Source organism: Carassius gibelio, chromosome B2 (genome assembly GCF_023724105.1).
Source record: "Carassius gibelio isolate Cgi1373 ecotype wild population from Czech Republic chromosome B2, carGib1.2-hapl.c, whole genome shotgun sequence".
NCBI lineage: Eukaryota > Metazoa > Chordata > Actinopteri > Cypriniformes > Cyprinidae > Carassius > Carassius gibelio.
Window position 1 is genome coordinate 24,123,054 of NC_068397.1, and position 72,089 is coordinate 24,195,142.

General features: G+C 37.6%; 3 protein-coding genes and 2 long non-coding RNA genes across 6 annotated transcripts in view; all 5 read left to right on the top strand.

Moving 5' to 3' along the window:
- The first annotated feature begins 7,061 nt into the window (after positions 1-7,061).
- Positions 7,062-11,991, top strand: LOC127951662 (C-C motif chemokine 2-like). 2 transcript variants are annotated; one of them, XM_052549670.1, is made up of 4 exons: positions 7,062-7,190; positions 7,339-7,450; positions 7,597-7,735; positions 11,842-11,991. In XM_052549670.1, exons 1-4 carry the CDS (start codon positions 7,121-7,123, stop codon positions 11,893-11,895), a joined length of 375 nt encoding a protein of 124 aa, XP_052405630.1. In that variant the 5' UTR covers positions 7,062-7,120; the 3' UTR covers positions 11,896-11,991. The 2 variants fall into 2 exon arrangements, with proteins under 2 accessions (XP_052405630.1, XP_052405629.1); XM_052549669.1 differs by lacking the exons at positions 7,062-7,190; positions 7,339-7,450; positions 7,597-7,735 and adding exons at positions 11,029-11,296; positions 11,445-11,556 and having other exon boundaries at positions 11,703-11,991.
- A 5,096-nt stretch (positions 11,992-17,087) lies between these two features.
- Positions 17,088-18,266, top strand: LOC127951703 (eotaxin-like). The gene is made up of 3 exons (XM_052549741.1): positions 17,088-17,295; positions 17,574-17,685; positions 17,895-18,266. The coding sequence occupies exons 1-3, from the start codon at positions 17,235-17,237 to the stop codon at positions 18,127-18,129; spliced, it is 408 nt and encodes a 135-aa protein (XP_052405701.1). The 5' UTR covers positions 17,088-17,234; the 3' UTR covers positions 18,130-18,266.
- Positions 18,267-31,827: 13,561 nt separating this feature from the next.
- Positions 31,828-35,347, top strand: LOC127950524 (uncharacterized). Its single transcript, XR_008152481.1, has 4 exons — positions 31,828-32,300; positions 32,416-32,493; positions 32,606-32,700; positions 35,042-35,347. It is a non-coding gene; the product is annotated as an uncharacterized LOC127950524 (long non-coding RNA).
- Positions 35,348-39,205: 3,858 nt separating this feature from the next.
- On the top strand, positions 39,206-40,363 carry LOC127951509 (uncharacterized). The gene is made up of 3 exons (XR_008152659.1): positions 39,206-39,665; positions 39,864-39,978; positions 40,100-40,363. It is a non-coding gene; the product is annotated as an uncharacterized LOC127951509 (long non-coding RNA).
- An 18,782-nt stretch (positions 40,364-59,145) lies between these two features.
- Positions 59,146-72,089, top strand: part of epha4b (eph receptor A4b) — a 102,153-nt gene continuing 89,209 nt past the window's right edge. Inside the window, exons 1-2 of the mRNA XM_052549211.1 lie at positions 59,146-59,672; positions 71,646-71,710. Of these exons, the coding sequence (XP_052405171.1) occupies positions 59,579-59,672; positions 71,646-71,710 (159 nt within the window). The 5' untranslated portion in view covers positions 59,146-59,578. The remainder of the gene's footprint in view (positions 59,673-71,645; positions 71,711-72,089) is intronic.

Consider the following 72,089-nt stretch of genomic DNA (forward strand, 5'->3'; position numbering starts at 1 on the left):
AATAAAGACTTTTTGGAGTTATGAAGGATGCAGTACTACTCTATAGGTACTCAAGATTAACAGGATATTGAGTGAAAACGAGCATTTCACCACCCAGATTACCTGAACAGCGATGGACAGGGCATCTCCAAACGGTCAAAACAATGTGCTTCAGAATGCCTTACGAAATTGCACAATGAATCGGAGTTCTTAGAGCTGTGGGAAAAGGCAGGCGACACTGAAATGCCAAGACCTCCCGAACGAAAGCGGACAATTAACAAAGGCCTTCAAGAATATCTGCTGGAGGAAATCATTGGCCAGGCTCAAGGTGATTTGGAAAATCAAGAAGAGCTCAGACGATTATTCTACAGTACTTTGGATGCAGTGCTTGCAGAAATCTCGGAGCGTTTTGGAGAAAGAAATAGCAAGTCGATTGAACTCGTTCAGCTTTTGATCCACAATGTGACAGCACTTTCTTGGATGCTCAAGATATGATGAACTTAACTAATTCAGAAGTGATTCATTCAGATTTTGTTGTGGCCCGACAATTCCTGGGTAAAGTACTGGCTAGATCGATTTCTAGTGGCGAAAAATGAACACTTAAACAAATACTCCAGGAGCATTATACCATGCTTGAAGCTATGCCTAGTGTACTCACTGCAATGAAATGTGTGCTGACATTTGAAGCTTCTACAGCTACATGCAAAAACTCATTTTCTACTCTGAAAAATGTTTTCACGGACAATCGAAGGGGCATGCTACATCAGCGAAAGGCCCTTTAGTGCAATTGGCATTTGAAAGAGACTTGACAAGAAAAACTTCGGGATTAATGGAAAGATACTCTACTGAGAAGGTTCAACGAGAGTAAGTGCCGCAGACTCCAGATGTTCTAGCAGGTTTATGTTATTTTATTTAGCTACTATAGAATGCACAATTAGTTTATAACGTCATAATATTTTAATTGTGACTTAAAACAAATGTTTGCGTATAGTTTGAACCAGTTCTGATGTGCATCGGGCCAGTGAAAAATCATAATACATTTTTTTCTTTGCGAATAGCGACGATGAATAGTAATACTAGTTACTTTGTTTTATATGCAAAATTAAAATACATCGATACCAAACTGACATTCACGCTATGTGCCCCCCCAGGTATAAGGGATAGCCCCCCCCGCCGGTACTAAAAAAAAAAGCATGCTTTTATCGAAAAATCAATGTTAACTGACAGCCTTTATGTTGTTATTCTTAATACTACTGTTGCATTGTATTTTTTCAGACTTACCCCTGGAGTTATAAGAGCTCACAGATTTTTTACTTCACCCAAGTGGCTGCATTTCGGACCATCAGATGTGAAGAAACTGTTTGCCAAGAAAGGTAGAGAAATTTAGAAACAAAATATTTAAAAAATAAAAAAGTTAGCTGGATATTATTAATCTAAAAGAGAATGGATCAACATAAGGAAGATTACTCTTCTGAAGGTCAAATCCAGTTATGGTTAATGTGATTTATTTGGTGGAGACTGTCCTGGAGCATTTAATAGGCTTGATTTGTCCATCTAATGAACAGATAAGTTTGATTAAATGCAATCTCTGTAAGTCAAGCAACACACATGAATTAAAGTAAAATATTGTAGATACGTGTTCCTGTGATCATTATTGACATACTGTAATGGCAGCAAGACTCATCATCATCTTCTAGTTGAACTGCATATTGTGTTCTTTGCCGAGGTCCTATCTTCAGAATTTTCTGTAAGTGTAATGTTAGAGATGCTGACTGACACCTTGCTCACATCAGTCCTGTTTATATCATTAAAGGTGCCATATGAAGTTGCTAAAAGGAACATTATGTTGTGTATTTGGTGTAATGCAGTGTGTTTATGATGTTTATTAAGGTAAAAAAAAAAAAAACATTATTTTCCACATAAAGTACAGTATTGTTGCTCCTCTATGCCCCGCCTTTCTGAAATGCATTGAGTTTTACAAAGCTCATTGTTCTGAAAAGCAATGTGCATGCTGATTGGTCAGCTATCCAGGGCATTGTGATTAGCTGAATACTACAAGCGTGTGACGGAAATGTCCCTTACCATACTGTGATTGCAAAGTTGGAACTGAACATTGTAGGCTACTTTGCAGATTCAGGAAACAGTCCTCCATGAAATGCATCACACACTGCTGGCTAGTGAGCAGGGGCTGGCGGATTCGCCGAAGGAGTGGCATGTGGCAACCACATGTGACGACCCCGGGCTGGACTCGAATCCAACGATCAACAGCGCGAAGTTGATGTATTTACTGAGCGACCGACACTGATCAGCTGCCAAACAAAGTAGTTTCGCTTTCACAATGGAAAACAGCATCTCTTCAACATGGTGGTGGTGGCAACAACAATACTACAGTTAGAATGAGTCTTTTAAAAGCTTTCTTTCTTTGCGTGAATATTTGGGCGCTAATATGCTAATCTAGTGAAAGTGTGTTGTGAGTGCGTCAAGACGCTGCTGACGTAGGATGCTGCTGATTTGTTTTCTGATGTGCCCAGTAACAAATATAACACGTCAGCAGCGTCGTACGTGCATATTGTTGTGACCACACTCACGACAGAAGTGGAAGAGAAGACAATGCTGAATAAAGTCGTCATTTTTGTTATTTTTGGACCAAAATGTATTTTCGCTACTTCAACAAATTCTAACTGACCCTCTGATGTCACATGGACTTTGATGATGTTTTTATTACCTTTCTGGAAATGGACAGTATACCATACATACATTTTCAGTGGAGGGACAGAAAGCTCTCTGAATGTATCTAAAATATCTTAAATAATTTCAGCTTTTAATTTTTGCCAAACAAAGTGCTGAACAACAGAGGTTTACCTTTAAAAATAAAGATTTATTAATATGTATTAGCAGCTGTAGCAATGAGTCTTAAGACTGTTAAATAGTAATACATTCTGAAATTTCTTAGCGTTACACGAAACTTTTATTTTGACGGGTTGCCGTGAGGAACTTGCAGCAGCTGTGTATGTGATATAGTTTTCTCAAATGAAATAGTAAAATGCTAATGAAGTGAGTCTCAGAGCAGCTGGAGATGATATTCGTGTATTCATATCATCATAGTGAGATGGCAGGCTTTCTGTTGTAACATTGCACAAGGTAAATAAGAGGGTGACATCTAGTGGAGAAGAGCAATGATAAGATTAACGTTAATCATATCTAGTTTTTTTTTTTTAATGTGTGGTGAAATAAATACCGGAAAATATTGATTTGCGGCTTTTGAGATTCAATATTGTATCGATGTTATTTTTTTTTTATTTTTTTTTTTTTTACAAATAAATTAAAGGTTCCTTTTTTCATTCTAAATGTCTATCAAATGTATGTTCTGATTCTGAGAAGTCATGTCAATGTATAACTACTTATTTGCCACTACTGGTATACCAGCGTCTTTACCAGTAGCTCTTAAATATGATTTAGCATATAATAGAAGTCTTTTAAATCATTGTCCTCTGGTGTTTTGTCTTGTTGGAGACCATATGCCTCACATAGTCTACCTACACATGAATTGATGCAACAGTTTTGTTCAGCAGCACACAATGTTTCCGGCACACCAAATCAAGCCACTATGCTCTTCCGACCTAGAAAAAAAAAAAAAAAAAAACCTTTCTAGATTCACTACCTAGAGATCACCATACAATAATTACTACTACCTTAATTTGGATACTTACTAAACCTAAGTAGTGGATATTGGATGCTTCACAATAAAGACTTCTGTGATGGCTTATAAAGCCTTACCAAGATTGGTGTTTGAAATGTGCTTTAAATTGTTGGTTCTCAAGTCTGACCTCAGAAGAAGTGTTAAACGATGGCAAATGTGGTTTAAACAAAAACTTCCACTTTCACCCCCATAACAACCCACATTTCTTGTGTCTTTTATATGCACAGTCATGATCTGAGAGTTGGTGAATGACTATGATAATCAAAAAGGATTATTCATTTTTACTCATTACTCATTTTTGTGTGAGGTTGCTCTTCCTTACTACTCCAAGAAAGTCTTGGTTTGTATTACACTAAACATTCTAGTAATCTGATTACTGAAATGTTCAAATCAAATCAAATTGCAAACAAACACAAACTACATTCAAAAGAGAAACAAAAAAGACTACAGTTGATAAAAATGAACGTCTACTTTCAGCCACAAAGATCTGATATGTTTCCTATAGTAACAACTGCAACATGGTACAGGCCTCTAGTTTGTGGTTAGAGAAAAAGAGCATGCCGCCATGACCTAGAAAATCAAGAAATGCATCAACCAGCCTCAGTAGTAAAGATACTATTAGCACATTTGAAATACTGATTCTGATAGCTTAGTTATTTTGGTATTTACATCACATCTGAGTTAGTCACATATATATTATCAGTTTGACTATTTGTTTTGCATCCATTCTGCTGCTGTGGTCTCAGATTTTCTCAACAAGGTGTGTTTTACACATTCTTAACAAGGGTTTGTCAAAAATTGGGATTTATTTGTGGCTACTGATAATGATTAATTTCAAAATAGTGGAAGATTATTGTTTCCAATAAATGCACTTGCGGTAAGGTGTTTAATGACTACAGATACTAAAGTTCCTCAGAATCTTTTGCTTGGACACACCATCCAGTGCAAACCATTTTTCCCCTTTGGATGTTATAAGGTGAGATTCTATTCTGTAATAACTGAGCAGACAAATGAGGAATACTACAGACATCGTTTAACACTTCTTCTGAGATTTATAAGCCACCACAGAAGAAAGGGGCAGCTGTGGCCTAATGGTTAGAGAGTTGGACTCGTAACCTGAAGGTTATAGGTTTGAGTCTTGGTGCTGGCAGGAGTTGTAGATGGGGGAAGTGAATGAACAGTGCTCTCTTCCATCCTCAATACCCATGGCTGAAGTGCACTTGAGCAAGGCACTGAGCCCCCAGTTGCTCCCCACTGCTCTATAGTTGCCCACTTTTCCGGGTGTGTGTGTGCCCTTGGATGGGTTAAATGCAGAGCACCAATTCTGAGTATGGGTTATTATACTTGGCAAATGTCACGACTTTCACAGGTGATTCTTCATTGATTACACCATTCGGATGAGGTAAAGATAAGAATATTAAAACGTCATTACTTCCGCATATCTCTGTCTCTATCTAAGATTGATATTTCTGCTTCTCTAGTAAATGAAAGCATTTATGACTGCATGTTCAGCGTATACAAAGAAAGCAGTTTTCCATTAAAATGAAATTATTTAATTTAGAGTGATTTTGCTAGCACTTTTGCTCACTCTGAATGAGCACAGTTTCTTGAATAGTCTATATCTGCTATAGTCTTCTGAGGTCAGATTTGGTAGCTGAGCTGAATCAGACAGTTATAGAAGTGCAGAGGACAATATCAGTGATGGCAGAGTAGAACTGTTTCAGCAGCTCCTGTGGCAGGTTAAACTTCCTCAGCTGGCAAAGGACGCACAGCCTCTGCTGGGCCTTTTTCACAATGGACTGAATGTGATTGTCCTACTTCAGGTCTTGAGAGATTGTGGTGCCCAGGAACCTAAATGACTCCACTGTCGTTACAGTGCTGTCCATGGTGGTGAGTGGAGGGAGTACAAGGGGGTTTGCTCCTGAAGTCCACAATCATCTCCACAGTCCCCCTGGGGGTTGTGTATGAATGATGGTAGAGTGTTTGAAGCATAAGGGGACTTCATAAAGCTCAAGTGATCTGTTGAAGATCTGTGTGAAGATGAGGGCCAGCTGGTCACCGCAGGTTTTCAGAGAGGCTGGTGTCACACCGTCTGGGCTCAGTCCCTTTCTTCTCTTGTTCTTTCCGAAAACCTGGCACACATCATTTTCACTGATCTGAAGTGCAGGTGCGGCGGAGAGGGGGTTGCAAGAGGTGTGAATGGTGTTTTTTTTTTTTTTTCATAGTGCTGGGGGATAGTGTATTTTAATTGGTGATGTCTTTCAGGCGTTTCCACACTAAAGCAGGGTCCATGCCAGTGTGTATTTTGCCTGTTTATATAAAAATCTGTCCTCATTCCTGCGTGCATCTTCTTTGGCTTGAAAGAGCTGTCTGAGTTTTGCAGTGAACCATGGTTTGTCATTGTTGTAGGTTAAATGATTCCTGGTAGTAATGCACATGTCTTCACAGAAACTGACATAAGAAGTTACAGTTTCTATGAGCTCATCCAGATCAGTGGCAGAAGCTTCAAAAACACTCCAAACAGTGAGGTCGAAATGCCTGAGTTTACAAGTTGGGGGTTTGTATGTGAGAAAACATGTCAAACAAAATGGAGGCAGTGTCTGTACTGACGATAAATTTGTTGAAATTAAGAAAATTATCAGTGCTTAATTCACAAGTAATTGATTTATGTTTCATGTACAAAATATGACAGTATTGTACAGTTACAAAATAAAATTCTTCAGTTTACAGAACCTTCACAAATTGAATAAAAACATAAAGCAAAAACAAACAGATCCACATTCTAAATCCTTCTTTTGTCATCATTTTAAGTTCTTTCTTTTTTTTATTTATAAAAAATTACAAGTAAAAATAAATACACTGCAAAACTGATTGCAGTGTAACTGCATTGACTTTCTTATGGCTTAAAAAAATAAAAATAAATCTTTCAACCACAAGGATCAGATAGGCACTCTGATACTGCTTGCATGATAAAAGCCTCTGAATGTAGTAGGGGAAGGAAGCAGACCAGCATGACCTAAAAATCAGGAAATACATCAAAGTTAAATTTGTCAGTAATAGGCAATACTATTCATTATTTTAATCATTATATTAAAATCATCTGTTTCAAATACACATTGTGTTAAATGTCCTCGTTTCCAACTAGTTTATGAATACGTAAATATTGATTTCATGTTGTGTCTGGATCTTACACAGATAACAACAGTTATTCATTGGACACCATACGTGACATTTTATGACCATATGTCATGATTAGTAAAAACCTTGACAGGTGTTCTGGTTAATGGTTTGTTGAGTATTACCCAAGTTTTCTGCCTGTGGTGGCGTGAGATTGGAGCTGTATCTGTGGGCGGTTGCTCTTTGTGTCCCAGTTCAGGGCTGAGCTTAAATAGACGCTGTCTTTCTTGAGGGTCACATCACGGGTGACGACCAAGCAAGAAAATGAAGTCTTGTATGTTGGGTTTCTATGCAGCTCTGATGCTGTGGCTTCTGGTCTTGTTTTCAATTCAAGGTGGGTTTTACACATTCTTACTAATATACAGAAAGTCTTGTATGTATTGGCACTAGATTCATTACTGATGATGGATATGGTGATGCTAAGTGCATTTGTAAGGTTTTTAAAGTTATAGTTTAAACAAATTTCCTTTTATCTTCAATAGATGCTCGCATTATTTCAAGCTGTCTGACAACTTCAGATACTAAAGTCCCTCTGAAGAATCTGCTAAACTACACAATCCAGAGCAAACCCTTGTTCTCTGTGGATGCTGCGAGGTGAGAATCTATTCAGATTATTGCAGATTTATCTAGTATTATTAAGACATGATCTAAAGGCAGAATAAAAGCTTTATTTTAGCTAATATAGTTCATAATAGGACTGGACGATATTAAATAATAGCTCGTTTTATTTTATTCTGTAGATTTCTTACAATCAAAAGAAAAACAATCTGCTCAGATCCCTCCTCATCATGGGCCAAAAACGCAATGAATTATCTGGATCAAAAGAACAAAAAACAGCAGTCGGTATCAAACAAAACGGCTCGTCAATCTGTGACACAGGTTCCTGTGAATACATCCACCACAAATAGGACTCAGTTATCGGCACAGATTTAAATGATGACCCTTTTGGATGAAATTTTTTGGTTGAACTGTATGACTTTGCGTTTTTAATGGTTTTCTTTTTATTGCACTTTATTGTACATCACACAATTTAAGTTACCATTAAAAAAAATGTATAGGATTACTTTTAAAAAAAACTGTTTTCGTAATTTTATGTTTTATATGTATATCTATAATTTGTATTTTATTAAAACTATTCAAAGATTTGATTATGTATTTTTTTATTGTATGTGTAGAGACACTGTTGTCAAATATCAAAAAACAATCCTCTGTGTCAGACTACTTTTAAGTGATTAATTTAAGTATTTTAATCTATGTAGCTTTAATTATCAATATTTTAAGTCAAATTAACTTTTTAAAGTTATTTTTCAGAACATAGATGGACCACTGTCGGGGCTTTTGAAGTAAACTTAAAAAGTGCAATGTATTCTACAAAAAGGTAAAAATCAATATGGTACAGTAACAGTTTAACCACTCGAGAGCACTGAAACATCTCAAGCGACGATAAAACCAAATCTAGATGCCTCTGACTAAATTCTACCCTGCACTCTAGGATGAACTGAAAACATGAAAAAAACTAAAGCCATCTATAGTTATACAACACTTTTAGGGTAAATGTAAAAAATATGCATTGATCAGACAAATACAATACAGTGGTAACTATTGTTCTTGCTATTTACTAGTTGCTTATTAACACGCATATTGGTTGTTTATGAGCACTCATAAAGCACATATTAATGCATTATTCTGCATGGTCATATTATAGATTCCCTAATCTACACCAAGACTAAACTTAACAACTACCATACTAATATTAATAATTAGCAAATTAGTAGTTAGTTCAGGAAAAACTCTTATATCTTATTCTAGAGCAGGGCTATTCAAATCTTGCACTGGAGGGCCAATGCGGTGCAGAGTTTGGCTCCAACTCTAGTCAAATGCACCTGAGCATGCTAATCAATGGTTTTGGGATTATTAGAAAATCACAGGCAGGTGACTTCGTTCAGGGTTGGAGCCAAACTCTGCACCGAATTGGCCCTCCAGGGCAAGATTTGAATAACCCTTTTCTAAAGTGTTACAGCTACTTTGATTAATTTTTAAGGCTACTGCGCAGATATTACTTTAGTACAAATAGCAGATTACTGCTATTTACACTGAATAGCATTTAGCATTATTTGCACGTAATGTAAAAAAAAAAAAAAAAAATGCTATTTTTTGCTTAGTTCAAGTTGCATCTTCCACTATTTACACTGAGTTCCCTATAAATAGCATTAAATAGCTGTATAGCATGTAAATAGCTGCTGTCTTTATATAGATTTGATTGAACAAACTATGACTTTTCTTACTGTTCTTCAAGCACACAAATAATTAATTACTATGCACTTTAGTTGGTAATTGTTTTTCTAAACACCCACTTCCCCAATTCTGAGGAATAGTGAATGTCCTCGTTTCTTTCATGTGGTTAATTTGGCCAGTCATCATCTATGTACATACAGTATCTCCTTGCGGTTTTGCAGCTGTGCTAAATAGCAAGGAGACAACTTTTTACCAGCGCTTGTTTAACACCGAGAATGCAGCGAAAGATGAGCATTTTGGAAAGCAGGGCCGTACAGAGACCTTTGGAGGGGTAGGTGCTCAAAATATAAAAAAATGGCTGTGCTCCTTGATGATACGTGTATCGAAATGGATGCTTCTGTATTGATACAGCAGCAAATGACATGACGCAGTTTTGAAAACAAATCACAGAAAAGACCATTTTAAGTTTAAAAAATGGTTTAAGTTAAGTTAAAAAAAAAAATTATTTTGCACCTTTTAATTACTCTAGAATTAGAAACTATTATTATTATTATTATGATTATTATTTGCTTTATATATATATATATATATATATACACTGAATAAATATGTAATTTTAATCATTTGTTTTTCGGGCAGGTGTTTTTAGATGTAAATCTAGATTTCAATTCAAAATGACAGAATTGATAGTCTATGCATGACCTGATGTTTTATTTGTATCCAAAATGAGGAGATGTGAACATCATGAAGCACTGAACTCTCTCATGTAGTGTATTTATACAAGAATCTGTCCCCATTTCTGCGAGCATCTTCTTTGGCTTGAAAGAGCTGTCTGAGTTTTGAAGTGAACCATGGTTTGTCATTATTGTAGGTTAAATGAGTCCTGGTAGGAATGCACATGTCTTCACAGAAACTGATTTAAGAAGTTACAGTCTCTGTGAGCTCATCCAGATCAGTGGCAGAAGCTTCAAAAACACTCCAAACAGTGAGGTCGAAACAGGCTGAGTGTAGCTTTGTCATGCGCTTGTTTTGCGATCTCAACTTTTGGTTTGTAGTTCTGTTTCGTTCATGTTTCCCTCTGGATTTTTTCAAGGTGTATTTTGTTAGTCCCATTTCCATTTTGTATGTAATGATAATGGAAAGATCATATTTATGAGATGAATGTAGGCTACATAAAAAGTAAAAACAATTATGTGTGACTAAATTTGAAATGACTGAGTTTCCAAGTTGGGGTTTGTCTGTAAGAAAACATACATTTGTTTAAATTAATCAAATATTAGTATTTCATTCAGAAGAAAACGATTTATGTTGCATGTACCAAAAATGACAATATTGTACCGTTACAAAATAAAATGCCTCAGTTTACAGAACCTTCACAAATTGAATGAAAACAGGGCAAAAACAAAAAGATATGCATTCTATAATCCAAATTTTCCACAAAAAGAAAAAAGAAAAAAAAAGCAGTTATTAAAGAAATAAAAAATGTACACTGCCAAACTACTTTAACCAAAGCACTTAAATGCACCTCGCACCAAGTTTAACTGATTATTACATTGATTACTTTCTCAAGGCTAAAAAAAAAAAAAAAAATCTTTCAACCACAAGGATCAGCACTCTGATACTGCTTGCATGATAAAAGCCCCTAACTGTGGTAGGGGAAAGAAGCAGACCACCATGACCTAAAAAATCAGGAAATACATCAAACAGAGTTAAAAGTACAGCAAAGTTAAATTTGTCAGTAATAGGCAATACTATACATTATATTAAACATTATAGTAAAATCATCTGTTTCAAATACAGATTGTGTTAATTGTCCTCGTTTCCAACTAGTCTATGAATACGTAAATATTGATTTCATGTTGTGTCTGGATCTTACACAGATAACAACAGTTATTCATTGGACATTTTTGACACCATACGTGACATTTTATGACCATATGTCATGATTAGTAAAAACCTTGACAGGTGTTCTGGGTAGTGGTTAGTTGAGTATTACCCAAGTTTTCTGCCTGTGGTGGCGTGAGATTGGAGCTGTATCTGTGGGCGGTTGCTCTTTGTGTCCCAGTTCAGGGCTGAGCTTAAATAGACGCTGTCTTTCTTGAGGGTCACATCACGGGTGACGACCAAGCTAGAAAATGAAGTCTTGTATGTTGGGTTTCTATGCAGCTCTGATGCTGTGGCTTCTGGTCTTGTTCTCAATTCAAGGTGGGTTTTACACATTCTTACTAATATACAGAAAGTCTTGTATGTATTGGCACTAGATTCATTACTGATGATGGATATGGTGATGCTAAGTGCATTTGTAAGGTTTTTAAAGTGATAGTTTAAACAAATTTTCTTTTATCTCTAATAGATGCTCGCATTATTTCAAGCTGTCTGACAACTTCAGATACTAAAGTCCCTCTGAAGAATCTGCTAAACTACACAATCCAGAGCAAACCCTTGTTCTCTGTGGATGCTGCGAGGTGAGAATCTATTCAGATTATTGTAGATTTATCTAGTATTATTAATACATGATCTAAAGCCAGAATAAAAGCTTTATTTTACCTAATATTGTTCATAATTGGACTGGAAGATATTAAATAATAGCTCATTTTAATTTATTCTGTAGATTTCTTACAATCAAAAGAAAAACAATCTGCTCAGATCCCTCCTCATCATGGGCCAAAAACGCAATGAATTACCTGGATCAAAAGAACATAAAACGGCAGTCGGTATCAAACAAAACGGCTCGTCAATCTGTGACACAGGTTCCTGTGAATACATCCACCACAAATAGGACTCAGTTATCGGCACAGATTTAAATGATGACCCTTTTGGATGAAAATTGTTGGTTGAACTGTATGACTTTGCGTTTTTAATGGTTTTCTTTTTATTGCACTTTATTGTACATCACACACTTTAAGTTACAAACAAACAAAAAAAAATATTATATATATATATACAGTATATATCAATGTACAGGATTACTTTTAAAAATATTGTTTTCTTAATTGTAAATGTTTTCTATGTATATCTATAATTTGTATTTTATTACAATTATTAAAAGATTTGATCATGTATTTTTGTTTTTATTGTGTTTTTATTGTATTATAAGTGGTACTTTTTAAGTAATTTAATCTATGTAGCTTTAATTATCAGTATTTTAAGCCCAATTATCTTATTTAAGTTATTTTTCAGAACATAGATGGACCACTGTCGGGGCTTTTGAAGTAAACTTAAAAGTGCAATGTATTCTACAAAAAGGTAAAAATCAATATGGTACAGTAACAGTTTAACCACTCGAGAGCACTGAAACATCTCAAGCGACGATAAAACCAAATCTAGATGCCTCTGACTAAATTCTACCCTGCACTCTAGGATGAACTGAAAACATGAAAAAAAAACTAAAGACATCAAGAATTATACAAGACATTATTATACAAGGTAAATGTACAAAACCTGCCTTGATCAGGCAAATGCAATACAGTGGTAACTATTGTTCTTGCTATTTACTAGTTGCTTATTAACATGCATATTGTCTGTTTTTGGCACTTATAAAGCACATATTAATGCATTATTCTGCATGCCATATTTTAGATTCCCTAATCTACACCACGACTAAACTTAACAACTACCATACTAAATATTAATAAGCAGCAAATTAGTTTCAGGTGAATAATATAGTGAATATGCCCTCTTTATTCTAGATTGTTACAGCTACTTTGATAATTTTTGTTATGGCTATTATGCAGATATTACTTTAGTACAAATAGCATGTTACTGCTATTTACACTGAATAGCATTTATCACTATTTGCATGTAATGTAAAAAAAAAAAAAATGCTATTTGTTGCTTAGTTCAAGTTGCATCTTCCACTATTTACCTTTAGTGTTCAAAAAATAGCATTTTTACACTACGTGTAAATAACTGCTTTCTTTATATCTTAGATTTAATTGAACAAACTATGATTTTTCTTACTGTTCTAGCACACACATAATTAATCACTATGCACTTTAGTAGTTAATTGTTTTTCTAAACACCCACTTCCCCAATTCTGAGGAATAGTGAATGTCCTCATTTCTTTCCTGTGGTTAATTTGGCCAGTCATCATCTATGTACATACAGTACCTCCTTGCGGTTTTGCAGCTGTGCTAAATAGCAAGGAGACAACTTTCTACCAGCACTCGTTTAACCCCCATCGGACACAGAATGAAGCATTGTGAAGCAAAAGATGAGCAGGAGACCTTTGGAGGGGGAGGTGCTTAAACTATAAAAGAGGCACAAGGAACACGGCTGTGCTCTTTGCTGATACGTGTATCGAAATCGATGCTTCTGTATTGATGCAGCAGCAAATTACACGACAGAGTTTTCAAAAAGAATCACAGAACAGAAAATACCATTTTAAGTAAAAAAAAAAAAAATGGTTTAAGTGTTTTAAGTTTAATATATTTTTTTAATTACTCTGGAATTAGAAACTGATTCATTATTATTATTATTATTATTATTATTTAATAGTTAATAGGGTATGGTAGGGTATGGTAGATTTGCTGTTGTAAACACTACTGTTGGTGTTAATAAAATAAAATTCTATTCTAATCCTGTTATAAATGTATTCATTTTTTGAATGATGATCATAAAAACAGGATTGATAAGTTGGAGGATGAGAAAATTAGTATACGCCTGTTTTACCATGTGTTGTGATAATTTTTATGGCACTTTGTTATGGATAGTCTATGCATGACCTGATGTTTTATTTGTATCCAACATGAGGAGACGTGAACATCATGAAGCACTGAACTCTCTCATGCAGTGAATGCCTTATTCACACTGGAAGCCAGATGGCGCTCTCGCGCAAGTCCAAAACAGTCTCATTGAAGTAATAATTTATGAAGTGCAGGAAATCCCTGATATGAACAAAACCATCCGTCCATTGCTATAGCTGAGCTGAATAAAAAGCAGAAACGTTTTTACTGATGAAGTAACATGAACATGAAGACATAAATAAATAGCCAAAACTATATGAATAATGCAGTACTGATTGACATGTAAGTTAGTATAGAAACTATAAAATCTATTTCCTGCCTTATTCCATGATAAAAAAAGGTGTCTGTAGTAGCCTTTTTAAACCAATCATAAAATTGTCATTAGGAAAATATTGAACAAAAACATTAGCCCCTTGCTGCAGCTGATGTTACTTCCACAGGCTACAGGCTGTACCTGCTCTCTTCAGGACATTCTTAATAAAATGAGTATACAAACACACCGCTCCGATGAGAACTCAACTTACCAGCAGCCGTGGACGTGTAGTGCACAAAATGACTAACGTGAGGGATGGTCTCGGATGACATTATTTGATGAAAGGCTTATCATTAGGATCATTTTATTTACACCTAAATTAATATTTATTAATTTTACTAATAGTTGGATTGGGCAGGCCTTCATAAAAGCGAGTTTAATTAAAAAGAAAAAAAAAAAATCTTGACAAAGGGGCTGCCCCACGGCACGTGCCTATAGTGGAAAGTATTAGTCACAGTGAGCAACCGAACATTACATCCAGAATTACACTTAGACATTGCATCATGCTATAGACTGAAGAACTGATAGCCTCCCAGCCGTAAAATTTACATGTATTAGTGTAATGAATTCAACTTCCTATTCATCGGGAAGAAGGAGGCGGGAACCGGCACACAATCAAACAGAGACTTTAATAATCACAAAATAAACAGAACAGCGTATCAGCCCCTCACGGATGACTGATGCGCACAAATAAAAAGCAAAACATAAACTGAAATTCCAGGCCTGGTCCTCTCTCGTCCTTCACGGTCGTCGCTCCAGTTTTATATCCTTCCATCTCCTACGTCGGACTCGAGACCGGCGGTGGGGCGCAGGTGTCGCTGATTTCCCAATCATTCCGCCGGCCTCACTCCTCGTTCCCACGTCCCTCGGCCCTGCCCCCCTCGCCACAATTAGTTTAGCAGATGCCTTTATCCAAAACAACTTATAAACAAGGAACATTTAAGCAATTATTCAAAGATTACCTTGTAAATGAACAGTCAAAATCTAGATGATACGATGGAAAAGTATATGTGTGGCCCATTATGATGCTCCATAATGGCTAAAGTCAAAGGTGCAGGCTTTCCATATTAGCAGTACAGAGGGTGTGAGAGAGCAAAACCTCACTGTGAGAGCTCAATATGTGGGTTCATGGTGGGGATGCTGAGCATCTGCCACTGCATGAGTGTTGCCGACCAAACTGTGAGAGGAAGAACCTCCTAATTCACAGAGCTAGCATTGGTTTGGTGGGGTTTCCCCCCTTGTTTAGTTTCCACGTATGTTATTTCCAAGACATGCGCTTTAACATTCTCTTTTAGCTAAGCAAATGCTATCATAAACTATATGACACCAAATATATGTTTTATTTATTGACTAATCTAGAGACCTAATCTAGAGACCTAATCTATAGACATGAATACATTTTCGACGGATGTTGTATGTGTGAAGACACAGGAAGTACAGTCATGTGTAGATACGCCCAGGAGCAGTTTCACATGTCATGGTAGCTTTTGGTTTAGAGTGATGGTGAAAGTGCACCTGTGGCTTACTTACAGATGAACTGCTTTAAATTTTTGCATGTGGTTTGTCTTTTACCCCTCTCATTTTCCTCTCTTGTTGACGGTCCACTCTATAGTCACAATGACCGTCAGTTGACCGTAATGGAACATGTTATTTGACTTTAGAAAGGAAAACCCATACTGGTTATTCGATATTTTACTTCTGTAATTTGATAGAAAGCGATTGGATCGAAAATTGGGCCCAGTGATTGGTGGGAAGGGGTGAACAGTATTGTTTCAGGCTGAAAATTTGAATTGTTTCAGAAGCAGTTTGTGTAAATATTAGAAGGACAAAGCTATGACCATTAAATCATGCATCGTAAGACCCAAGATTTATGTTAAGAAGCACTTTATTTTCATCAAATATCCTGAAGAAATACACCATGGTTTCCACAAAGATACTAAGCAGTACAACTGCTTTTAATATTTAGAATAAGTAGAAAACAACTATTTTGAATGATAGCCTAATAATATTTCAAAATGTTTGATCAAATAAATGCAGTCTCCGTGAGCATAAGACACTCAAAACTCAAAACAATCCCAAACTTCCGAAAAGTATTTTATGCACATTTAGTTACTAAGTGTTCCTGTAGCTCAAACAGTAGATGGAGCTGGCAGGTCTGAAAATGCATGAACTGAAGAAAAAAAAAGTCACTTTGAATAAAAATGTCTGCCAACTGCATGTTTTGTCACTCAGACCACTGGGGAATTATTTATCACGTTGTTTGCTGACTTATATCCTAGACTGTAGGTGGACGAATCCTGTCTGTGGCTGAAGCCCCCTTCTAGTCATTTGTTCCATTAAGCCCCCATGTAACCACAAATAAACCTATTGGTTAGCTAGCTTAGCTACTTCTTCAGTAATGCTACAATTGAAGTCCAGTCAGTGAAGTTGGTTTTAAAGGACTGTATTATCTTACAGGGGTTATCTTAAAGGTGCTGTCATATAAGCACAAAGGCAAAAAAGTCCATTGTTGATTTCCAATAGTGTTCCAAAAGGTACAGTTCATACAAAAAAAAAAAAAAAAAAAAAAAAAAAAAAAATATATATATATATATATATATATATATATATATATATATATACAGCTTTCTGTTGGTTGACATGACAATTTCATGTGACCAGTTCAAACGCAAGCATAATCTGCATGTAGAACAGTTTAACAAATTATAACTGCAAATTAAAGCTTCACCTAAAGAAAAAAAATCACCTCGTTGCATTTAAAGAGAAAATCAAACACTTTCTGCATAAAGTGAGGAAAAAAAGCAACAATAAAATAAATTCACGAATAAATGAATAATGATTTCCGGTCGTATATTAGTCAGTTTGTTGTGTTTAACACTCTGACCACCGGAGATTTCATATAACAGCTTTTACTCTAGTATGTGGGGAAATTAATTAGCAGCACATAGTCTTCCACTGGGCAGCTAGGTGACCACAAATTCTACCCTGTCTAGAGGGGTAGGCAGATGTGCGGTTTCCTGCTCCTTTATTAAAACTTTCACCCGAGTTGGTCATTGCAGTTTGGCTAGACGACTTGATCAAGGTGATGCTGATTTTCACGGCTTGTGTTTTTGGGGTCATTTTCGGGTCCCTCTGTGTGTATACCGGTAAGTTTTTGTTTATTTTTTTTTTCTGTGAATGAGGTGCATTTATGACTTGTGGTATGGTTTGAAATAAAGTGAGAGTATAGATAAGGTCTGTGCATTTGTGGTTATGAGACTTTACTTCCGTAGCTCTGCTGTAGAACTGAGTGGTTTTGTGGACATGTTGACTTGTGTGAGAACAAATTGAAAACTCTTTTACTGATACCTAAATATGAAGTATGAAATTAAATTTGGATTAATCATAGCAATAAATGTGTCAGCATTTGTTTTTACATATACAGATGGACGTCCAGTGAGCTGTTGCTTCAAAGTAGGACTCAGGAAACTGCCTTTTGACAAAGTGTTGAACTACAGAATACTAACTAAACCACTGTGTCCTATAACAGCAGTTGTGTAAGTAAACTACAGCAGTCCCTAAGAGGACAAAGTCATTAAATCAACTAGACTATCTGCTTAACTTTGCTAGAAATACATAAATTGCAATACAGTCAGCATAAATATTTTAATATGAAGTTATCTTAGCTAAAGCACAGAAAAAGATAACAGATAAACCGATAAATCTGCTTATATGAGCACTGATAACAAAATATCCCTCCTTCCAGGATCCAGACAGTATCTGGGAAAAGACTCTGTTTTGATCCTAACAGTAAATGGACAAAGAGAGTCATGTGGAAGGTGGATGAAGCAAAGAAGAGGACCAGAGAGCAGGATCCTGTACCTGCAGAAGGAGCGTCAACGGAGGGGAGCAGACAAAGGGCAGAACCAGTAACAGCAACAGAGTTGCCACTAAATAGCCAGTGGAACATAGTAAAAGCAAGACAGAAGAGTAAAAGTTAAAGCTAAAGACAACCACAAACAGGTCTCATAAAGGTGCCAAAGACATGAGAAAAAGGAGGTGTAAAAGGAAATAATATGGAGTGTGAGAACAAAAACTGTGGGAAATGATGTGCTAAACAGTACTGAAACTGACTCAAACTGACCTCTCTCTCTCTCTCTCTCTCTCTCTCTCTCTCTCTCTCTCTCTCTCTCTCTCTCTCTCTCTCTATATATATATATATATATATATATATATATATATATATATATATATATATATATATATATATTCTAATCTATTTTTTTAGTTTTTTAGTTTTTTTGTAAGCTAAGCCTACATTTTAAATGTAAATTATATTTCTGTGACTTGTAATGTTATTGCTTTGCATAAACAAACCCTTTCATAATTACTGCAGCAAGAAATGTGAAACTGGTTCATAAATAAATTCTTTAATACACAGATTGATATGTTTTGAAGCATCTGTTGTGATCTTTCCATAGACCCTCTGCAGTACCTTCAAGAACCCCCAGGTGTCCATAGACCCACACACTGAACAAACCCCAAAAAACCTAGCCAAAAATAAGAAGTGTTTAAGGTTTTATTTTTATTTTTATTTTTAACCACTGCAGAGTTGCACAGTACCTGCGTGATTTACTCTAGTCACCATATTCTTAAGTCTAGGAATAAAGTAAAATTATATAATTCTTAAAATTGTGGCACACTTTATACTGTACGTACTACCTAGGATTAATGTAGGCAGGTTGTGACATGATTCAATTCAATTCTAGTTTATTAACAGAAAATGTTGTTTTTACAATATATTAAGTAGTATATTAAAGTAGTATAGTAGTATATTTTACAAGATCATTGGATTTCAGCTATTCCTTGTTTTTTTTCTCAATAGCCATTGTAACTATGGAATATATAACCTATTATTTATGGAATTTGAATCCCGAACATTATAGTCCATTTTTATGTATTTCATTTGATTGTTTGATCGCGCTTCAGCTTTACAGATAATCAGGTCACTTAATCTTTATACTGAAACCAACATCATGGTAAAGTTTAGGCTACATGTAGTAGACATGCGAATCATATTACTTACATTGGAATAAATTGTAGATTCTCTTGCAAAATGTGATGCATTTTTAAACTGCTAATTTCAAACCGTAATGCTTATACAACTAAGTTTTAATTTGAGTAAATTAAAAAAACACAATACTTACAATTATTTGTATTACATTTAAGTGTATACATCGGCTGCCACAGAACCATCACCAGCTGTATTATTTGAATAAATGTCCCGTCACCACCTGCATGCTATGAATTCTGGGATAGGTTAGGCTGCAAAGGATTGTTCTGATGTATCCTTCATTTGCTTGTGAAACAGAGGGCGCATTTGAAGTCGTGCTCGAATTGCTGCAGCAAAACGAAATGAGCAGACTATGAGGGCAAACTCCATGGAGAGATAGCTACATAACTAGTAATGTTTATGAGTTCTGAAAGGTGGTGAAAGTGGTTAACAACAGTGTAAACATAGCCTAAGCCTTAAAATATCTAGTTATTTGTGCCGGGCAGTTTTGATATAGTGACAGGTGGCCACAAATAAATACATGTATGAAAAACACTGGACAATGCTATAAGTCAAATGGCCATTTATAAGTGATAATATATATATATATTACATATATATATATAATACATCGGTGACTTGTCGCCCAATTATGTAAAATGTCATAAGCTTACTGGATGACATGATCAAGGTGATGCTGCCCTTAAGAGTAAAGTTAAGGCTTGTGCAAATGTGGTTTTGAGACTTTACCTCAGTAGTTCTGCTGTAGAACTGTGTGGTTCTGTGTGCATGTTGACTTGTGTGAGAATAAAATTAAAACTTACTGAAACATTAAATCAATGTGTAGTTTGAAATATGATGTAAGGGGTGGTGAATGAACAGCGCTCTCTTCCACCCTCAATACCCATGCCTGAAGTGCCCCCCCACTGCTCTATAACTGCCCACTGCTCCGGGTGTGTGTTCATGGTGTGTTTACTTCTCACTGCGGTGTGTGTGCACTTGAATGGTGTAGCGATATTAAGCTCAGGATCAGCTGAGAAGGAAGGAGGACGGAGTCGGCGTTCTGAGGCTCGTGGGAATATTTATTAGTTCAAAAAGAAAACAAAACTCGCGCCACATGCGCATCAATCACGTTCACTGAACACTATTCTGGGTTATGGTCTCTCCCGCACGTCTGCTGCTTCCTCCCACGAGTCCTCAGCTCTCTCTCTGTCTCTGCCGGCGGCTTAAATGCCGATTCCCCACGCCAATCACTGCAACGAGAAGCAGGTGTTACTTGTTTCTCACTTGAGCCACTTACCACCGCTCGTCTCCTCACTCTCTCTCCCGTCGCAGACCTCGCTGAACCACGCCTCCGCCGCCACATACCCCCACCGCCCGACTCAGGCCGGGGAGCCATCCGGCCTGCAGATCCCCCCCCCCCCCCCATTCCTAGAGAGGAAGTCGGCCACAGCCATCTGCGCCCCCGGCCTGTGAATCACCTTGAACTTAAACGGCTGCAGAGCCAGATACCAACGAGTGATTCGCGCGTTGGTATCCTTCATTCGGTGGAGCCACTGGAGGGGCGCATGGTCCGAGCAGAGGGTGAACTCCTGCCCCAGGAGGTAATAGCGAAGGGTGAGAACCGCCCACCTGATGGCCAAACACTCCTTTTCTATGGTGCTGTACTTAGTCTCTCTCTTTGAGAGCTTTCGACTAATGTACAGCACCGGCCGGTCCACCCCCTCCACCTCCTGGGACAGGACTGCGCCCAGCCCCCTGTCCGACGCATCAGTCTGCAAAAAAAATGGGAGAGAAAAGTTAGGAGAGTGCAGGAGCGGTCCGCTACACAGGGCAGCCTTAATCCGGGTGAAAGCCTGTTGGCACTGCTCCGTCCACTGGACTGTATCTGGTACCCCCCTTTTTAGTGAGGTCAGTCAGCGGGCTGGTGAGGTCCGAATAGTCAGGGATAAACCTCCTGTAATATCCCGCCAGCCCCAGGAACTGCCTCACCTCCTTTTTGGTCTTGGGCCTGGGGCAGGCTGCAATCGCTGCCGTCTTGTCAATTTGGGGACGCACCTGCCCGTGACCCAAGTGGAAGCCCAGATACCTTACCTCCACCCGCCCAACTGCGCACTTCTTCGGATTGGCCGTTAGCCCCGCCCGTCTCAGCGCCCCAAGTACGGCCCTCACATGCTCCATATGCCGCTGCCAGTCTCCACTATAGATGATAATATCATCCAGATAGGCCACAGCATATGCAGCATGGGGTCTTAGCACCCGATCCATGAGGCGCTGAAACGTAGCCGGTGCCCCGAACAAACCGAACGGAAGCATCACAAATTGGTGCAATCCAAACGGCGTAGTGAAGGCTGTTTTTTCTTTGGACATGGGAGATAAGGGGATCTGCCAATATCCCTTTGTTAAGTCCAGTGTCGAATAAAAACGAGCCGTGCCTAACCGATCGAGCAACTCGTCAATCCGTGGCATTGGATAAGCATCAAACTTTGACACTGCGTTCACCCTGCGATAGTCCACACAAAAGCGCACTGAGCCGTCCGTTTTAGGCACCAAAACTATCGGGCTCGCCCAATCACTGTGGGACTCCTCGATTACTCCCATCCCTAGCATAGCTTCTAATTCCGCCTGAACTACCTTTTTTTTGTGTTCAGGTAATCTATATGGCCGGCTGCGAACCACCACGCCCGGCTCGGTCTCAATATGGTGCTGAATCAAATTAGTACGACCCGGCAGAGGCGAAAACACGTCGGCAAATTCGGACTGCAACCGCCCGATGTCAGTGAGCTGCGAGGGCGAGAGGTGATCCCCCCTGGGGCCAGGGCGAGGGATTTCTCTTTGACAAACGCTTCTGGCCCGAGATCCTCCTCTCCGCTCACTGCCGTCGCTAACAGCACTGACGCCTCCGCACTCCATTTTTTGAGGAGGTTGAGGTGGTAAATTTGGCGCGCGTTGCCCCGATCCGTTCGTACTGCTTCATAATTGAGATCCCCTATCCGCTGTGTGACCTCAAAGGGTCCTTGCCACTTTGCTAATAATTTGGAGCTAGAGGTGGGTAGTAAAACGAGCACTTTATCTCCCGGTGCAAATTCTCGTAGCCTAGTTCCCCTGTTATACGACTGGCTCTGTCTGCCTTGGGCCTGCAGCAAATTCTCCATAGAGAGCCGCCCCAGTGTATGGAGTTTTGCTCTCAGGTCCAAGACATATTGAATTTCGTTTTTACTCTCCGAACGTCCGTCCTCCCAAGTTTCTTTCAGGACGTCCAAAACCCCCCGGGGTTGGCGTCCGTAAAGAAGCTTGAAGGGGGAAAACCCCGTGGAGGCTTGGGGGACCTCGCGCACAGCGAATAAGAGGGGTTCCAGCCATCTGTCCCAATTTTTCGCGTCCTCTTGTACGAATTTACGAATCATCGTTTTCAAAGTGCGGTTAAAGCGTTCGACCAGTCCGTCCGTCCGTATCCTCCTTTGTTTGCGTGTCGTGGGTCACGCGATACAACCGGTCTTTAATAATGGCAAAATACGGATAGGAGAGCACACGGTCAGGATGGAGGACCTGTCCATCAATAGTCCGGACCTGTTCAAACTAGAGTTGTTCCGATTCCGATACTAGTATCGGAAATATCTCCGATACCACAACAAATTCTGGCATCGGCATCGGCGAGTACATGAACCCATATACCGATCCGATACCATTTTCTTAAAAAAGACCTAGTTATGACCGCAAGCTTTGCCTAACCGCTGCACGGTTCTTCTTCGCTGCTCAAAATGCATTGAAAACACAGGAAGTTGTGCTGTGTTGCCACAAGCAACCCCTGTTTAGAGCAGCGAAGAAGAAATGAAAACGCGTTAGCAGCCCTTATCTATATATGACTGGATCACTCATCACATTCTAAACTGCCAAAAGACAGTGAAGCCGCTACTATATTATAGATCAGTGGTTAGCAGTATGTCTCTGTAGTACCGGTAGTTACAGACTCTCGAGTATATTCAGTACCGGCAACTGCGTTCAGTCGCTTCCGTGTAAGTCAAAACGCAGGGCTCCAGACAGTAGCCGAATATATACTAGTGTCTGTGAATATTAAACTGCAAAATACTATTTAAATATTACTCCCGCAAAATCTACATCTCTGTGGGTGACTGGCACAGATGCGCGAGAGCTCGCTGTTTTGTAGTCTCTGCTGTGTGTCATGAGGACACGAACGCATAAACCGTCACTTCATGAGAATTTACCGTTTCATTTGAGAATACTGTCATATCATAAACACAGACACTCAAAGATCTTCATGGCAGCCCATTAAAATAAATGTTTGGTTTACATGAGTAAATTGACAATATATAAAGCTACTGTTGTAGCCTACAGTAATAATAATACATCTCTATAATAATAATAATTATGCCTAGATGGTTGCTTGTTTTTTACTTGTTTTTTACTTGTTAGAGATTATCTGATTAATAGATCTTTTTTTATATTCCTGGACTTATTTGTTGCAGTTTTTTTATACAGTTATATTGTAAAACTTAAATACCTTTTTTAGTTTGCGGTGTTAGATTTTTGGCTGCATTTGAAGTTCTTTTTTGCATAAGAAAATAAATAATACTGTCAAATTCATGTTAGATAATAAAAATACTGTAATAAATACAGTAGTTCACCATGTATTTGTTCATGTTTTATTGAGGGATCTGTCTGAAGCACACCATAAAAAAATTCTAGCAATTTACACAGGGCTAGTAGTATATACAGCTGTATATACAGATATACACCCAGGTATCGGATCAGTACTTGGTATCGGCCGATACCCTGAGCCCAGGTATCGGAATCGGTATCGGGAAGAGAAAAAGGGTATCGGAACATCTCTAGTTCAAACGCATGTTTGAGGGTTTCATCCTGGGACTGTTCCAGGGGAAAGTCATTGCAACTAGCAAGGTTCAGCCTCGCCAAGCCGCTCAGTTCCCCTGAGCTGTCCCGCTGGGTCCTGGCACAGATTCTCCCACCTGAGTGCTCGCTCCCCCGTCCTGCCGACTCTTATCCCACGAGGCACCCACGGTTAAACACCCCAATAGTTGTTCGAAGCCTGGCCAATTGGTTCCCAAAATTAGCGGGTGCCGGAGGCGCGGACTAACGGCCACCTCCACGTAATGCTTTTGGTCCCTAAATTTAATAGCTATGGCTTTTACGGGGTATTCCACTATATCCCCGTGCACACACCTCACTTTAACCATGCGGCCCATATCCAATGCCCCAGATTGTATCAGGCTTTGATGAATGGAGGTCTGTTTACAACCTGAATCCACCAAAGCCCGATAGATACCCCCCTTAATACTCACAGGTATTTGGTACAACCCAGCTTGATCGGGGGCAGTCTGCGGGTCATCCGGGATCCGGACCAACGTCCCCACCTCCATGACCGGGCACCTATCCACAAAATGGCCCAGATCCCCGCAACGCCAGCAGGCTGGCCCATGCCTCCCTGCCGCCCTAGTGGCCGGAAGTGGCTCAGGTGATTGGCGTGGGGAAGTGACAGGAGCCTTCTCGCCCCCCTCCCAGCGCGCTGGCCCCGCCCCCCTGGCAGGGCCCCTCGTCCCGGCCGCCAGTTCCGTCCCCGTCCTCCAACGCGGCGCGGCCCTCAGTGGCCCCCCGACTCGGGTCCTAGGAGAAGGAACAGACTTTGGGGTAGGGGAAGAGAGAGATGTAGGGGAAGAGAGAGAGAGAGATAGCTGGAAGGGATTCGCCGACCCCGGAACAAGCCGCCAGCTGGTCCTCCGCCAGTTGGATGGCAAGATCCAGCGACGCCGGCCGGTGGCTCTGGACCCACTGAGCAGTCTTTTTCGGGAGACGGGAGACGAACTGCTCCAGTACCACCGTGTTGATGATACTCTCGGCGTCGCTTCCTCCGGCCAACAGCCATTTGCGGCATGAGTCCCGGAGCTGCTGGGCCAGGACAAAGGGCCGGCCTGCTTCGGCCAGGTCCAGCGACCGGAAGCGCTGACGATGCTGCTCAGGGCTGAGGCCTACCCTTTGGAGAATAGCTCTTTTTAGGTCGGCATACACCAGGAGGTTCGGGACGGGCAGTTGTTGGGCCGCCTTCTGGGCCTCTCCTGACAGCAGTGGGATCAGCCGGACCGGCCAGCTGTCTGATGGCCACCCACATGCCTCGGCCGTCCTCTCAAACAAGTCCAGGAATGCCTCCGGATCGTCGGTTGGCGCCATCTTCGTGAGAGGCATGTGGGCAGCGGGGCCGGCACTGGGGCTTGCCGGCCGCGTCCGAACCTCCCGGTCCAGCAAGCTCCGGAACAGCTCGCGGTCCTCCTGCTGGGCCTGCATCATCGCCTGGAAACGGCGATCGTGGACGGCCCGCAAGTCCAGCAGGGCCTGGTGGTGTTCTTGGTGCAGGCCCGCGAGCGACGTGATGATCTCCGCAAACGGCGATCCCGATGTTCCTGGCGGAGTCTGCATGGCGGGGTGATTCTCCTTCCCTCCCGGGTTTTGGCACCAGTGTAGCGATATTAAGCTCAGGATCAGCTGAGAAGGAAGGAGGACGGAGTCGGCGTTCTGAGGCTCGTAGGAATATTTATTAGTTCAAAAAGAAAACAAAACTCGCGCCACATGCGCATCAATCACGTTCACTGAACACTATTCTGGGTTACGGTCTCTCCCGCACGTCTGCTGCTTCCTCCCACGAGTCCTCAGCTCTCTCTCTGTCTCTGCCGGTTCGCGGGCGGCTTAAATGCCGATTCCCCACGCCAATCACTGCAACGAGAAGCAGGTGTTACTTGTTTCTCACTTGAGCCACTTACCACCGCTCGTCTCCTCACTCTCTCTCCCGTCGCAGACCTCGCTGAACCACGCCTCCGCCGCCACAAATGGGTTAAATGCAGAGCACCAATTCCGAGTATGGGTTACAATACCTGGCAAATGACACAACTTTTACTTTTCACTTTCAAAAACGTCCACCCCCTACAGTACCTTCATGGACCCCCAGGGGTCCATAGGCCCCCATTAAAAAGCCCTGAATTTAACCTTTAACCCAGCCAAAAGTTGTCAATTTTTGTTGTGTTACCTCACATTAGAAGTGTGAAACTGAAAGATGCTGTTCATGCTTTTAACTGCTCTTCTGTGCTGCGCAGAGTGGGTAGGTGTTGAGTAAGTGGGTGAGTTTTGATTGTTCTAATTGTGCGACTCTTCAATGCAATCAGCATACTCCAGTAAAAATGTGCATGTGCATTGTTGCTTGGGTTCAGGCTACTTTCGTACCATTGTATAGATGAATAAAGAATGTAAGAGACTACCCTTATAATATAAAATGCATTTATTTACCAGTGCACTGTGCTGTTGTTGTTTTTCTCCATAGAGCAACAGACAAAAACAAAATTGCTGTCTCAAATATTCACATACACTGCCAGCCGAACGGATCAAATCTTTTAGAATTGGAATCCCTTCCATCCCTTGTCCAGATGTTGTAATGTTGTAATGTAAGCTAAAATAGCATGTTAAGATAGTGATCTTGTAATGATTGATGTCTAAAACATGGCAGATAAATTTACAGCTTTAATTGGTGTAAAGGTTGAGCATGGGAGAAAGTGGATGAGGTGGGGTAGAAGTAAGAGCAAGCGCAAGAGCAAGAGAACTGTTCCTTCTCTGTGATGACTGTACTAACATGCAAATATAAAATGCAGTAAATACAATGTATGCCTTTTATTAAAATTGACTTATTACCCAACTATTACCTACCTATTACCCAAAGTATAAAAGTTACAATGTAGTTAAAATGCGGCAGACTTTAATGGACAGTAAAACAAAGACAGAACACTGTAAAACTCCAGGCCAGCACCATAACTTCATATTGATGCGTGGCTAAACAAAGGCAGAATGCCAGAACTGAATTTAAGTATTCCAAACAAATGTATTTATTAATCTATGTATCAAGTTATGGGTAAGAAAACCCATTATTTTCAGAATTGACTCAAGATACTTATCCACATGATAAAGGATGTTTTGAATATCCCAAAATATCAATAACTAATTTTCAATCAAAATCAAAGTTATGGTATTTTGCCTTTGCACAGCAGTAGCCTCTAGCTCTAAATACAGTATATTTACAAAACAGTACAATGGTATTATCCAATATTACATGCATACTACTGGACGTTCATAAAAACCTATATGAAATACACTTGCACACTAATATGAATGCACACACACTTCTCAATAACTTGCATATAAACTTGACACGTTCATACACCTAATTACACCATACAGTACATATAAACTCGCTGCACAAAAACACACCTGCATATACTCGCATATACATATAAACTTGATCCGTGCATGTACACCTATTAAACAATTGCAATGTAAACTCGATGTGCACATACACATCCATAAAACACATCCAAAAACACATACATAAAGAATAATATTTACTAATGTATACAGTTCAGATAAGAAAGACATATGCTTTTTGTGTACATATATATATATATATATATATATATATATATATATATATATATATATATATATATATATATATATATATATACAGTACAGACCAAAAGTTTGGACACACCTTCTCATTCAAAGAGTTTTCTTTATTTTCATGACTACAAAAATTGTAGATTCACAATGATGGCATCAAAACTATGAATTAAAACGTGGAATTATATATGGAATTATACACATAATAAAAAAGTGTGAAACAACTGAAAATATGTCATATTCTCGGTTCTTCAAAGTAGCCACCTGTTGCTTTGATTACTGCTTTGCACACTCTTGGCATTCTCTTGATGAGCTTCAAGAGGTAGTCACCTGAAATGGTCTTCCAGCAGTCTTGAAGGAGTTCCCCGAGAGATGCTTAGCACTTGTTGGCCCTTTTGCCTTCTGTCTGTGGTCCAGCTCACCCCAAACCATCTCGATTTTTATTTACTTATTTATGATGAAGAACATTGATTGAGGAAGGTTTTGAGGTGGTGAGGATGGCTGAAAGACCTCCCTCAATATAAGCCCTTCAGCCCAGAAAAAAAAAAAAGGTTTGTAATTAGAAGTGAGCAACAGAACAAGATGAAGTCCTCTCTATTTACTGACATTCTTTTCTCAGTAGGGTGGATATGTGTCGTGAAAGCAGGTGAGATTGCATTCGTTACATTTCTGTTTTAAATATTGTGGTTTGACCTCAGTACATTTCTACTATACAATATACTGTAACTTTCAACTCATATAGAACTTGAGACGAATGTAGCTTAAAAAAAGAGTGTACATACTGTGAATGTAGTGATTATTTATCTGAATGCAATGATGTGCTTTCCAAGTAGATGATGGACGTCCAGTAGACTGCTGTAATGTAGTGTCAACCATCAAAGTAGATCCTAAAAACATTGTGGAATATTGTATACAAGATCAATCAGTGCTATGTCCTGTCAGAGCTGTAAGGTAAGTTCAGAATTATTCTTATCTACAACAATGTGAAGTTTTACACAGAGTAAGTAATACATTAGCAGATAATTAAATGATGAGAGCTAAAACATCAAGTATTCTTTTTTTTTTCCATGTACAGATTCCAGACCAAGAAAAACAAAGTTATTTGTTCAGATCCAGATAGCAAATATGCCAAGAATGTAATGAGGAAAGTGAATAGGAGAAAAACAACAACAAAACCTTCCCAAAAACCTACTATGTGCACTGTAAAAATCATGAACCCACCTGTAATTACAACAAACAAAACACCGGGAACAGAGACTGAGACCAGCTTGAATACAACTGTAACGCCAGCAGTGACGACAATCGAAACATCTGGACCAGAGACAGAGATCAGCAAAACAAAAATCAAACCAACTTCGGTGTCCAAAGACAACACAGAATCTTCTCTAAGTATTGTGCCAACATGTAAGATGGGTGTATCAGTAACATGTGGATTAGTTGGTGATGAATTTTTTTTTTTTGAGTGAAAGTATAGGCTATTTTGTTTTGTTTTTTGTTTGTGATATACTGCTTTATAAACAATGTGCCTTGGCTTATGTTTTTTATTACAGCCACATCATCTACAACCAAGGACTGCTGCTTAACAGTAAACAAACACAAACCAGCGTTTAATGAAATTGTTGACTACAGAGTTCAAGAAACACCGCTTTGCTCTGTCAGAGCTGTACTGTGAGTTTAGGACTAAAATCAAAACCTTTTTCTTTCTCTGTCCTTTAAAATTCTGATTTACATGGACAACATAACATTTGTTGTTGTTATTTCTAGCTTTGATATTTTGACTGTTTTCTGACAGATCCACAGCATAATATATTCTTAATGGACACCTTTCAGAATTGTCTTAAAGTACAATTTTAAAACAATGTATGTACACATTTGCAGATTCATAACTGTAGAGAACAACACAATTTGCTCTTCTCCAGTAGAAGACTGGGTCCAGGACTATGTTCAGAACCTGAACAGAAGAAGAAAAACAACAGACAAGAGACAGTTTGCTGTTATACAAGCCCCATATGAAAACACCAATACTTACTTTTGCTTAAAGAAGGAACAAGATAAATACTTTTGTGTCAAACAGCCTTAAAACTTCTTTTGGAGAAGCTTGGCCAACTGTATACGGATAATGCCCGGATCTAAGCTTAATAAATAAACAAGGGGATGGTAGTGAAAAATCTGCACTTTGGTTTCACTCACGTTGCCATGATTTTTAGGGCCCGAGCACCGAATAAAATACCATGTTTTGTATTTTAACGAACTCCTCCTAGAGATTTATTCAGATCAACACCAAATTTGGTACGACTAATCTAAAGGCCTTTGCTATGTTAAATTGCGAAGATCTTGAGGTTTCGTTAAAGGGTGTGTCCATGGCGGCCTGGCGAATTTCAATGTTTCACCATGAAAAAGGAAGTTGCTGTAACTCAGACATACAATGTCCAATCTGCCCCAAACTTCACATGTTAGATAAGACTTCTGCCCTTAACTGATCTACATGCCCATATTCAGTTATAGTCATAGCGCCACCTGCTGGCAACAGGAAGTGGAATATTTTACACTGCGACAAACTTCTCCTAGAAATATTTTGACATTAATGTATTTTTTGTGGTCAGTCTAATCTAAAGGCCTGTGCAACGTTAAATTGTGGAGATCTTGAGTTTTTGTTAAAGGGTGTGTCCATGGCGACATGACAAAGTTTGATGTCTCGCCAGAGCAAGAGAAGTTGTTGTAACTCGGGTATAAAATGTTCAATCTTCCCCAAACTTCACATGTTTGATAAGAGTCCTGGCCTGAACATATCTGAAGGCCAATATTCCATTATAATGATAGCGCCACCTGCTGGCAACAGGAAGATTGACACAAATATGGAATATACTTTTATATATTTCACTTATATTGATGACTTTAAATGCATATTTCTCACCGTTCACCTTTTTACTAAAGCCACTCGCTCACTTGCCGGTGAGCCCGGGTGCGAGGGCCCATTCATCGCTGCTCTCAGCTTTAATTATTCTTTGCTTTTCTTTTCTTTTTTTAATGACGTCTTCTATTTTGTGTATTGTCTTTTCTTAATTAACTTAATTTTAAATAAATGTAAGTATCCAGAAATAATTTAAGTAACTAGTAATACAGAATCCTATTAATTCGTACTACACTGTCTGTAGGCCTATGTATGATGCTATATGTTATATAAATTAAAGAACTGGTAAACATTTTTCTTGTAAAGAGGTTTTTTTTTTTTGTGTTTGTTGGATAGAACAGTTGAGAAGAGAGAGATAGAGAGTGGAAAGAGATTGAGAAAAGACTTCTAGGCCTTATCACTCTTATTATTGAATTTTGTAAGTTCCACAATGTGTTTTATTAGACACTGTCAGTTGCAGAGAGAAAATTATGTAAAATATACCTATAAATATGATTTTCACACAATGGCATCCAATACCTAAAAACTTTATCTTGATGCGTCTTCAAAGTTTGGGTGAACTTTTCTTTTAATGCTGCAGTCAGATTGCCAATGCTTGCAAAGACCACACAACTACTCAAGAGAGGAGGAAGTGCAGTGAGCTCGGCCAGTGTACATAAACTAAGCTCATCTTTCAGTTTAGTCAACTTGTCTGTCTCTCTGAACATGTTTCGTTTTCCCCATAACCCTAGCACCTTTTGTAGAAGGCTTAAATATTGGCTTATAGTCCCATTTATAGGACTTTATTTTGTGTGTAAAATAGCAATATTGTAATAACAATTTAAAAAATTATAAAATAAAAACATATTGTTTGTTAAATTAAAACCTGCTTGTATTTCTCATTTTACTAATATTATCTCAAATCATTTTTATTTAATAATAATTTTTTATAGTAAGCATCATTCCAAAGCAGCTTCACAGAAAATGGATAGGATGATAACCCCCCACAACAACCCCCCCCCCCCCCCATAAATATGTACATAATTACTTTTTACTTTTACTTAAATTATAGTTACTTTAACCCAAATTATTTTGAAGATTGTTTGTATCAAAACAACATTGAATCCCAGAACATCGAATCCAGAAGTTTTTTTTTTTTTTTTTTTTTTTTTTTTTATATGCTCATAGTTTGCTTTTAGTGTATTTGCAATTATTTATTTATTTCTGTCATGTTAGTGTTGCGAATAAAAGCTAATACAGGTTTGGACCAAAATGAGGCTGCACTGTAAAAAATAATTCAGTGGCTTAGTAAATTTCACAAAAATAAAGAGCTATATTAACTTAATAAAATCTTTTGAAATCATTTAAGTGATTTTTTGAGTGGGTCAGATTAAAAAGAATAATTAAAAATCCAACAAATAATTTCTCTAAAATTTACATATATTATTTAAGTTTATGTAATGAAAATAAATAAGTATTTAACTAACTAATTATATTTTTAATATACCTTCAATATTTCTGGTGAATTCTAATAGAAATATTTGATAATTATTTACTTGTACTGATCTGTTTTAGAAACTAAAATTATTAAGTATTTCCAACCAATTTTCCTAAATAAAGTTCCAGCTTAATAAATGACAGATTAAATAAATTGAGTAAATTTCGCGGCTAAAGTGATCACGTGTGCAGCTCCGCAGGAAAAAAAAAATCTGCTTTCCTCAGCAGCGACGTCGACTAGCCATACCTCACAGCTCCTGGTAAGTAACGTTAGTCAGCTAGTCCTACTTACGTTTGTAACACTTTATTAAAAAGTTAATAATTATTAAGCATTTTCTAACAATTGTCTTTGTATTTTACGTCATATTCAACAAGTTTCGTAGCTTAATCGAAGTCACCTGAAGGACGGCTTTCCTCAGCAACGGCAAGACCCGCACTCCTCTCATAATCGTGGTACGTTATGTAATTTAGCCAGCTAATACTAATTATGTTTGTAATGTTTAATTCAGAAGTTAATTATTAAGGATTTCCTAACAATTGTGTTTGTATTTTGCGTTATCTTAAGAAGTTTAACAAGTTTCGCGGCTCAAACAAGAGGCACCTGTCACTGAAGGACTGCTTTTCTCAGCAACGACGTGAACAGCATTACTCGAATTTCCTGTAAGTAACGTAGTCCTTTTATAACTATGGCTGTGTCCAAATTCAGGGTCTACATCCTTCGGAGGACGCATTTGAAGGATGTTACGTCACAGCGCCGCGACGAAGGCTGTCCAAATTCGTAGGATCCTTCAAATGCGGCCCACAAATGCGTCCTCCTTTTCCCCGAATTCGAAGGATGGGTGTGATGGATCCTTTCGCGTCCTACCTATCCCATAATTCTTTTCGGCAGGACGAAGCGAGCGGTAGCGGAGTGGGGGAGGAGTATTATTTTCGATGTTTTTTAAAAACTGGCTTTTCAAAAAGATATATTTTCAGTGGTTTTCTAGTTAGGCATTTTGTTTTAGCGTTAAGCATTTTTTTTTTTACATGTGTACGTGTATATGTAAAAAAAAAGCGTTTACTTTTGTAAACTAGCTTCTTACTTACTGCCTGTGTGAATATCCCCTTACACACAGCTTATTTGTTAGTGATTAAAGCTGTTTTTAACGCTTCTAAGGACGAAAGAGCAGACAGAAGTGTTTATAAAGCTCCAGGGAGAGAACGATGAGCTCTTCACCGGCGTCTTGCTTGGCGCTGTCACGGTTGCTAGGCGACAGGATATGAGCAACGGTTAAGGGAGGGAACTGAAAGAAGGGTAGGCTGTCCAAATTCACAAACACCGACTTCCGGTTTTTGCGGTCGTCGGAGGACCCATCCTCCTTCAACCGGGTAGGAAGGATCCTAAGGAGGATGCAGACCCTGAATTTGGACACAGCTTATGTATATTTGCAAAAATGTTTTCAAAAGTTGATTAAACATTGTAGTTTTCGAAGTTAGTTAGTGGGGCAGCCATATGTATGTTAGTTTTTTTTTTTTTTTTTGGAGTGGGTTAACGTTCGTACTATTTGGATCACCGTTTATTTCAACCGCCATTTGAAAGTCTAACGATAAGTGTACCGTGGTCCAGCAACTATAACTATACATGCCCAATGGAAAACGATTTTGTACAGGTTCCCCATTGGGGTCAGTGGCTTGTCAAAAGGGAACACATCATTTATGAACTTTCAAATGACAACATTCTTTCTTGTAAAAAGCGGTCACGTTGTTGTAAAACGTCATAATTACTACACGAACTCAAGTATGAGCTCTTAAATCACCACTACAAATACGCCATGCAAAAGTATTTAAAATGGCGTGGACATAACATAGACTGGTGCGTTTTAATCAGCTCCCACTATAGGGAGTCGGACAGTTTAAGGCCTGCTCCATTGTAAAATCATTCTAGTGCACTGAAACCTAGATCACATACAATATCGGTCAAAAGTTTGAAAACCGTAAGCTTTTTAATGTAACAAATCCAGACCTGGTGGGTATTGAAGGACAGCGGAGGCTGGGGGAGGGGTACGTTGTTTTAATTGAGTAAACTTACTAAATTTCTTAAGAGTGTGTTTAAATATATTCATTTTGATTTGAAATTATTTGTAATATTTTTGTTCCCTGAAACAGATCAGTTTAATTTTCCATCCTTAAATAAATTGATAGAAATTTCACAAATATATTATGTGTATTATAAATAAACAATTTGTTAGTCTAATACTAAATTGTTTTAGTGGAAAAAATAAAATATATCTGTACATTTTAGATAAAATAAACTGTTGTATTTTTAGTCCATTAATGTTTACATTTATGCATTTGGCAGACACTTTTATCCAAAGTAACTTACATTGCATTTCAAGGTACACATTTACAATTTAATCAATTTTTGCTAGCGCCGACGCTCTACTGTTTGAGCTACAGGAAAGCCATCTTTTGTATAATCAAGTGAACTATATTCAGAGATTTTATTAAGTTAATAAAATTAAATATTACTGTAATATTTACTAAGCCACAGAATTATTTAGAGGGTTAAGGGTTGAGTGTGAGGGTTAATGCAATGCATATTTTTTTCAAGTAGTGCAATTAAACAAGCTTTTTTTGTTTCAAAACCATTAGTCATTTTACTTAAATATTAAACATGTTTATAAAGAAATTGGTTGAAATAATGCAGACCTCAATAAAAGCCTATAGCATTGATTTACAGCATAGAAGCTCGCAGTTGGTCTCTCTTCGTTTTTCTTTTAGGTTTATTGTTAAAAATAAATGTCCCTATGTAGAAAATTAACCTGTCCTCTTGTTAAGAAGAATGCTGTTAATTTTTGCAACTCCTCCCCCTAGTAAACTTTGTTTGAGATTTTACCTATCATATGGTCCAACAGAATGTTTGCTTCTTCAGGTGCTATTTGTTTTGTGTATTTGTCACTTTCTTGTAACATTCAGTTTTGAATGTTAGCTCTAACCAGTTATCTTTAAAATTTGCCTGTAGGGTTCAGCTGATCTACCCGTCTTCGTACAAGCAGAGTTGGCAGAGGAGGTCATAAAAATCGACATCCTTCGGAACAATAATGGGGCAGTCAGCGACGTAATCTTGGGAATCTCAGCAGAGCCTGCTGCCATCTTTCAGGAGTCACATTGGATTTGAGATATCCCAAGACCCACAAATACAGGTCCTTCTCCAAAAATTAGCATATTGTGATAAAGTTCATTATTTTCCATAATGTAATGATAAAAATTAAACTTTCATATATTTTAGATTCATTGCACACCAACTGAAATATTTCAGGTCTTTTATTGTTTAAAAACTGATGCTTTTGGCATACAGCTCATGAAAACCATAAATTCCTATCTCAAAAGAAATAGCTTATTTCATCTGACCAATAAAAGAAAAGTGTTTTTAATACAAAAAAGTCAACCTTCAAATAATTGTTCAGTTATGCACTCAATACTTGGTCGGGAATCCTTTTGCAGAAATGACTGCTTCAATGCGGCGTGGCATGGAGGCAATCAGCCTGTGGCGCTGCTTCGATAGCGGCCTTAAGCTCATCCAGAGTGTTTTGTCTTGCGTCTCTTAACTTTCTCTTCACAATATCCCACAGATTCTCTATGGGGTTCAGGTCAGGAGAGTTGGTAGGCCAATTGAGCACAGTAATACCATGGTCAGTAAACCATTTACCAGTGTGAGCAGGTGCCAGGTCGTGCTGAAAAGCGAAATCTTCATCTCCATAAAGCTTTTCAACAGATGGAAACATGAAGTGCTCCCAAATCTCCTGATAGCTAGCTGCATTGACCCTGCCCTTGATAAAACACAGTGGACCAACACCAGCAGCTGACATGGCACCCCAGACCATCACTGACTGTGGGTACTTGATACTGGACTTCAGGCATTTTGGCATTTCCTTCTCCCCAGTCTTCCTCCAGACTCTGGCACCTTGATTTCCAAATGACATGCAAAATTAGCTTTCATCCGAAAAAAGTACTTTGGACCACTGATCAACAGTCCAGTGCTGCTTCTCTGTAGCCCATTTCCTGCACACGCCTGTGCACGGTGGCTCTGGATGTTTCTACTCCAGACTCAGTCCACAATCTTCCTCGGGGTCCGGTCACCTCTTCTCGTTGTGAAGCGTTTTTTGCCACACTTTTTCCTTCCCACAGACTTCCCACTGAGGTGCCTTGATACAGCACTCTGGGAACAGCCTATTCGTTCAGAAATTTCTCTCTGTGTCTTACCCTCTCGCTTGAGGGTGTCAATGATGGCCTTCTGGACAGCAGTCAGGTCGGCAGTCTTACCCATGATTGCGGTTTTGAGTAATGAACCAGGCTGGGAGTTTTTAAAAGCCTCAGGAATCTTTTGCAGGTGTTTAGAGTTAATTAGTTGATTCAGATGATTCGGTTAATAGCTCGTTTAGAGAACCTTTTCATGATATGCTAATTTTTTGAGATAGGAATTTTGGGTTTTCATGAGCTGTATTCCAAAATCATCAGTATTAAAACAATAAAAGACCTGAAATATTTCAGTTGGTGTGCAATGAATCTAGAATATATGAAAGTTTAATTTTTATCATTACATTACGGAAAATAATGAACTTCATCACAATATGCTAATATTTTGAGAAGGACCCTGTACTCACTTGAGTTGTTCCAAAAACTGTTTCTTGAGCTGGATCCTCCAAAACTCTGTTGATGTTCAGAGGTTAAAAAATTATCTTCTTGCATAGTAGTGGTTCATGGTCATCCCACAGAATGGGTATTCCTGATGGAAGTGTTTCTGTTATCTGCTTAATTCTGTTGAAGACATAGTTCACCCCAAAAGATGATGTTGTCATAATTTACTCTCCCTCAATTTGTCCCAAACCTGTACGAGTTTCTTTCTTCTGTTGAACACAAAAGATATTTTAAGTGAAGTGACGTGACATTCAGCCAAGTATCAAAGAGTGTTGGTTAACGCAGTTAAAGGTTGCCATTGACTTTGCATAGTATACCTTTTTTTTTTTTTTTTTTTTTTCCTATCATGGAAGTCAATGGCAACTTTCAACTATCTGTTAACCAACATTCATTAAAATATATTTTGTGTTCAACAGAAGAAAGAAATTTGTACAGATTTGGGACAACCCGGGGGGGCGAGTACATTATGACAACATCATCTTTTTGGGTGAACTATCCCTTTAATATTGATGTAACTGTTGCTTTTATATTTTTTTTATGGTTTAATGTTGAGTGTGACTGCAAATGGCTGGTATGCACCAGGAACAAAGATGTCATTTCTCTTACGGCTATCGTATTTTACATGTAATCTACTTGAATACTAAGATGGATGAAATGTTTCATAAGGTTTAATCATTTCCCTTATGGCTACTTTACAGTTTTTAATTTTTGCAATCTACTGGAATATTAAAATGGATACAATGTTTCAAAGGTTGATTTTAGACTTTGTCTTATGTTTAATTGACAAATAAATTTTCAATAAAAAATGTGTTTCTTTATTTGGTTTTATTATATTAATTATAAAGGGTAAATGGTGTAAAAAAAAAAAAAGTGAATGCTGCATTTTGATAATTTATAGTCCAATATTAAGTTAAATTCACTTTTACATGTAGTAAACGTAGCACATTTTTTTTGGTAAAATTTCATCCAATATTTCAATTATATCTACTCAATATTTTTTGTTTATTTTACATAGAATTACAGTTGTGGTGTTTTATAATTTTGATTATATCTAATTAATTTTATTTCTCATATAAAGTAATTCAGTTACTCAGATTTACTTAATTTTTTTACTGACAATTACTCAATTTAAACAGTATATTTCATTGATTTCACAGCTTTAAAATTTACTCAATTTTTTTGAGTGTAAAAATGTTTCACCAAAAAAATTGAGTAAATAATAGTTAAACTTTTTACAGTGTGAGTAAATGATCCCTTCAGTATATTAATATGATATCATACTTTTACTGATGTACTGTATGAACCTACTTTTTCCAAAACGGCTGAAAACCCAGAGTGCAACTCAGAGCCAGAACATGATGTATTAACACGCTTTCTGACCATAACTATAATTATAATAGAGTGTTAATCTTTTCCAATGAGTCAGGTCAAATTAATGTAATTCTGGTCAATGATCTCCAGGCTGTTCTTTGGTTTACTAGAACTAGTGCATAGTTAGGTGCAGCATAGCTATCATTACTTCCTCTCGCAGAACAGAGTGTGATGATGTGGTCTGTCATCACATATCTACACCAGAACTTTCTACAAATAGCTCAGAGAACATCATACACCATGTTTCTTGTATGCAATTTTGAAACAGGAAATGTGCGTGTGGTTGTTCATTTAGGTCTACATATTGACTTTCAGAATACCAGAAAGGACCACTGTACTAAAGTAAAGAGGGTCGTAGTGAAACTCATAAATGTTAACTTTATAAAACGCTTCTGAATGTCATATAGAGAACAATGGCATCATGAAGCACCTTCACGTGCCTATGTTTAAGTGTAGGTGAGCGCTGGGTGGGCGCTGGTTTTGTTTTAAGGTCTTGCTGAGACATGGAAGATCCCAGTAGGCTGTATAAAACGTTTGTGGTTTCACGATCACAGCCCCTTTAAGGCCTCTGTAGTTTCCACGCATGTTTAACAGACCCACCTTTTATACCTAATGCTCACAAAGTGCATAAAGATTCAATTTTGGACATTTTTTATGTTGCTGTTACACCCAAAAGTGTTCTTCTGTCAACCTTAGCTGTTGCATATTACATATTTATTGCTGCATGCAAGCATGCATTTGACACGAGTCAGGCCAGCTCTGTTTATAAGTAGCAGTCAGGTCTAGCTGTGCATATACTGTGCACTTACTAAAAGTACCATAGTATTACCAAATTTTTGGAAATCGCATGTTTCTTAGGCACATACTGGAAGCACCATGAGACTGAAGCACTTTTTGAGCACATTTTTGTTAGTGTATTATTCTATAGCAAAATAAATAAAAATATGTAAAAAATATCATGTTAGAAGAATATTTTAATTTAGAATCATCACCATGCTATATAAAATTATATATAACCAGCTTTGTACCATTAACAGCACGTTTTAAGGGTTAATATTATTTGTTTGTTTAATTATAAATGAAAAATATACTAATAATAATAATTAATTTATAAATTGTGAATTATATGAATTATATAGTAATTTTAAAACCTAACCAGGGACAGTGGCTGAAATTGAGCTATTACGTATCTTTATGAACATAAATTCAACTGAACTGTCACTCTGACCAATACTTTAGGCCACAATGAACGGAACTGAGCCATGATGAATACTCATTGTGAATTTATAACCCCTTACTTTCCTCTATGTGGTTAAATGCATCTCTTTCTCTCTCACTTTTGGTCTTCCACTCATCACTCAACACTCATCTTTTCCTGTCCCCGGCTGAGGTGTCTGTGGGTCTAGGTGACGAAGAAAATGATCACACAGCTTGTGGGCTGAAAGACCTCCTTCAACAAAGACCCTTCAGCCTAGCAGAATGTTTCAGAATTAGAAGTGAGCAACAGAGCAAGATGAAGTTCACTCTATTTGCTGCCGTTCTTTTCTCTATACAGTGGATGAGTGTTGTGGAAGCAGGTGAGATTTGACTTGATCTTAATTCCTGAGCTCTGTGGTTAAATATGTTTTTGACCTCAAAAACTTTCACTTGAATGAAATGTAGAGAACTTTAGATGACAATGTTGCTTCAGAGAACGTGTACGTGTGTACATCTTATACTGTGGATGTGAATGTAATAATTATTTATCTGAATACAATGATGTGCTTTCCAAGTAGATGATGGACGTCCAGTAGAATGCTGTACTGATGTGTCAACCATCAAAGTAGATCCTAAACTCATTGCGGAATATTGTATACAAGAAGCATTGCTATGTCCTGTCAGAGCTGTAAGGTAAGTTCAGAATTACTCTTATCTATAACAATGTGAAGTTTTACACAAAGTAAGTAATACATTGGCAGATAATTAAATGATGAGAGCAAAAACATCAAGTATCCTTTTTTTCCATGTACAGATTCCAGACCAAGAAAAACAAAACTATTTGTTCAGATCCAGATAGCACATATGCTAAGAATGTAATAAGGATAGTGAATAGGAGAAAAACAACAAAACCTTCCCAAAAACCTACAATGTGCACTATAAAAATCATGAACTCACCTTTAACTACAACAAACAAAACACCGGGAACAAGGACTGAGACCAGCACGAGTACAACTGTACCACCAACAGTGACAACTATCAAAACATCTGGACCGGAGACCAGAACGAGTACAACTGTACCACCAACAGAGACAACAATCGAAACATCTGGACCAGAGACCAGAATGAGTACAACTGTAACAGCAACAGTGACGACAATCAGAACATCTGGACTAGAGACCAGCACGAGTACAACTGTAACACCAGCAGTGACAACAATCGAAACATCTGGACCAGAGACCACCACGAGTACAACTGTAACACCAGCAATGACGACCATCGAAACATCTGGACCAGAGACCACCACGAGAACAACTGTAACACCAGCAATGACGACCATCGAAACATCTGGACCAGAGACCACCACGAGAACAACTGTACCACCAGCAGTGACAACAATCAAAACATCTGGACCAGAGACCAGCACAAGTACAACTGTTACACCAGCAGTGACGACAATCAGAACATCTGGACTGGAGACCAGAACGAGTACAACTGTAACACCAACAGTGACGACAATCGAAACATCTGGACCAGAGACCACCACGAGAACAACTTCAACAACAACAACAACAACAACAACAACAACAGCACAAAATCAGAGGACAAAACCATCAAAGTTAAAAATAAAAAAACTCGGTAAAAGCAAGAAAGGACTTAGAAAATTTCAGAAAAATCTTCAAAATAAATCTGGATAAAATTGAACAATTTGTATAAATATAAGTCCTGCCAAATGAATAATCACGATTAATCACAACCCCCCCCCCCCCCCCCCCCCATATTTACATGTATTTACATTTTACATTATCATATAATTTATATTATATATAAATATATTGTGAAATATATACATACATGTGTGTGTATTGATTGAGTTAATACATATACACAGTACCCATACATATATTATGTAAACAAAAACTTTTATTTTGTATTCGATTAATCATGCATACTGTATACACATACAGTGAGTCTGAATATACTCATGATGATGGGTTGTGAGTTGAGACACTACAGATATTTAGTCCCAAAACAGGACTGACTTTTGGTATTGGTCTTTTGTAGACTTTTTTTGTAAACTGAAACAAGCTGGTGTGTTTCTACCAAGAGTGTAATTTAAAATTATTTGGTTTTTATTATTGTTTGTTAATAAAATAATTAAATAAATATTTGTTCATATAAATAAAATGTGTAAATTAATATTTTGATCTGATATGTTTTTAGTGTAGTTATCATGCATATACCTGGCTGAAAGTATTCACAAAAAAAAAAAAAAAAAAAAAAAAAAAAAAAATATATATACATATATATATATATATATATATATATATATATATATATACATATATATATATATATATATATATATATATATATATATATATATATATATATATATATATATATATATATATATATACATATATATATATATAGATACATATATATATATACATATATATATACATATATATATATACATATATATATATATATATATATATATATATATATATATATATATATATATATATATATATATATATATATATATATATATATATATATATATATTGACAAGTGTCTAGTGATAGTCAATGATGATCTGAAACGGCGGTGAAGGTAAAGAGGCCTTGATCATATCCATATCTTACTATATGGGGGCGCAATGTCTCACTATCACCACATGGTGGCAGACTAACCTAGAGAAGTGTTCCTAGCTAAGTGCAGCGTTAACAGTTTTACACCAGTAGAGTTTAACTCATTTTGAATGTACAACAGCATAAAGTCTTGAAAACAGCTGAAAACCAACAGACCACACATTTCTCTTTGAATTTCACTTTTAAAGTTAGGTTACTGCCACAGTTCCACATAAAGAAGGCAGCCCATTTCAAACTTTAGCTTCAAATTATAATAGTCTAAAGAGAGAAAGTCTCAATGTCATTCGCAGCAGGGTGATGATAATCCAGTTTCACCACTCACACTCTGGAAGGTTGGCAAAGAAGGCATACATAAGAAAGCATAGCCTACTTCACCACCCTTTCTCCAGACTGACCCAAACTAAATAATAGAATTAGACCAGCAGAATAATGTTGTATTTCAGACACAGGACGCTAGGGTGTCTTATTTTATTTCTTGATTTTCTCTCTGTCTTTATGGGCACGCTTGTTGGGTCACCAATCGTATGGCAGACAGAAATGAGTTTTTTTAATAAAGCTTGCGATTGGAATGAACGTTGCAGGAAATTACAATCAATACTTGGCTTCAGATGCTCATCAGATATTGAAGCCTTTTTTTTAAGATGAAAAATGCTTTGCAAAATCTGTTATACTGAAAAACAGAAGAGAAGTCTGGTTTAAACAAACTTGAGGATAGCTCTGGTAAGCCAGAGAGTAGCTTTAAGTTAGATCTTGGAACAAGAGGCAAACAAAACAATTGAATTGATATAGAATAGAGATCAGATCTCGCAGGTGGCGAGATTCACAAACACCTGGCTTGAGGTCAGATCACGTTGAGTTTTCCTTTTCCACCCCTGTATAAAGCATTCTCCTTCATCTGGGGGACGACAATATGACTGGGGAACCAGCTGCATTTTGTACATAAAAAATAAGTAGTTTTTCTTCAATAACAATAGTGCTGAAGTTGACGATCGATATTGTTTATATCACGGCTGTGAAAAATCTCACATAAATGTGTGAACGTTTATAGCAGTCTCCTTCACATTCATGTGGACATGCACACATTGACACATAGAGCGCTTTTCCTCCTCAGATTTTTTATGGCTTGGCTGAGTCGAGGTCCTAATAAATCTACAGATGGGAAATAAATGCCAGCAGCCCTTTGCCTGAGTTGGCCAGGTGAAAATGAATGGAATAAAACAGGGCTTAATAGCACGGAGCAGGTAATCACCTTCTCTGGCCTGCTCGTCCGTGAAATATGATAATATTGCACACTAATAAGATGGACACAAACTCCCAGTGCCCATCCACAGGCACAGGGAAGGGTCACTATGTTTTGCAAGTCTGTCATAAGGGTGGATTTTTTTTTAAAGGGGTTATTTGAAAAGTGTTTTAATGCCTGACAAAATTTATAAAAAATTATAAGGCCCAAGTGAGGCTGTTAAAACTGGTTCCATTAAATATGTATTAGCACATATCACATTCCAGTCAACTCTACTGAGTATGTGGTATTTAAAAAAAAATGTCACACAACAAATTAACTTAATAAGACCAAATTATATCTCTTTTGCAAAATAATAAGCAGATTTTTCCTTTTTTTTTTTTTTTTTTTTTTTTTTGAATGCTGCAGTGATTGCATATTTTTATAGGCCAGCCCAGAAATTAGCATCACCCTGCTTCACTCCACAAAAACCCAATAGAATTTTTCATTGGCTTTCGGATTATTGCAGAAAACAAGCTCTGTGACCAACAAAAGTTTATGAATCATACTTGTTTTGTTTGTCAGGGTGATCTTCACAAATCAACACAACTTTCATGAATTTTAAAGCCTTAGTATGATTGCCAGAATTAAAAAGCTAAACATATAAATGAACTATGCCACAGTTGTGTGACTTTTCAGCATTAGGCTTCTGACAACTCTTCCTGAAAGTTCAAATATAGTTTGCAAGAACATGAGGCTGTAAAAGCAGATTATAAGAGAAAAAGCGAGTATTTGGTTAGTCATGTAGTCTCAAAATAGTAGCCACAATGAAATGGGGCCACTCTTACGTAGAATAAAAAAGCTTTTTATGCCACTACATGCACAGGTCAATTGAAATGTTATTTTAAGTAGGCCTACTACTTTAGGTGTTGATCATTTTGCATGTAGTATATCAGCATATTATCATGCCACACTGAAGGAAACATAATACAAAGAACATTATAACATGCAAGGGTATGTGTGTGTGTAGGGAAAGAAAACGTAACTTGTGCTGAGCACAGGGTTTTAAGGACTGATGAAGATGCACTCATGGGACAGAGCTTAACTTGAGAGACGGCGATGAGATTGATTTATCTGACACAGGAAGATTACATTCAGAGATTCACCTGTATTGAACAAGGGCACAGGCAATCGAAGAGCAGCCACACAGCAGCTTGACCAGCCACAGATATTTAGATCAGTTGTAATTTTACAATACTACATTAAATACAGGGTTGCCAAGTTTTCACAAAAAAAAAAAAAAAAACACTCAATGGCTATGGTTTCCCTGATAAAATTTGCACTCCAGGGGATACATATCATGTTATTGTGGTCGCTTCAATCCACGGACATGAAAAACAACCCACAGCAACAGTGTTATGTAGCCCAGTTCCGCGGGAAACTGCAGACTTGGCAAATTACTTACCTTACATATAGTTTTCTGCTCTAAGACACCAGACAAAAAATGGGTTATTTGGTCGCCATGGAGCGATTGAAAGATTTCATGTTTTTCATCTAGGCTACGGGATCTGTAGGTGACGCGGCTGTCCAGTGTCCAAAGAAACACAGCAATCATGATAACATTAACAGGTACTGTAGGCCTACAAGGACAAATATTGAAAAAGGTCAAATAGTCTTTACTGAATGGTCACTAACAGATGTTGATTTGATGCTCTTGTTGGGGTAGATACACCTTTACTCATATTGGAAATGCACTCAATTATATCCCTACAATTTCATATATAAACACATACATATATACAGACAAACAAGTTGATTGCATGAAACAGCACGTTGAAAGACACAATTGCATGTTTCATCCTTTAGAAAAGTCCCTGCATTTCAGAGGGAGAGAGAGAGAAACGAAAAGCCAAGCTGTAGCAGAAAGTAAACAATACAAAAAGAAAAAGTACTAAACAGTGACACAGGGAGCTTGTATAGTATGTAGTCTGCTGTTATAGGAGATATGTATTGAAAAAATAGCCAAAGGGAGGAAACAGCAAGTCAATTTGTTGTGTTTTTAATTTCCTGTTTCTGCGAAGGATTCCCCTGTTTGAACTTGGGGTTTATTTCTTTTATTCTTATCTCCCTCTTCTCTGGCCTGTTTTCATTCATGTTTGATTGTCCTCTTATGTGTTAACCTCTGGGAAGAGCAGTTTGTGTGTTTGCGCGTGTGCCTGTGTGCTGCATATCTTCACTTCCCCTGTTTAATTTGCTGTCCTATAGTCAATAAGAGTGGCATCTTTGGAAGACCGGATTAAGAATGACCCCTAGTAATGGATTCTTCGCTGTCTTAATCATATACTGTAGCAGTCATATAGTTATTGTAATTTTGCGATAGATAGATGCATTACAGTTACAGTCCTATAGGTCACATTTGCTTTGTATGATGAGTTTTGTTAAGTGTTCTTGGTATAGTGGCTGATTGCAGAACTATGTTGAGAATTCTTGTGATTGCTGTTCAGAACGTGTCTGCATCATTTAATGGCCTACAACATGTATGTGTGTGCACAAGTGTTCGTAAGCAGGACATTTGAGAGTGCTATTTTCACCCAGGGAGATGAGGAGAGGGATATTTATTGCCAAAGTGAGCAAGAAACTCTCTACAAATGAGGCTTTCTGGGACTAAGGGCTGTCAATCACTTAGGAGTTGACAGGATCATGTCGGTAGACCACGAGCCAATTATAGTTCACATCTAAGATCAGAATGGACAGGGCTTGAGGCCTTCTTTCTTTTTAAAACAAGGTTCAGTCTGGTTACAGTACCTCACCACTGAGTTTGATAGGAACGGACACTAACCTGAGATATGAAAGGTTTGTAGCTGCTGTGCTTCCTCTGAGGGTATGAAGAAGGTCATCTAAGCCATCAGCTGACAGAAAATCCACCTCTGTGTTTTCATACGCCACAAGTACCTTTCTCAAATCGATACTCAGACCTTTTCTTGGCCATTGATCTGAAAAGATGTTTTTCAAATCCTGAGATTTCATTTTCGCTGTCTCTTTATATTTTTTCTCCTTCCATGAACTCTTAGACCATCGGATCACTGTTTGGTATGAGTTTGTCAAATTTTTACCATTTTATTTTTTAATATTAAAATTAAATTAATTCCTCTGATGGCAAGGCAGAATTTTCAACAGCGTTCAGTGTCACATGATCCTTCAGAAATCATTCTAATATGTTGATTTGGTGATAAAGAAACTTTAATAATCAACACTGAAAGTTTTTATTTTTCACTTTTGATCAATTTATTGCATAAAGTAATAGTAGTAATTTCTTTTATAAAAATATTAGTGTCCCTAAACTTTTTTAATGCTAATGTGTTGTATTTTGCTTGAGCGATATGTTATAGAAAACATTTCATTGTTGGTGGTGTTTTTAAAATACATCTTAACTATAAAGTGTAGTACTTGTTCAAACTGACAGTGGATTTTAAAATCATCTTTATACGAACCTACTAATAGTCTGTAAACAAGAAAAATAACAGTAAAAAAAAAAAAAAAAAAAAAACATTTGATGAAATACTTAGCGTGTATCTCAGCTTTCTCTGTGGCAGACAGGACTCTTCACAGGGTGCAGAAACATACAATCAATAAGTAGTTAAATTGTTGAGCGCCTGCCCCAGATTTCATGGTTCACAGCCACTGAAAGCCACAGCTGATCCAGAAATGATTACTTTAGATACCAACTTCACTCGCTCCACTTGTTCATCACTAGTAACTATTCATGCTGGTCTTCTTAATAGTATTCTCCATCTTCAATCATAGATTCACACAGAGGGATGTGGGTGCCCAAATAATGGCCTTAGATTTTTTGATTCAATAGAAACCTATAAAAAAAAAAAAAGAGCTTAAATATATTTTTGGAACAGTTATATATATATATATATATATATATATATATATATATATATATATATATATATATATATATATATATATATATATATATATATATATATATATATATATATATATATATATTTAACATTCCCAAAAGGATGTGCGTTTTGAAAGTTCAGAAAAGATTTTCATAATGGGAATTTTAGCAAAATGTTCTTGGAACATATATTTGTTAGGTCGGAAGCAGCTATTTGATCCTTGTGTTGTGATTGACAATACTAGGAACAAACTTCTCCCAAACTTCCTTCTTAAACTCTTTGTAAACTTTTTATGATGTACATAATCTCGTATTCAACATAAAAATGTTGTTGCTTCCATCCCCCCGCCCAACTCTTTAGACATGGCGGGGTTAAATGAGGTCAGAATCAAAGGCCTGCATGCTGAAAAAGGGGCCCCTCTGTTGGAGCAGATTATGCTGTGAACCTCACTCACTCATGACGGGCCATGTGCTGTGTTTGGAAACACTGGCTGTAATTGTGCCCTGAAGTCACAGCATGAACCCAGGGGGTGTCTTGGGATGATTTTCAGCAGATCTCTCTGCCAAGGTCTGAGGCCAGGTCAGAGCTTAGAGACGGCTGGTTAACCTACTGACCATGACAGGTTCCAAGAGGAACTAAAGAATGTGCTTGAAAATTCTGGAATTTTTAATGAGCGTCAAGATGATTGCTCTTCCAACCGCATGTCAGAATGATGTTGTGCAGTGAGCCAGTGCGTTGAACTGCATGTAATGTTTGTTTACATGACAGCATTTCCAACCACATCATATTTCTTCTTTATTCGCAATCCTAACTCCACCGTGTCTGTTTCCTTTTGTCAGGCATGCTGAAGGATCGCAGGATCGGCTCTAGTTACTTGGGTAGCACATGCGGTGCACAGAACGAGCGATGTGTGCATTCATCAGCACAAAAATAGGAGAGATTTGAATGTTGGAATGATGGAGTGACAGACGGAGTGGTAGCGGGAGAGAGACAGATGAAAGGTGCAGATGAGACCCTGTGCCGGCCCCAGATCTGATTAAGGTTCTCTGATGTGTGAGCGATTCACTCTCCCTTTCACCAAGGAAGTGTGTCCTAATGGGCTTCACCCGTCTTGTTCCTTATCGCTGCCAACATTATTGCTACCGTTACCAACCTTTATCTGACTAACACAATTATGCAGCAGTCAGTAGGAGCCCTGCAAGTTTTTGTATGATCTTGAAAATGTGTAATTTTATGATCTAAAATAATTTTGAGAAATTACTTAGTGAGACTGGATATGCTGAGCCATATGGTTAGGGTTGCATCATCCACTGAAACATGATATTCAAACAATCAGTAATATAATTAGAGTGCTTAATAAGCTTAATAATGTTAAGCGACTTTCTATAAACTTAATTAATAGCCATTTTTGTGTATGTGTGTTTAACTTGAAGAAACTATGACAGAAATATATTACTATTATATAGTAGAATGTTTTTCTCAAAGTAATAACAATAATTATCATATAGTTCGAATCAGTATATTTTTTAGGAATATTGCAATGTTTTATCAATGTTTTAATTTAAACCTTCAACCGATTTTGTGCAGTATTTTGCCCAAAAATATAAGAAAATTTCATTTGATTACATTTTAAAAGATTAGTTAAACTGTTGACGTCATGCGCCAATTATTATACTATTTTAATAATATTTTTGTATTTAATAATGAAATAGAATCCATAAGAAAAAATATATATATATCTTGAAAAAATAAAACAAATTCCATATATTGCTCTATTATTATTACATTTTTTTTTTTATAAATTGTTACAATTTTATAATTAAAGGGAAAATTCACCCAAAATTTCAAACTGTATTTATTCACCTCCTAGAGCCATGTGGAGTTCTTTTATGATGGATAGATGCACTTTTGGGCTTCAAAATCCCCACCACCATTCACTGCCATTATAATGCTTGGTATAAATTACCCTAGTCATTACATTTAGGCGTCACTCCATCATCCAAAGGTGAAGATGATAAGTTTGTTTTTGCCTAGTCTAGACTCTGTTAAGTGAAAGCATCTCCGTAATGGTGTTAAAGGTGTCTGAGCGTTGATGGATCGTAATGCATTCACTCATTTGCTGTGGTGAAGTTCCTTTGACGTCGTCTAGCTGCGGGGCTGCCTGTCGATCGCGCCTCCGGGGAGTTTTGTAACTACGTTTCCCCCAGTTATCCATCATGGTGTTAGAAGAGAGTGTTGGTAGCCATTAGCTTTAGCATCTTTATCTCTCTCTGTCTAGCACTCTAGCTGTAATGTGCGGGCCTAATTTGTTTAGCTTGCGCAGAGTGTCCATTAGGGATGGGGCTTGTGTGCCTGGGTGTCTAAGTCTGTGGAAATGGTGACAAATCACACATGGATTTCCTCTCAGTGTAACTGCTGGCAGTGTACAGAATGAATAAGATATTTTGGGTGTGGAGAGGATAGTTTATCCCTAAGAAATTAACATTTTCTCATCATCTATGTATTTTCTCATCAAATATGTATTATTTTTCTCCATGGAATGCAACTGGGCTTGTTCAGCACACTGGTAACTAAAAAAGAAAACAGTTGGCTTTTTCTCCAGTTTTGACATCAAAACAGTAGGAGTTTTTGCAACCATGTTGTTAGGTTAAAAAAACGGTGCATATTAAAGTATGATTCTGAGTACTTAATCAGGTTCAATGGTATCCTTTGAATTTATTTAAGATATTATAGCTTTAAAGTATTAGGGATATATGGTGTCCATAGCAATTGCAATAACAGTTTGTTTATTATAAGCGCTTGCTTATGTAGTCTGCCACTGTAAATTCGGTAGCACTTTATTTTACAGTCCTGTTCCTCATGTACATACTATGTACTTATTATAGTAATTATAATAACTATGTAATAACTAGGTACTAACCCTGAACCTACCCCTAAACCTAACCCTACCCCATGTAGTTACCTTGTATAACCATATCTTTCTAAGATAAATACACTGTAAGTACACTATAAGTACATGTAAGTACACTTACTGTAAAATAAAGTGCAACCGCAAATTATATTTAAAGTTATTTAAAGTTGGGTGGATTCTAATTGGCAGTCAGTGTTTTTTGTCATTCATCAGCTGAAAAAAAAAAAAAAAAATCTGAAAGTAATGCCAATGATATTTTTCTTCTGTCATTATAGATGTGGTGATGTCTCAAAGAATTGAAACAATTATTGTTAGAGTTATACTTCTTGTTATGAACAATCATGAACAGATTCAGTTCCTTTTTTTAAGAAATAAAAAATATGTCAGTTTGGTAAATTTATGTGGATGGCATTTGTAGTAGAATCTATGCGAATCCACAGAGACCTGGCAGGTTGAGTTTTGAAAGTGTTCTTACCTCTTCTGAAAGTTCCTTCAGAATTCCCCCCAGAGCTGTCAAAACTTGAGAATGACAAACAAGCTTGAGTTGATCATTAATGAAAGTTAAAACGACACCTAATAGGTCTGTTTTTTTTATTACAGTATTGTTTGTTTTTAGCTTACAAGTGAATGTTTGTATGATTTGCCAAAATGTAGTCATATTAATACTATAGTATGGCTGAACGTTTGGTGTGCAGAAATTTTAATAAAGGTTGGTGCCCAAGCTAGCTGCTCTGAGAAGAATCTACACTAAACATTAATTTTATCTACATTGTGTTTGTTGAAAATTTTTGAACATTGAACAAAGTGCAAAACTTTATATATCAGCAATAAAGCCATACATTCATCTCCAGCATGCTGAAAGCATTATGATTGTATGAAGAGGGGAGAAGTTTCATATTCCCCAGCGAGTCTGGGTCAAGAGTACTAGATCTTACTCTGTTTCAGGATCTATTATGGATAGACTGGTAAACCTTACATACACTAGGCCACTATATTGGGCCTATAAACTTCTAAAGAAGTTGATATATTGGCTGTGGATCTCGGATAAGCATACAGGCATTGAGATGAACTAGTTTTGAAATATGGCTACATTCAAAGACCATGTAACTGGTAACACGAGTTGCAGAGCAATACGTACAAAAGCAAACACCACCTTGTAGACCACTATGCATGCAGGAAATTACTGTGGTTTCCTACATGATTACCAAGAAAGCTGTCGAAATTTTGTTTTACATCTTAGATAAAGAAATGAGAAGCAAATGTCCTGTTTTGTATTTTTTGTCACAAAACAGAAACTCAAATTTCATTGTCCGGTAGCTGTGTGGTCAATATTTTCTTCTTGCCTGGGTGTTTTTTTCCTAGAGACAGTGGTGTGATATAGAGCTCAGAAATAGAGCATGGTTTAGAAAAAAGGCCAACCAATCAAGCTTTAAAAGGTTCGGGCCAATTTAGCGTTTTTTGTCTTTGAGTCTTATCAAGTAATCGTAGACCTGCAACAAGATCAGGTGCACAAAGAGAGAGAGAGAGAGAGAGAAAGAAAGCTTGTGAAATAGTGACTGGCAACTAAAGTGCACAATGTTTTTCTTATTCTCTTCCAATTTCTACTTGTTGGATGGCAATGAATAGCTGTCTGCTCTACAGTGTGGCAGGCAAAGGTCTGGGCTCATGGAGGGATTCCTTAGGAAATGGGAGAGGAGAACAGGGGGTGTTTATGGGGGGGGGGGGGGGTCTTGTAAGGTTTCATTGTTGTCCTGGGCTTTCCCACACTCTCACTTTTGTGTGTGCAGTCCTGACATGATGAATTGCATGATGCATGCCATGTGTTTCAGTTGCACAGGAGTTACTAAAGTGCCAAAGCGCTGCTCCCTTTCTCTGTTACACCTCCTCCCCCAACCCCAAGCTCATCTCTCAATTTGCTTCCTTCCGTTCATGAGCAGACTATCACTCTCCCTCCCTCCATTATGTTCCTCACGCCCAAACTATCCATCTTGGAAACTGAGGCACATGGCCGCAGGCAGGCTGTTCAACTTTCGCTCTCTTTCTTTGCCTATTAGCCTCGTCCAGCCCTCCCCTCATTGGCAGCCGATGATGTCCGGAGGGTCTCTGGTTCAGTGCCCCCACCTCCTCATAAAAAGCCTTTCTTTGCCTCTAAATGTGAGCACCAAACTGCCGGCCATTAAATGTTTGGTCCACCACAATAGAGACATTAACACACGAGTGAGTAGCTCTGAATAGCCTGTGAGAGTGTTAGGTGGATTCAGCATGGCAGACGACCCTTTCAGCGAGCCCCATACTACCACGAGCCCAGTGGTTTCAGTTTAAGATTTAAGACTGAAGCTGGGTTGAACTATTTAGGGGCATGTGTAATTTAGTCACTAACTGTGTGTTACCTGCTTTTAGGAGATCAGAGATACATGTGGGATACATACACACACCCTTTTAAAAGTTTGGAGTTCATTTATTTAAGTGAAATAAATTTAAAGTAACTGTTTTCTATTTTACTATATTGTATCTGCTCTATTTCTGCAATAAGCGAAGCTGGATTTATATTATGTCACATAATCCTTCAGAAATCACTCTAATATGCTAGTATGTTAGAGTTGAAAACAGTTGTGCTGCCTAATATTTTTGTGGAAACAGTGAGAGATCATTTTCCAGATTCTCTACTGAATTGAAGGTTCAAATGGACAGCATTTATTTGAAATAATGAACTCTTGTAACTCTATAAATCTCTTTACTGTCACTTTCGATCAATTAAATGCATTTTTTTCACACACATGCACCCACAATCATTCCGATCCATAACATTTTGACAGTAGTGTGTGTGTGTGTGAATTTCAGTTTCAAATTGAAGTAATTTCTCATTTACATGCAGTGAGTAAAGTAACAGGCAGAATGCATTTGCACACCTTGCTTTGTTTCCGATATCAACAGATTGCTTTCTTTTGTGGTTCCATGTGCATGTGGTGTTCTTTTTTTTTTTTTTTTGGTTAGTTTCTCATCCAGCAGTCAATCTGCACAGCAGCACAACCTGCCTAATAGAACTATCTGCGCTATGAAGAGTTGGATTTGGCCCTCAGTCCAAGCCATTATAACTGACTGACCTTTTTAGGGTGAAAGGGGGAGAGAGCAGGTGACCAGAGTTCAATCCTTTTAGAAATGGGCTGAAAAAAAATGTAGAGACAGAAGCATTTCCTTTGGATAACAAGTCAAACATTAAGTTTTGATGCGGCTCAAAAAGACACAGAATGGCAGGAAAAGCACAAATGGCACATGAATTAGTCTGAGAAGAAAGGTTTTGTGTGTGTGTGTTGAGTATAGCACAGGCTGAAGCTAAACATACACTGTGCAGTGATTCTATGAAGAACTCTTAACAGTAGCTCACTATCCTCCTCTAATGGCCATTTGTGTTACGAAAGCAGAAGGAATATTGCAGACATATTTCATATTTCTGGAATTCCATGGTTTCTTTTGAAGAGCAGAAGCTTACATTGCATTTTACTGTAGCATTTAGAAACAATGCACAGTGACCATAAGGATTGTGAGTGTTTTAAAGACATCCCACATACAAACTGCCTTAGAGGGGGCTGGTGGTAGTTGAGGAGTCTGAGAACCTTGCCATGTCATTGATAGTGTTGCCATGACGGAGGTTTGTTACTGGATGAATGAAGCCGCCTTAAAACCTTTTCTTATTTCACCCCACAGGGAAATTAGGTCATTGGCATGCGGCATGTGTAGGGTGTAAATTGCTTAATTGTCTTAATTGGACACTTAGAAAATCCCAGTTGCAACAGAGAGAAAGTGGATAAAGTGCTGCTGGTTTCATTGGTCGTCGTTGAGTTATGATTCCCAGATATGGTCAAGATGATAAATTATATCTTGCAGTTTTAATTCTACTGTAGTCCATTTAGAGTACTTTATTTAATAAAGAATAGTTCCGGATCTAAAATCTTATTTTATGGGCTATGCTCAAGTGCATTGTAATAGCAGATAAATGGAAATGGGCAGGCTTGAATTTAAATTTAATGTTCCTGTACATTTTTTTAAAAACAATTTTGTGTGTGTAAGTGATTATTGTTAATGTGTTTAATGAGATTCAGAAAAAAAAAAATGTTTATGTTTTAACTTTTTTTGTAGTAACTGAAGAACAGTTTTGTTTTACTCTCCATTGAATGTTTTGCTAACCATTGACTTTTATTGTAGACATTCCTTTAAAATATCATCTTATGTTTCACAGAAGACATTGAGGTTTGGAATGACAATGAGGGTGAGTAAATGATGACAGTTTCCATGTGTTACAGTAATTTTTACCACAGTTTTTACATGCCTAAAATGCTTGGCTTATTGCTTTAGTCGGTACTCTGAATGCTTTTTTAACATGTCTTAATAATTTAAGGCAATAATTTTAAGAATAAAATTTAAATCTTGTTTGCTTATTCCAAACTAATATGAGACATTGAAAAAAAAAAAAAAAAGATTAATTAAATTATGATGAACTGTCAGCCTTATCTTGACTGCAGTATTACAAGCTGTGTCTGAAATCTCATATGCTAATTGAAAGGATAGCATTTGTAGTGTCTGAAACCATAGTGGACTAGTGTACAAATATACTAGTACATAACTGATGTACACTTAATGTGTACCCATACTGTGAGGGACCTGTTTATTGAATTCCCACATCTCCACAGTAGTGGTCTCCAAAATGTAAGTTATATCAGCAAGCCCAAACTGCGAAAAACGGCAGCCCTTTTGGTGCACTTATATTTGTTCACTCTTTTTTACTCATTGAAGTTGACTATATAAGTAATGTAGGCAGGGATGGACTGGGAACAAAAAACGGCCCTGGACTTTGACTAAACCCGGCCCAAAGCAATCGGCGTGCGGAAACTCGATAACAGTCTGTCTGCGCCATCTTTGAGTACTGTTGATTTAAACACTCAACTTAAACTCTCTGTACTGTCCAGTATTTTGACTTCCTCTGAGGGTGGTTTGACAAAAAAAAAAAAATACCTCTAAGAATGTGATCTGATTTGGGGTGCTTAAAAGTAATTTAAAGCTGAGCTGGAGTGAGTGTCTTTCTCTGCTCTTGGTCTAAGCTCAACCTGAATAAACAAATGATGAAATGGATAAAAAAAAAAAAAACAGGTTTTATTCCATGATAGCATGGAATAGATTATATAATATGCTGTTATAACAGCATATTAAACAATCTATTCCATGCTGTCTTAAAATTAATTTATTACTTAATAATCTTAATTAATTTATGCAGTAATTAATCTTACTGCACAAATAATAATACCACATCTAAATGAAAATACACCATTACAAATGTAACTTCTGTATTCAAAATCTTCAAAGTTTGTAAGCATTAACTGTAACGTTACCAACATTTCTTAAAAGAAAAAGCACAAAATATTTCTTAATATTAGATACTGCATGTGGCATTTTACAGCTAAAATGTTGAAGTTTAGCTGTTTTAACTACTGTAATCATTAAAAATGTAGCAACCTGAATATCACTTCCTAACATCATCCCTATCAAGTAACTCTTTCTCCTCTCATGTTCCATACTAACTGTATTTTCCAGACTATAAGTCGCACTTTTTTTCATAGTTTGGCTGGTCCTGCGACTTATAGTCAGGTGCGACTTATTTATCAAAATTAATTTGACATGAACTGAGAGTAATGAACCAATAGAAACATTACCGTCTACAGCCGCGAGAGGGCGCTCTATGCCGTTCAGTGCTCCTGTAGTCTACCACTGAAAAAATACAGCACCCTATCACGCCCTGTAAATGGTAATGTTTTTTCTTGGTTCTTGGTTCTAAATAAATGCAACTTACAATCCAGTGCGATTTATATGTTTTTTTCCTCGTCATGACGTATTTTTGGACTGATGCGACTTATACTTAGAAAGAAAGAAAGAAAGAAAGAAAGTGAAGTGACATTCAGCCAAGTATGGTGACCCATACTCAGAATTTGTGCTCTGCATTTAACCCATCTGAAATGCACACACACAGAGCAGTGAACACACACACACACACTGTGAGCACACACCCAGAGCAGTGGGCAGCCATTTATGCTGCGGCGCCCGGGGAGCAGTTGGGGGTTCGATGCCTTGCTCAAGGGCACCTAAGTCGTGGTATTGAAGGTGGAGAGAGAACTGTACATGCACTCCCCCCACCCACAATTCCGTCCGGCCCGTGACTAGAACCCACAACCCTTCGATTGGGAGTGGTGCGACTTATAGTCTGAATGAGGTGATGACTGCGTGCGTGGTGGGCCGGCCCGCCGGCCTTCCTGGAGTACCGGCCGTTCTGTGATTCTCCAGATCACACAGATGGCCAGTCCGCCCCTGAATGTAGGAAATAGTGAATCGCAATATGTAGGGTCGATTTTTGGATACTGCCAGTGGCGCCCCCAGAAAATGTTAACAGGGGTGGCCAAATGAGGCCACAGTAAATTTTTGGGGTGGCACATTAAAATAAAGAAAACAAAAATAAGGGTTTGCAATATAGAAAAAAAGTTATATCTCTGTGAGTTCTAGGATTTTATCGATAACGATAATTAGACTATTTTGCTGAGTGTTATTGTGCTGATATTTTATTTTTAATTGAGCTGACACCTGATTTTTTTTTTTTTTTTACCTTTACACCATTGTTTCTAAAAGTATGCACCATCTCTTAGGTCAAATACTTGCATTTGGGCTGTTACCAAGCAAATGCAATCAGTATCAACAAAATTGATCTTTGCAATCCAGATAAAACAGAAGCTGCATCTAAAGTGCCATTTAGATGTTTTTACACACTGTTTAATGCAGCTCCGTGGAACATGGAATACTTTAACCTGCAGTTACAAATGAATAAATCATGTTTTGATATTTTAAAGATTAAACATTGAAAACTGATGTTTGAAATTATTTTAAAAAATGAAAAGGTACCTAAAATGTGAAATTAAAACCGCCAATAGGTGGCAGCGAGTTACTGTTAATAAGTGAGTCATTGTGATTGAACCGAATCATTTAAATGGTTGATTCATTCAGGAACGAAAAACTTGCTCAGAGACGCAAAACTATGGCTGCAGCAGGTGCTGCACTTTTTTTTCACTTCTTAAACTATTGTGAATTTACATTCTGCATTTAAACTAATAGTACCCACTGCAATAATCCTAGGGGTGGCCACAGGGGTGACCAGAGTTTATACAGGGGTGGCTGTGGCTTGGGGGCGCCCCTGGATACTGCCACCAACAACAGGGTATAAGTCGAACACCACCTGACCAAACCTGAAAAACAGGTCTCATCAATTCCATTTGTCGTATTAAATAATGGCGATTATAGACATTTAAGGTAATCATGTTAAAACAGCTAGCTGTTTTTATTGTTGATGTTTTATTCAGTTAATATATCTAAATGTTAGTGAAAAAAATACAAAACTTTTTTATATCAATCCTTATAGGCCTATGTAATGGACATTGATTATGATAATCTTTTATGCATATGCAAAATGCATGAACTGGAAGAGGTGAGACCTGCTTAAGTCTGTTGCGCATAACCCCTATTACAACTGAACAAAATCAGGTAACATGCGTAGCTAGAAGTGTTAACATACTTTCAGTACCTTCATTTTGACCTTAATTTTTAAAGACAAACCTTTACAATATCATTGGCGGTTCGTGGGTTTTAAAATAGAGGAGGCACACTAATTGTATTGGTCTGGGGATCCCTGCTGTAACCTAATTAAAGTCCTAATCATCCGGAAGAAGGAGGCGGGAACCGGCGCACAATCAAATGAAACTTTAATAATTCAAAATAAACAGAAAACAGCGCACCAGCCCCTCACGGACGACTGGTGCGCATGAATAAAAAGCGAACATAAAATATGGTCCAGGCCTGGTCCTCTCTCATCCTTCACTATAGTCGCTCCAGTTTTATATCCTTCCATCTCCTACGTGGGACTCGATACCGGCGGTGGGGCGCAGGTGTAGCTCATCTCCAATCACTACACCTGGCCTCACTCCTCGTTCCCACGCCTCTCGGCCCCGCCCCACTCGCCACACCTGCCTATTATTATTATTTGTTTAACCACTTTAAAATGGCTTTTTGGTTGCTTTTAGTCAGAAAACTTAACGAACGCGGCAGACGCAAGATAATATCATTTCACTTACCAGGCCTATCACTTGAAGCAAACATCCATCCATCCTTTAAAATTATGTGTTAAATGAGAGCTGCCTGTTGTGCATTTAATTAGCAATAGAAAAGCAGCGCTTTCCAACTTCAGTAACATGTTATGTTATTACAGCTGTGAAATTACAAAAAAAAAAAAAAAAAAAAAAATACATTCTGAGACATGAACTGAAATGAATTGTGAATTGTATTAACATTAAATTGTCCTCCTCCCATTTTCATCTCAAATTTTGGGGAAGCCATGCCTCCCATGCCTCCCCAGACAAGCCGCCACTATAGGGTACAGTATATAAGCGAAGAGTGCAATTTTATGGCTAAATAGATAACCACTTAAATTATTTGATATTTATTTCATCATAATACTATTTTTTTTTTACCTAATAGCTTACTTCATAAACTTAAACCATCAAACAAAGTGTTGCTATTAATAAAATTACTAGAATTAAGCAGTTTAAAACCAGTCTAAAATTAGTCCGCACTTCCTTCAGTTTCTGTGTGGCAGCTGACATCAGGATTGCCGGGTTTTCACAGCAAAACCCAATTGCTATACTTAAAACCGTAGACTGTATAAAAACAGGGATGTAGTGCCGTGAAGTCACCCATAGTTTTCTGAAGAGTGTTTTTAAAGCTCAAAGTAGGCGGAGGCGGTAGTTGCCATCTTGACACACTCCCAGATCATCGAAAATGGGCAAAAGGAGGGAGCTGGTAGCTGAAGCCACGCCCTCCTATCGCGTGTCAGCAGCAACAATCCACCTGGCACTCAAGTAGCCACGCCCTTAATTATGCAGAACTTTATAAGCTAATATACTGTAATTTAAATGAATGAGTTAAAAAAAAAAAAAAATCACCATCCTAACAGTTGTCATGAAGGGCAAAATTAGCTATTTAGACCAAAATCTTTTCTTTTACTGTTGTAAATTTTGGCATTTTAACATGGGATGGGATTGACTACCTTTTGGAGTGGCCCGCGATGAATTGCAGTTTTAGTCAATTCCTTGTTGGCTTCACCTGAGAGAGCGGGAGGTTCCGGTAAATACGTATTTTCTGGTGGGGTTCACCTGGTAAAAGTGGCATTTAAGGGGCAAAATATCACGTTATTTGTATCGCTTTAACCCGCGGACATTACAAATATCCCGCGGCAACAGTGTAAAAGTAGCCAAATTCCGCGGGAAAACCGTGGTCTGGGCAACAGTGGTTGAGGTCTTTATCGAGCTCGCGCCTTTAAAAGCAGTCGCCGGCCGTCCTCCGTTTCCTTGGCAGCCCGATATGATTGACACTCCGAGGATAGTCCAAGACCCTCCCTCTACTCTGCTCTGCTCTCCTCTCCTCACTTGAGCTCTGATCGCGAGCCTCAGTAACTTTCTACTGCGAGAGGGATGCAGCGCGCGCTGAGCGCAGCCTGAAAATGGCAACCCTTTGGATTTATCCGTCCCTCATTTTCTTTCTTTTCCCTTCCCTCACACCGAGTCAAGCCTTACGGAATTACCCAGAGAATGAAGGTAAGAGGGCTTTGTGTTTATTAACTAAGAATAGGAGTAATTCATGGCTGAGGTTTGCGGGAGACACAGTTTGTGAAGTGCGCTCTGGATGCTGTGGTTTCTATAAATCATGCATAAGGTGAATGAAGCAAGCAGGGAAAAATAGCAAATGCATGTGTTTTTAATTAAAGATTATTGAAATATTGTAGTACATCATGATTGTCCTGTAGAACTCGTTTTGAAGTGATCCCTGTGGATTGCAGTAGGACATTTCCAATATTATTTATTTATTATTTTTTGGGGGATATTATTAGGATAATGAAAACACTTGCACACAATCACAAATGGAACATTTTAAGCATTTTTGTAATGTACCACAGCAAAAAAAAAAAAGTTTGTAGTGTAAAAATCTGTTTACATTTTCTTTATATATATATATATATATATATATATATATATATATATATATATATATATATATATATATATATAGAAAATAAACTGTGAATACTCATACACTCTATTCGAAAGTCACATTACAACAGTAAATCAATATTTTTTAAGGGTTTGTTTATTTATTTACCCCCCTAAAAGTTAACTTGAAGACACTTGAGAGACCGACTATATGTATTAAAAAGTTATTTACTATTTTATTTAATATTATACTAAGTGTTGAAGTTATTTTTGTAAGCACATATATTTTCTAAGGATTAAAAAGCAAATAAACAAAATTAAGAACTTGATGTGAGCAGGTAATACTCTTATATGTCCATAAATTGTGCTGTGTGTTGTGTGCAATGTGCTGTATGGCCAGCTGGAACCCGAGAGAAGTCCCTATAAGCCTGATCATTTATCAGTGACCATAAGGTGATTTGTTAATGGTGACTGCCTCTTGTCCATATAGCAGTCTTAATACACTCTAGAAAAATCTGTTCCCCAGTCTGTTAAATAAATAATCAAATCCTAAAATAGCATATGAGTACCAGTTCTCTGTCACAAGAATTAGAACACATGAAACTGGCCACATAGTTTATCACTTTATTTAAATACATTTGGAATAATAATTAGTTTATGTTAATATTTTAATAATCTAAAAAAAGCAAAAGAGCCTGTTTTTCTGTGTGTGACAGAGCTTGTCCAGCATATATTTCAATATGGTTTGTTTTTAATTGTTTTTATTATTATTATTATTATTATTATTTATTTATTTATTTATTTATTTTATAAAGACAGTCAGACCATATGAATAAGCTTCTTTTTCAGCACAGCTCAGTTCAGAGTTTAAAATGCATCCTAGATAGACAATGAATATAATACTCCCATCGAAGCAGAGAGCTATTGCAGTAATTTCTTTTCCCAAGCAGAAGAGTGAAATAAATTCTTTTTTTTTTTTTTTTTTTTTCTGGATCCTTTCAGTGAATTCATTCATAAATGGAAGAAATCATCATTTTGATTCACAAAAGCACTTAGATTGCACCAATGCCAACTTTCAAAACCTGATTAAACTGTATTTTGTCAGATGAAAAAAGCACTTGAGAGGATGGTGAAACTGTGTTTTACCAGTGGAGATGGGAGACAAATCATTTTGTGCCCAACAGAAGGACTAAACAGTGCTTTACTGGTTGGTGTCTCTGGCTGTCCGGTGACTGGAAATCGCTTTCGCTCTGTTTCTTTTTCCCCGTGTTCCCTCCCAGCAGGGCTTGTCCTTCTAGCCTCTTTCTTCTTTATAATGTTTTCTGCTTTCTTCTGAACCTTCCCCTCTGTTATCAGCCTAATTAGCTTACTTTAGTCGACTGCCCCATGTCTTTGTATTTTTGCAGTAGCATGTGCTTTTGTGCATACTGTATATGTGAGTAGAGTGCATAACCGCCAGTGGCTTCCAACGCCTAAGCACGGTCTCTTCTGTTTTGTCTCTGCTGTGCTCCATGGTGCTCTATGTGACTGTAAATAACGTCTTCTCATCTAGAGGACGCCCGCTGTGCTTGCTCACCGAGCCGTAAGACTGACCAGCGTTTGTTATTTTAAGCCGCAGTGGGAGTGCGGGTGCCATGTTATACTGGAGCAATGCGAACACAATGACAAGGGAGTCATTTGCCACATATGGACCGAAATGTGGAAGTCATCTAAGAAGGAATGAATTCAGAGAGATCAGGGGACAGTGCAGCAGCCGATGTGAACAGCAGAGGGCGCCTTGTAGTGCACAAATTATTTAGTCAGGGTTTTGTTTCGCGGTGGATCTCACAGTTTCATGAATTTAGAATATGAAAATTTTTCCCAGAACCAAAAAAAAAATTAATAAAAGTTTGGGATTTTGAGCCCCAGTCATGGAGATCTTAACACAGTTATGCCAAAACTAATTTTACAATGAAATGAAGAAGAGCTCTGTATGGTCTCTTGCGGTCTGCCAGAGGAGGGTTCATACCACCTGCTTGAGAAAAGATTAGATTGAGTCTGATCCGGGTTGGTGAGCTTAATTCGGTTTAATGGCTTAAAAAAAAGAACATTTAATCTTTTTGCTGAACTCCTGGAATGGTCATCGATTTTTATGTTTCTTTTTACTTCTTTGGCCTCAGATTAGTATTCTACCTCCACCAAGGGCTGTTTTCACTGCTCTGATATTCCTCTCTCTCTTTCCTCCCTTCTAGCGAGTTTGGGTGACCTGTCCCTGTTGCTTGCTTTCATTTGCTGGGCAGCCGGATTAGTGGCTCAGCTTCCCCCCAGGGGATGAGCCTCTGTTTGTGAAGGAGCCTCTGTTCTCTGCCTTTTCTCCAGGTTTAAACAGTCTGGATTAGAGTGCCCTTGTGCCCAAATGCCTCGGCTAAAACAAACAAGAGAGTACGACACACATCTGTCTATCTACTTTACATTTAGGAGACAAGAAGTTTCAGTAATGTTTCAGACAAAATAGTAATTGAAACAAACGAGTCATTGTGTGCGGAGAATACTTCAGATCATTTGATCCTGGATACAAAGTTAAATGGGAAATGTTTGACTTTTGGTCATCATGTAATCCCATGCTGTTCCCAAAATAATTCTTTCCATCTGTGGAAAACAAAATAAGAATTATTTTTGAAATCATGTTCTTGTCTCCTCATCAGTGGGATCCAGTGTTCTTTGGGACCCCACTGACTTTTATTGTTTAAGCTGCTTTTCTCCATACATTCTTCAAAATATCATCTTTTATGCTCTGCAGTAGAGGTTTGTAACAATGTAAGGGTTAGTCAAAATTTACAGCTTTTTTCATTTTACTTGAACTATTCCTTTAAGATCTCTCCAAAACTTTTCAGTAGAGTCTTTCTTTTAGGAGAATAACTATAGATCTATTTATTGATTACACTTGTTTATCTGTATAATGAGAACGGGAATCATAATATCGTTTTATGATTAATCACATCAGTGTAATTGGATTGCTTTTATCACCATCATCATTTTGTTCATGACCTTGAGCTGACGTGGACATTGATTGGCCGCCTCACCGCACTGATTCACCTCTATTACTGGGATTACTGATGGCTTTGCGCTATAGGTTGCACGCCGATGTGCAATCATTAAAAAGACCTTAGAGGGCCTCTTAAATTCCCACCGTACACACCATTATTACCACACACGAGCAAAGGCTGAGGGACAATGATTTTCTGGACACACAATGGCTCAAGCCAGGTAATTGATTGCCAATATTATTTGCAATGAAATTAAAATAGGTGAAAGATATAGGGGGAGACATATAGCTATTGATTTTAGGACATCATCAGCTATGATTGGTGCACAATGGCCTACAAACGGTGTGAATAGGCAGACCGGTGTAGTTTCTTTGTGAATAAGGATCATATTACTGGCTTGGTTATTTGTTTTGGTTGAACTCGGGTCATTGTTTGGGCTCTATCTGTTGTTTTTGTAAAGAAACCCTTCCTGTGACATGCTGGGCTGGTGACCTGTATTCACTGGGATGCCCTCTGTTCTGCATTGCCCTGTCAGCTACAACTACTTCTGTCTCCAACAAACGAGCCGCTCCGTCCTCCCTTTTTAACTCTCTCGCTCTTTTCTTTCTGTTTCTACAAATGAACGCCTCTGACACTCATGTTCAGCTACCGGTTCTCTCACTGGAGGCTCATTAGCAGGCTAGTCAACACAATGGAGCCCGACTCTAAACGTCACGCTGTGCGATCCGCTCTCCCTACGGTCTTGCTGGGTTCCAGTCTTGACCTTTTATTTGTTTTAATTGAATTCATCTGTCTGCATTTGGCCTCAGCTTCTCTCTTTTTTTGCGTAGTTTGGAGAGGCGATTGTGCTGGGAGAATCGCCTCCTTACCGCAGCGCTAAACAAACAGCAGGGTTTTTCAATTTGCTCGGCTCTGTGTTATTGACTGGGTGAAATCTCTCAGTGTCTGTGTGCCGCATGCTTCGAGTCTCTGTTTTTTTTGTTTGTTTGAGCTAAAGGTGGGCTGTTTGCTCAGTTCATCTACCCATTCTCCTTTTGTGTTGGGTCAAACAATGGTCAGATTCACATTTCGATGCAATGCGACCTTGCCACTCGATGGGCATCTCCTTTTCAAAAGCTAAAACCGACATCCTGCTCCGGACGGCCTGTTTCCTGGGTCATTCTGATATCACATGCTGTCTTTGCTACCTGATCCAGTCTTATGTGGTTTTAGAGACAGCACTTTAGATGGTCAACACACAGTGATAAAAGAGGTGTAATTTAAGTAATGCACCTCTTAACTGGAAAATAATACAGCCTGGTCATGTTATAAAGATCGGGCAACATTTTTGGTAGAGAAAAAAGTTCAAATGATACGATAATGCACCACAAAACTATTGGTGGTCACAAGTAAGTGCACTGAAAATGGACGGAACGAGGTTTGTGAGTAGATGATGGTGGAAATGAATTCTCTTTTTCCTTTGCAGATTTAGGTTTCTGGTGTCATACGACCCACTTCTACAACCACAATGTGACAGAACTACGGTGACATAGGTCAAGAACTAGTGACCATGTTTTAAAGTGAAGTAATGTTTCTAATTTTTTTAAGCTGTTTTATTTTTTTTTTTATTTTTATTTTTTTCAAATATTTCAATAATTTAATTTAAAAAATCTTAAATTTTTAAAACATAATGATTATTTGAATCAAAAAAAAAAAAAAAAAAAAAAAAAAATATATATATATATATATATAATGTGTGTGTATATAATATCTGTATGTGTGTTTGTGTGTTAAATATTTACATGAAATATTTACCTAATATTTACCTTATCAAACCTTTTTCATCTAGCAGCTAGGCGATTATGGGAATTTTTGTGGTCTTTTAGTTCAGTCCATGTAGAGCCTGATGGCCAGTGGGAAATGGCAGAGGAAAATGAGAATGAAAGAGATGAAAAGGAGAGGAAAAGGGTGGTCATTGTCTGAGGGCTTCATTCTCCGTGCACTCTACAGACCGGGCCTGATGTTGGCAGCACAATAGCAGGGCGACCTGGCAGCTGATAGAGGAAAAAAGAGGCAGAATGGAGATGTGTTTGTGGGAAGGATTTGTATGCCAATGAGCTTTAGCCTGGTCTGACTGAAAGTCTCTCTCTTTCTCTCTTTTTCTCCCTCAGTCACTCACACACTTCTCTCTTCCAGCTTTTTTTCATTCTTTCCCTCCTGTGGCCAATTTGGTGCCGAGGGACTTGAGCATGCTGTCATTCAAAAATCTTGTTTTCTAAAGCTTTGTGTTCCCATGACTCCAAGCTTTGTCCTCCTGTGTGATTGTCAGAGAGCATGTGTGTGCGTAAGCTGCTGTATTCAGTTTTCCGTCTCTCCTGTCCAGTTTTGTGTGTGTCTGTGCTTGTCTGGCTGCACGGTGCTTCACATAAATTCTACAGTACGTTTAGAGGGTTAACAAACAACATAGTGCTATTTGTAGTTTCAATTTACAATATTTTTCTCAGTATTTTACAGAGCCAGATTGAGCAAATGCTATATAAAATAAGAAAATATACTGTAAAAATCTGTATCTCAGGTGTCTAAATTGTGCTGTTGTCTCTGGTAGCTACATTCTGCATACAGCTTATAATGTAAAATACAAATTATAATGTTAAATACAGATTATTCGAGTAGGTTTACAAGAAAATACTATTTTAGTCTTTCTACACAAAATTGTATGTTTAATTCCGTGTTACTTGTCATGTCTTTGTAAATAATTATGAAATCTATTTACTATCAAATTTCAGAGTGAAAATTGGTTCTACATCATAGATTGTTCAGTAATGTGAAAAGTCATGGTTCATTTTTTTTTCATTACTTTAGCACTTTTTATTCATTTAAAAATACTGAAAAAAGTGGTCCTGTCAAACGATTAATTGTTATTAATCACATCCAAAATAAGTTTTTGTTTACATAATTTTTGTACTTTTTGTATTTACAATTTATATATAAATACACGCACACATTATATATTTTGAGAATATATACATGTATTTACATGCATATGTTTTTTTATATATATATATATATATATATATATATATATATTTAATATATAAACATAACATTTTTCTTAAATATATACATGCATGTGTATGTATTTATAAATACATACATAATAAATATGCACAGTACACACATATATTATGTAATCAAAAAACGTTTTGGGATGTGATTGATCGTTTGACATCACTCAAAAAAGTTTATTTTATAAATTTATTTTTGAAAAATGAACAGTTTCCACAAAAATATTAAGCATATATAATATTTATATAAATATTATTAATTTGATGGCCAATATTATTTGTTTAACTGTTCATATTAAAACACAGATCATAAATTATACATGCTATTAATCTATAGTAATATGAGAAATTAAGTAGAACATATATAAGTTTTAAATACTTTTGTAACAGCAAATATTATATTCAATCAGACAAAAACAAACAAACAAAGTTTATACTGATATAGTCACTGAAATATCTGGCATCTCTGTCTAAAACGGTTTTATATACGCCGTTCCAAGCAAGCTGTGGTTTTGGAAGAGGAAGCGCTCTTTTCCATATGTTTTTCTGATGACTTTGGCTCATTACGGATGCAGCCCATGATGCTGGGAGCTGCTCGCAGGTACACTGACTCGGCCCTCAGCAGTGATTATGTGCTCACTAATGTGCCATTGGCTGCCGAGTGACCCAGCTTGGAGAGGGCTGACCGAACCTCACCGACTCCAGCATTCCTTAATGTCTTACTAGAGCGAGATCCACAAATCTTCAGTTCCCCCTTGCTGTACCCCAGTACCTCCCTGTTACCACGACAACACTCTGGCCCCTGCCACTTAGAGCAGAAAGAAAGACCCTAAGCACCATTGACAGCCTCATTCAGATGGAGAAATGCATCAGAGAGGTTCAGAGGTGTGTGTGGGCGTTTTTGTGATTCATCTATTATAAACTTTATGTTTTTAGGCCTAATGTGTTTTATAGGCAGGCTGTGCCAATACACCTTTTTATCTTAATATCGATTTTGCTTTTCAGTAGGCAGTCCGTATATTCACACCTGTGACAAAGCAAGTGTTTTTGGCTGCCGCCCTCATTGTGAAGTCGTGCGGCTCTGCCTAAGGTATTGGAAGGGCTGGCGGGGCGTTTGATTGCTGGCAGGTAGATTAAAGCAGCTCTTCCGCCGGGATTAGAAAGCGAAAGGGGATGGAAGTGGAGATCACAGCCAGAGGAACACTGAGCTCTCCCCACTCAAAGCATCCGTAATCACCACTGGCCTGGACTCAAACACTTCAACAGCAGGCGAGAGAGAGAGAAAGCCAGCAGCATGGGGGACATGGATAAAGAGAGAGAACGAGAATGAAAAAGGGAACAGTTTTGATGTTGGTCTCAATTTCTGGATGTGTGCTGCTATGCTAGTGATCAAGCGAATGAAATTGGTTTTTCAGTGGCCGATGCCAGAGGACAGCCAGAGAATTTTCTTAGAAAGCATGTAGATTAATAATGAAGAATTCAAAGATTTTGAATATTTTTGTGTAAAATAGTGTACAATCTAAAATACTATTAAATATTACAGTCTAAAATACAGTTTTAATAAACCTATTTTATGTCTTTGATGGGAAAGCATATGTGACCCTGGACAACAAAACCAGTCTTAAGTGTCTATTTTTCAAAATTGAGATTTATACATCATCTGAATAAATAAGCTTTCCACTGATTTATGGTTTGTTAGGGTTGGACAATATTTGGCCGAGATACAACTATTTGAAAATCTGGAATCTGAGGGTGCAAAGAAATCAAAATAATGAAAAATCGACTTTGAAGTTATCCAAATGAATCCTTAGCAATGCATATTACTAATCAAAAATTAAATTTTGATATATTTACAGAAGGAAATTAACAAAATATCTTCATGGAGCATGATCTTTAATTAATATCCTAATGATTTTTGGCATAAAAGAAAAATCGATAATTTTGACCCGTACAATGTTTTTTTGGCTTTTGCTAAAAATTTACCCCAACGATTAAGGTTTTGTGGTTCAGGGTCACATATATTATTACATGTTGATTTAGTGTTCAAGAAACATTTCATTTATTATTGAGTTGTAAAAAGTTCTAAATATCTTATGGCATTTATTTTAGTACTTTTATTTAATTACTGTTGATTTCTCGAATGCCTCTGTGCTAAATAAATATTTGCTGTAACATTTGTCTTGTTTGATTTTTTTTTTTTTTTTTTTTTTTTTTTTTTAGTATGAAAAAAAAAGAAACAAGATATATTTTTTCCTGATTCACTTTTGTCATTTTTTTTTTTTTATCACAAACCCAAAAATATGCAAAACAAAAAGCATAAGGATCACAATGGACAGCTTTTGTGACGTATATTTAGCAAATTTACTAAACTTACAAAACATGAAAAAGTGTGTCTCTGTCCACTTTGTGAGCACCAAGGTTGGCAGCCTTCACACATATTCAAGTGAACAACACTAAACAGAGCGATCACACCAGAGTCTTTTTTATTCAACCCAAGCCTGCCAAGTGTAAACACAGCCTTAAAATGTCCAAATGTCAGCCACTTTTTCAGCCTGGCCACTAAAACTAATTTTATGTATGTCAGACAATAACAAACATTTTCCTCCCCATATGCTTCCTTTAGAGATTCACTAATGCAAGGACCTAAAAGTGCAACAGATCAATGGATTATGATCAAAGTGTTGTATTTAATGATTTATCACAATAAAATCCTGGAGTGGACTCTAGCTTGTCTCTGGGGTGTCCTGTTCCAGTAACATGGTCCCACAGTCTCTCAGCTTTTCTTGCCCATGTACAATGCTGCCCGCTGACGATAATCGATACATGAACATGCCTGTTTGAAACCAAACGCTGAGAAGAGCCCATGCAGTCTTCTCTGCAGACAACAGAGGCGGTCTTGGGAAAATTATTCACATGTTGTTTTGAGAGAAAAATGTATCTCTGCAGCAAACACGAATCCTTAGAAAAATACTTACGGTTGATAATCAAACCCATTTTATGTAAGACGATGGAAGTGTGTGACAAGGCAGTGTTTTATTTGTCAGAAGTGTGAGATGAGGCAATATATGAATCTTACTGTAAAGTGTTTTGCTGGCTTTGATCTGGTATCGAGTCGATGGATGGTGTTTTGTGTCTGGTTTTATTGGACGATGAATTTGAGCAGGGTTGGGACACAAATGGACAAAAGTCTTTTAGATGTGAGAAAGCAAGTCAAGTTAGAGTTACACTTACACTTACAGATGAATTCACTTCTCCAGGGACAGATAAATGGAGTGAGACGAGAAAGAACAGAAGAGACAAAGAGATGAGAGTGTATTTCTATGTGTTTACCCATCTGTCTATCCATCCGTCTGTCTGTCTGCCTCTGTCTGTCTGTCTATTAGTCTGTCTATCCATCCATCCATCCATCTTTAGCCTCAGAGCAGAGGTGTGATGTGTGATGTTTAGCTAAATAAAGTCTTTTGTTTCGCCACCACAGGATTTATCTGCAGCTATCTGAGTAATTGATATAACAGTCATCCAACTGTGTTGTCTGCATTATTACTGGTTTCCTCTTCCCTCTGCCATTTCGGAATTGTTTATCCCGATTAAACACGTCCAAATTAGTGGTTCTCATACGCAGGGTGGTTGTATTGGGTCAGCTTCTGCCCTCCATTAGACGGTGTGCTGTTAAAGACATCAGTAATCACTAGGTTTAACCAAACAGAGACCACATAAATGCTCTTTATCTGTTGTGTGTGGTTTTAAAGCGCGACCTTTCTTCAGCGAAAAGGGTTCCTGTTCACTGAGTAAATGGCCTCAGCACACACTCTGACACACTTTCGCTGCAACTTTATTTATTTACAAATGTCACCGTCACCGGGGCGTAATGTGTTGCATCAGGCATATAACACTTTGAAAAAGTGCTGCTCATCAATCCATGGGGACAGAAGAGAGGAGGAGGAGGGGAGAAGAATCTGGTTTTACTGAATCACTCCATATGAACACTTTTTTGTCTTTTATGTACATCTAATATTAAGCTATATAGGCAAAACTATTTCTATTAAAATACATTTTATTTAAAAGGCCTTTTCTATAGTTGGTTAAACACTTTGAATGAGAAATGAGCAATTGAGATTCACAGCTCTGTGTCGCTGTAGTTGTTTGGACATTTTATGGACAAATTATGCAGTGCACAGTTTGTGAGGTAGAGCAGATCCTTCTTACCGCTTAAGGATTACAGTCAGTCTGCAGGAAAATATTTATGATACATGACTCCATTAATCTGACACCAACACTGCACTGTCACTATAAATCAAACACACATCCCACTCCGCTTCGTACACAACAGCTAAGAATACTGTGGTCATACTTTAGTTTTTTACTCTTTTTCTTTTTTTTGACAAATCCAGTTAAAACATTGACTTCCGAGAGGGTGAAAGACAAACAAGGCTATTAAACCACTTAAGATCTGCATGCCAATAAACTGAATGTGTGCCAATATAAAAAACATGCTGTGTTAAGCATTTCTTTATGTGGATATCCTGAAGTATTGACGAGAAGTTGTGATTGTCTCTGTGTGTGTGTGTGTGTGTGTGTGTGTGTGAGAGAGAGAGAGAGAGAGAGTCTGAGTGTATATCCGTCAATCAGACGGCAATATTTTTTTCTAAAAAGAATAATGTAATGATCAATAATTTATTTCAATATTTAATAACAGCATTAACATCTCATGTATTATCCAAATGTATAATATACACATATGGCATTTTAATAATGATGTTATAAATTCAGATTTTGTTCAGTTCATTTCTGTAATGTTACTGTTACAGCTGGTAACACCAAAAACAGTATCACCATATTTATATGGGAATCAAATGTATCTAAATCAGTGTTTTGATAATTGTGTCTTAATTCTGTTTATGAAATGTAGTGTTGAAATGTAGAAAATGGTTTGCAACACTTTATCAAATGAGCCGTGTATATGTTTTCCTCAATGTGAAAACGCAACATCAGAGGTGATTAAAAATTAATAGCTGTCGATGGTAAGACATTATTTCATGCTGTGCGATGAAGAGATAGACTATGAGAAATTAAATAGCCTTTTAGATGGTTTGTTGACCCATTCCACTTGGCATTCACACACATACTCGTATATACTCCCGAAATGAAAATGAAAACCATCAATACTGCTATCGAGGGCAAACTTTATTTTACCGGTAATGCTGTGTAAGACATGAATACGTTTTTATTGATATATCTGATTTATAAAACAGTCTTTCTCTTGTAATGGGTTCCCAGCATTGGGTTTTGCCGCTGGATGAAGGAGGGCATTGTTGGAATGATTTAAAACATGGGGCTAGACTCTCGTCCCTCAGGCTACAGACCTGATTGTCTGCAACTGCTCTGTGATTTACTTGCCAAATATGCAATCTCATCTAACCGGCTTGTTTTGCTCACAATATGTCACGAGGTTGAGTGAACTTTAACAAATCATGACTTCTTTTTCTCTCCCCTGTGCTCTTTCTCTCTAGTTACATTGCTGGACACCATGTCTGCTCTGGGAGACCTTGGCTGGGAGGCCTATCCAGCTGAAGGGGTGAGTAACATGACCAATCAAAATCAAGACAAACACACAAGCCCCTCAAACATCTTTAATCAATTCTAACTCTTGCAACCAGCCCAAATTATGGTGCGTTTTGTCTGCGCCTGTTTTACACAAATGACTTGAACCACGCAGGGACAAATTAAAATGAATCTATGCTCCTGGGCTTCCACACACTTTTGAACCCCTCCAGCACATTTCTTCTTGCAAACAATCATCTGTAATCACGCTGTCACGTTTCAGATGTGCTGGAATTGTATAAGGTTAAACCTGAACTACGCATGTATATTCATAAGAGTGGATTCAGCATTCATCAGGCTCATGGGAAAGAAAGGCTGTAAGCACGTTCTCAAGTTCTTATAAAACCTAGCAA

Excerpts from the sequence above, each read along its gene's own strand:
- LOC127951703 (XM_052549741.1), top strand. The coding sequence starts at position 17,235 with ATGCTGATTTTCACGGCTTGTGTTTTTGGGGTCATTTTCGGGTCCCTC. Across the intron at positions 17,296-17,573 it reads GTCCCTCTGTGTGTATACCG|ATGGACGTCCAGTGAGCTGT; the intron begins GTAAGTTTTTGT and ends TTACATATACAG. Across the intron at positions 17,686-17,894 it reads TGTCCTATAACAGCAGTTGT|GATCCAGACAGTATCTGGGA; the intron begins GTAAGTAAACTA and ends CCCTCCTTCCAG.
- LOC127951662 (XM_052549670.1), top strand. The coding sequence starts at position 7,121 with ATGAAGTCTTGTATGTTGGGTTTCTATGCAGCTCTGATGCTGTGGCTT. Across the intron at positions 7,191-7,338 it reads GGTCTTGTTTTCAATTCAAG|ATGCTCGCATTATTTCAAGC; the intron begins GTGGGTTTTACA and ends TATCTTCAATAG. Across the intron at positions 7,736-11,841 it reads CTCGTCAATCTGTGACACAG|GTTCCTGTGAATACATCCAC; the intron begins GTTCCTGTGAAT and ends TCTGTGACACAG.